Source organism: Giraffa tippelskirchi, chromosome 11 (assembly GCF_054371585.1).
Source record: "Giraffa tippelskirchi isolate mGirTip1 chromosome 11, T2T-mGirTip1v1.2.pri, whole genome shotgun sequence".
Classification (NCBI taxonomy): domain Eukaryota; kingdom Metazoa; phylum Chordata; class Mammalia; order Artiodactyla; family Giraffidae; genus Giraffa; species Giraffa tippelskirchi.
Window position 1 is genome coordinate 47,506,919 of NC_137285.1, and position 72,089 is coordinate 47,579,007.

The 72,089-nt window shown below is 36.7% G+C and overlaps 2 long non-coding RNA genes across 2 annotated transcripts; one reads left to right on the top strand and one right to left on the bottom strand.

The window, feature by feature from the left end:
* Positions 1–33,370: 33,370 nt before the first annotated feature.
* LOC145527357 (uncharacterized) lies at positions 33,371–55,785 on the bottom strand. The gene is made up of 3 exons (XR_014069710.1): positions 55,679–55,785; positions 36,234–36,455; positions 33,371–35,701 (listed from the first exon to the last, which is right to left on the bottom strand). It is a non-coding gene; the product is annotated as an uncharacterized LOC145527357 (long non-coding RNA).
* Positions 33,372–38,431, top strand: LOC145527360 (uncharacterized). Its single transcript, XR_014069713.1, has 2 exons — positions 33,372–35,688; positions 36,902–38,431. It is a non-coding gene; the product is annotated as an uncharacterized LOC145527360 (long non-coding RNA).
* Positions 55,786–72,089: the final 16,304 nt, after the last annotated feature.

Here is a 72,089-nt window from a genome sequence, read left to right on the forward strand (position 1 = left end):
ACTGGGAATGATTGAAGGCAGGAGGAGAAGGGGATGACAGAGGATGAGATGGTTGGATGGCGTGAGTTTGAGCAATCTCCAGGAGTTAGTGATGGACAGGGAAGCCTGGTGTGCTGCAATCCATGGGGTTGCAAAGAGTCAGACATGACTGAACGACTGAACTGAACCGATAGCATAAAGAACATTGTCAATAATAATGTAATAACTTTGTATGAGACACATGGCTACTAGACTTAGGATTATTATTTTATAATATACACAAATGTCAAATAACTATATAGTATACCTGAAACTAGTATAATATTGTATATCAACTATATTTCATTTTTTAAAAAAAATGTATGTACACATTAGCTAAAAACAAGATTATATCCATGTCCAAGTATCCCAGTATGTCATAGAGAATAGCAACCCAACCTTGCTGGTCTTTGCCTCCCAGGGTCAGCAGGAAGCATTGTTAAATGGAGAGATCCCCCAGGGGGCCAGTCAATGCCTGGCAGTGTTGAGCTCCTGGAGGAAGGGGCCTGCTAACCACTTTAGTTGCCTTGGCCTCTCAAAACTGAGGTTAGCATATTAAGACTGGCCAGGAGGGAAAAGTATCATCTGTTATCTGTAAATTCTTTGGCTTTGATTCAGTTAGCAGCTTTTAAAATGCCAGCATATTGTGGCTTTAAGGTTTAATTAAAGAGATTAACATAACAAATCCAGGAAACAGATAACCATATTACATGGCTTTGGGTTTACCAGTAGAACATAAAAAAATTAAGATAATTTGATTTCCTGCCTTTGGTAAAAATTGTCTAAGATATATGCTAGACTATTCACACAAAAGCCAGTGAGGAGAGAATAGCCTTAACCAAATGTTTAGTACAGAAACTACCAGAACATGTGTGAACTTGTGTTGATCAATACTACTAATTTTTAGTAATTACAAAAATATACTACATCCTAAATGTAGTAGATACTAATAAATATGTTTCTCTGTAATTGGTTTAGCTGAGAATTTTCAGACAAGTGAAGAAGCTAAAACCTCAGTTAAAGTTTTATTTTTTTTCAAATATATTCCCACTATTTTATGTTGGCAGTATAAATACCTAGCAGGAATGGATGAAGCAATGTCTATTGCTATCAGCATAAATGGCTAAAGGCTTCTTCAGGGGTTAATGGGGAGTGTATCTATAGGAGCAATTTATGTTTTCAAAACTTGCCTATTAGGTGAAAGTGCTTCTGCAACTGACAAGTGAGTTTCAGGGTGCAGTATACTATCCACGGTCTTTATAAGATAAGCAAGCCACACATCAAGAGGTGATCTGAGCTTTGGGGGCATATATCCTCTTCATCTCAATCCAGCGTCTCTTATAGTAGGAGGATAGATTTGTGATAGAAGCAAAGGTAAAACTGTGCCCTTTGCATTGTTATCTGGCTCAAATACATGCAGGTTTTCACGGATTTCACTTAATTTTATAAATAATATTGCAAAGGATACATGCAATTGATTTATCATTTTCACTCAGAATCATAAATAATAGAGATAACTTTTCATTTGACTAGAATTCAGAAAATAGGAAAATCCTTCCTATTTAACTTTGCTGCAAATTCAGAAAAACAAATGCAATACAATGTTCTAAGTGTAGATAAGCAAATAATACACAGCCTGCTCAAGACCTTCTTTTTCAGGTTCATAGTCCTTAAACTGTCCATTATAAGTCAGTCAGCTTTCCAAGTTATCTTTGCTTAAATAAGTATATTCTAAATATTTTATAAAGCTTATTTTCGGGGAGGAGTTTTATTTTCTAGGTATCAGTAAGCAACAGAGATTTTGCCATTCTCTCTGGCATGATCTAAAAACAAGAGAAAATAAAAAAGAAATAGCAAGAGAAGGTTTAAAAAAAATAGGTGCATGAAAAACCATAAATCAGAATATGGAAATAAGTTACATCTATTTGGAGATTTTCCTCAATCCCAGTTGATACTAAAGGGATTCACTGACACCTCAAACAACTATATAACTGTGCACCTAGATGGTTCTGTGGGCTTCCCTTGTGGCTCAGCTAGTAAAGAATCTGCCTGCAATGCAGGAGATTTGGGTTCAATCCCTGGGTTGGAAAGATCCCCTGGGGAAGGGAAAGGCTACCCACTCCAGTACTCCGGCCTAGAGAATTCCATAGACTGTATAGTACATGGGGTTACAAAGGTTTGGACACGACTAAGCGACTAAGTACACTGAATATTCTGTACTTTTCAAACTAACATTTGCAACATATCCTAGGAGACAGTGGTCCACAGTTCAAGCAGAGATTTTTCAGATTATTTGCTTTGTGATAAAATATTTTCTTCCTGGGATTACAACAGTAAGAATAAATGAAAGAAACTGCCATCTGTGGAGACTTTTCTAGTGTCCACTCTAGGACACACTTAAAATATATTGATGATGACATGTTTCTTCTTGATTCATCAGGAAGAAATCAATCTAAAGTGCTGTTACTGAAAAACAAACTCATATTCTCAGTTTTAAGATGAGGTAGTGCTGAGTGACAGAAGCTTTTGGTGACTGAAACCGATCAAGAGGAAATGAAGAGGAAAAACATCAGTGGTATTTTAGGGAAAATTCACAGGAGTATGTATTGTAAATTAGAGTGTTAAAGTGAACATCATTGACTACTGTAGGAGGATTTGGGTTGCAAAGAGCAGAAAGAAGAACCAAGTGGACTTAAATAATCAAGGAAATTATTGGCTAATGTAATTGCCTAGCAGTGTTCTTGGCAAAGGTTTGTCTGTAATTTAAAAAAATTTACTTATCTTCCGTTTACTTCCCCTACTTCCTGGGTTTACTTCCACTGGACAAGATCTTTCCTCCTATTACTTTAAAGGTTATGAGCTGCCAATAAGGCAATATGCTTCTGTGTTCATGTACAGCTAAAAAGGGGTCATTTGTTTTCAAAGACCTTCAGGAAGAGTCCTGATGATTGCCTTGAGATTCACCTAGGACAAATGCAGGAATCTGGAATAATTGCATTGGATAAGAGTAACATCAATTATATTCATTATGCTTCCACTCTTAGAGCTGGGGTTTGATCAGTTTAATGCAAATTAAAGTCTCTAAATGCAAAGAAAAGATAATTTCCCAAACAAAACTTGCCTTGCTTTCCAAAAGATGCAGATGTAGTGAAAAATTGATGTTTGTCCCTTAACTCTGCAAATAGTCACTGAATGAAATGACATTAACATTTAAAGAACAGAACCTGTTTACCCTGATTCTGTGTCCACTTTCTCACTACAAATTTTGTAGCCTAAAAACAACAACTATTTACTATTTCTGTTTAAATATAAGCTAAGGCATATTAAAATTTTCAACAGTTTGAGCAAAAATTGATTCCTGTCGGTCAGCATCCAAGCTAGCAGACAGGAAAGAGTTTTGAAGAGCTATAGAAAATGAAAGACTTTTATAAGCAAAAGGAAGAGGGAATGAAGAATGAGTTGAAAAAAAAAAAAGGAGGGGTTGGTTATTGTTAAGGTTACTTTTCTTTAGGGAATGGCAGGAGTCTATCAGGAAAATAATCTAACTAGTGCTGATCAGGCAATTCCTCACTGACGGTTTAAGATTCCATTTCTGGGAAAGCTGAAACTGTAATTAAGTTAAATCTCAGTTTGACTTCCCTTGTGGCTCAGCTGGTAAAGAACCTGCCTGCAATTCAGGAGACATGGGTTCGATCCCTGGTTTAGGAAGATTCCCTGGAGAAGGGAAAGACTACCCACTCCAGTATTCTGGCCTAGAGAATTCCGTGGACTGTATAGTTCATGGGGTCACAAAGAGTCGGACTGAGCAACTTTCACTTTCACTTCGGTGATGTAGAGCTTATGTGACTCCATTTGGGGACTGTAGTCTTGGTTTTTAACTCCTCACTCTTCTGAAGTTAGTCGAATGTTTAGTTTGCCATTGTGCTTAGAACAACACGATTGAAATCAAAGTGAAGTGTTGGCCAGGCTTTTGCCTCTGGAGTTTTCTGGGAAAAATCTGCTCACAAATGGTTCCTGTGTGTTGGCAGAATTCACTTCTTTGTGATTATAAAATGCAAATCCTGTCTTCCTGCTGGCTGAAAGTTGGAGGTCATTCTTAGCTTCTAGCAGCAAGTCTAAGTTCCTTTTCTCATGGTCCCTTCAGGTTGTAAGCCAGCAATGGCTCAATGAAACATGCTGGTGCTTCAAATCTCTGACTTGCTCTTCAGCAACTATCCCAAGAAAAATTCTTCTTTTAAAGGCTGATATGATCAGATCAGAAGTAAGCTGGCTTCTCTGGTGGCTCAGCAGTAAAAAATCCACCAGCAAAGAAGGACACTTCCTGCAATGCACAAGCTGAGGGTTCAATCCTTGGGTCAGGAAGATTCCCTGGAAGAGGAAATGGTAATCCATTCCAGTATTCTTGCCTGGGAAATCCCATGGACTGGCGGACTACAGTCCATGATGTCACAAACAGTCAAACATGACTTAGGGACTAAACAACAACAGCAACAGTGACCAGATCAGGCCTACCCAGAAGAATCTATCCTAAAGTCAGCTGTGTCACTAGAACCAGCCTAATCCTGGGAGCAAAACCCAACATATTCAGCTAAGGGCTTATTCAGGACATACACCAGAAAGAGAAGGAGGCCTTTGGGGAAATCTTAGAATTCTAATACATTCACCTAATTACTTTTGGCCTATAAACTGATCTTTTAAACAAGTTTTACACATTTATCCACTTTAGAAAAGAATTTCAATTATTATGCCAGGTGTATTTTAGGTACGTCAATTAATTATCATTCATGTTTTGTAATTAGGGCCTTTGAATCTGGTGAGTAAATTGATAAATTATTTTTTCTGAATCTATAATTTGATGAATCAACCAAAGAGTGGTTAGCTTCTGAATCTCTCTTGAAATGGTCAGTTATCACCTCATTCCTGATAACCACAAATTGCTTAATTTGTATAGAGAAGGGGAAAAAATGTAACTAGTTTGTTTCCTCCTGCCACTTATGAGAGAGAAAAAATGTTTGACACTTGCAGCCTATTTTCTCTCTTTGGAGACCCCTGGCCTTCCTGCCTGTTACCCTCTCATAAGGTTGAATTTTCCGTACTCCATTATCTCCCCATTTACACCAAAATTTGCTAGTTACTCAAATACTATGTATTTATAAAAATAAATTCCATATACAATGCCTTGTTTAAAAAGGTCATTTAAATAGGTGGGGTGAATATAAAAGCTTATGATAAAAAAAAGGATATTTATGATGGTTCTGTGAATATGATTAAATTGAAATAGTAAAGCTTTTAATATGTAACAATAGCTAAAATAATGTATCTATATATTACAAAATCTTCATATATTCTCAGAATTGCCCCCAGTTCTTTTCCTTTTGTTAGTTTGCCAAAGGATTTAATGACATATAAGATGTCAAAGATAAACTCAATTAAATTCACCCCTAATTCATACTTTCCCATACTTTACGTTCAATGTTAACAGCCTTCTCTAGTGTTTTTGTTTTTGACTTCTCCTCTTTATATTCAATAGTAAAGGGTTGAATCCCTCTGAGAGCGTGATAAAAATCCATTGATCTTCATCCCATAGAAATATGTATATGGGAATATACACACATACATACAACATTTTGCTTCCAATTCCTAGACTCACTGATCCCCTAAAACTATCTCCATTTTATATCTCAAGCTTTGCTATTTGCTTCTCTGAAAAGTGTTATATCCACACTCTCTCTCCTTTTCCAGAGCTCTCATCCTCACACTTCATTTACTGCAGTCATTTTCTTGCTCTTTCCAGACACTAGTGAATTCATACTCAATGCACCTTACACACAAATAAGGTTAAACTGTTTTTTTCTCAAAAAACTCTTTCAATATATTCATTTACTAGAGTCTCCCTCTCTGTATTTTAATGCTCATTCTTTTCATCTAAACTTACAAAGGCCTCTTTCATCACTTTTCCTTAAACTTACTGCCTTATCCTGTCCCCTAATTACTGGTTGAGGAAAATACTAAAGCAAGTGCTTTCCTGGCTTCAACCAAATTCAGATACTTTCTTCTAAGAGAAATTGACTTCTTCCTGCTGTCTGCATGCCTTTCTTTGCAGGGGACTTCACAGACACTGTCAATGCCCTAGCTTCACTATCTGCCCTCCTGCAGTAAGTTTATTTGGCATGTGTGTGTATATGCTGTTGATATTAATCTCAAACAATTTTTAATCTGTTCATTTTCTCCATTGCTGCACTGTAAAGTCAGAAGGAAAATAGGTCCTGTGTCCATTGTATCTGTCCTTCTATGTTGTCTTCCCTCCCACTTCCTATTAAGGGTATTAGGTTGTCTGTAAAAGCACATGTATGCATGTAGCTAAACAATGCATGTGTGCATGTTCAGTTGCTCTGTCATATTGACTCCTTGTGACCCTATGGACTGTAGCCCACTAGGCTCCTCTGTCCATGAGATTTTCCCAGGCAAGAATTCTGGAGTGGGTTGCCATTTCCTCCTTCAGGGATCTTCCAGACCCAGGGATTGAACCAGCATCTCCTGTGTCTCCTGCATTGGCAGGTGGATTCTTTCAGTGGAACCACCAGGAAACAGTTAAATAGTAGTAGTGAATAAAATCATGTCAATGTATGGCAAAAACTATTACAATATTGTAAAGTAATTAGCCCCCAACTAAAATAAATAAATTTATAAAAAAAAAATAAAGCAATAATTTATATTTCCTACATATTTCAAATAAAGAAAAATTAATTTTATTAGAACTATAGTTTGAAATCTTGTTTTAAAATTTACTGTTAATTACCTTAAAATATTTTTCACATAACACATTACTTAAAAACACATACAAACATGTTTATACATGCAGGCTTGCATGCGTGCTAAGTCGCTTCAGTTCAGTTCAGTTCAGTTCAGTTCAGTCACTCAGTCGTGTCTGACTCTTTGCGACCCCATGAATTGCAGCACGCCAGGCCTCCCTGTCCATCACCAACTCCGGGAGTCTACCCAAACCCATGTCCATCGAGTCAGTGATGCCATCCAACCATCTCATCCTCTGTCGTCCCCTTCTCCTCCCACCCCCAATCCTACCCAGCATTAGGGTCTTTTCCAATGAGTCAACTCTTTGCATCAGGTGGCCAAAGTATTGGAGTTTCAGCTTCAACATCAGACCTTCCAATGAACACCCAGGATTGATCTCTTTTAGGATGGATTGATTGGATCTCCTTGCAGTCCAAGGGACTCTCAAGAGTCTTCTCCAACACCACAGTTCAAAAGCATCAATTCTGCGGCACTCAGCTTTCTTCACCATCCAACTCTCACATCCATGTGTCCAACTCTGCGATCCTATGGCCTATAGTCCTCCAGGCTCCTCTGTCCATGGGATTTCCTAGGTAAGAATACTAGAGTAGGTTGCTGTGCCTACTCCTGATACAGGGATCTTCCTGACCCAGGTATCAAACCCACAGTTCTATGTCTCCTGCATTGGCAAGAAGCTTCTTTACCACTGGTGCCACCTGGGAAGCCCACATTCATACATAAACAATTTCAAAAATAAAATATATGGTAAAGTAACACAGAAAATTTTCATTCTCTTTGACAAAAATAAATGAAATGGGATAAGTTCTCAGAAGTTGCTTAGAGGTTAGCTCTCAGGCAAAGCAATTCATGGATGAGGTATTTTAAAAAATAAACACCAACGTAAGAGGGGCAATATAGGAGAAAGGGATTAAAAGGTTCAAATTATTAAGTATAAAACAGGCTAAGAGAATCGGAGAAGGCAATGGCACCCTACTCCAGTACTCTTGCCTGGAAAATCCCATGGATGGCAGAGCCTGGTAGGCTGCAGTCCATGGGGTCGCTAAGAGTCGGACACGACTGAGCGACTTCACTTTCACTTTTCACTTTCATGCATTGGAGAAGGAAATGGCAACCGACTCCAGTGTTCTTGCCTGGAGAATCCCAGGGACAGGGGAGCCTGGTGGGCTGCCGTCTATGGGGTCGCACAGAGTCAGACACGACTGAAGCGACTTAGCAGCAGCAGCAGCAAGCTAAGAGAGATACTGTACAACACAAGGAATATAGCAAATGTTTGTAATAACTATTATAACTTTATATATATATATATAACTTTAGTTATAGAGTATAAAATTTAAAAATTGTGAATCACAATGTTATACATCTATAATTCATATAATATTATACAACTATATGTCAGTAATAAATACATAATCCAAGATAGGAAGTAGAATTTTTGACGCTGTATTGTACTTAGATCCTGATGTCTGGTAACAGAATGGAGGGGAAAAAGAAATCTTAAATCACATTAGTGTCTAGCACAGGTAAAGAGTTATAGTTTCAAGAAGAAGATTTGCCATGAAAAGCCTTCAATGATACAAAGTCAGGGACTGAGAGGAACTAGCAGTGGCTCCCAGGTTAGCCCAAAAAAGATGTCCTTTTCATTATAAGGGACTGGAATGCAAAAGTAGGAAACCAAGATACACTTGGAGTAATAGGCAAATTTGGCATTGGAGTACAGAATGATGTCGGGCAAAGGATAATAGAATTCTGCCAAGAGAATGCACTGGTCATACCAAACACCCTCTTCCAACAATACAAGAGAAGAACTCTACACATGAACATCACCAGATGGTCAATACCGAAATCAGATTGATTACATTCTTTGCAGCCAAAGATGGAGAAGCTCTATAGAGTCAGCAAAAACAAGACTGGAAGCTGACTATGGCTAAGATCATGAAATCCTCATTGCAAAATTCAGACTAAAATTGAAGAAAGTAGGGAAAACAACTAGACCATTCAGGTATGACATAAATCAAATCCCTTATGATTATACAGTGGAAGTGAGAAACAGATTCAAGTGATTAGATCTGATAGACAGAGTTCCTGAAAAACTATGCACGGAGGTGCATGACATTGTACAGGAGACAGGGATCAAGACCATCTCCAAGAAAAAGAAATGCAAAAAAGCAAAATGGCTGTCTGAAGAGAACTTGCAAATAGCTGTAAAAAGAAGAGAAGCAAAAAGAAAAGAAGAAAAGGAAAGATATACCCATTTGAATACAGAGTTCCAAAGAATAGTAAGGAGAGATAAGAAAGCCTTCCTCAGCAATCAGTGCAAAGAAATAGAGGAAAACAGTAGAATGGAAAAAACTAGAGATCTCTTCAAGAAAATTAGAGATACTAAGGGCAAATTTCATGCAAAGATGGGCTCAATAAAAGACAGAAATGATATGGACCTAACAGAAGCAGAAGATATTAAGAAGAGGTGGCAAGAATACACAGAAGAACTATACAGAAAAGATCTTCACGACCCAGGTAATCACGATGGTATTATCACTAACCGAGAAGCAGACATCCTGGAATGTGAAGTCAAGTGGGCCTTAGAAGCATCACTGCAAACAAAGCTAGTGGAGGTGATGGAATTCCAGTTGAGCTATTTCAAATCCTAAAAGATGATGCTGTGAAAGTGCTGCACTCAATATGCCAGCAAATTTGGAAAACTCAGCAGTGGCCACAGGACTGGAAAAGGTCAGTTTTCATTCTAGTCCCAAAGAATGCTCAAACTACTGCAAAATTGTACTCATCTCACATGCTAGTAAACTAATGCTCAAAATTGTCCAAGCCAGGCTTCAACAGTATGTGAACCATGAACTTTCTGATGTTCAAGCTGGATTTAGAAAAGGCAGAGGAACCAGAGATCAAATTGCCAACATCCATTGGATCATCAAAAAAGCAAGAGAGTTCCAGAAAAACATCTATTTCTGCTTTATTGACTATGCCAAAGCCTTTCACTGTGTGGATCACAACAAACCGTGGAAAATTCTTAAAGAGATGGGAATACCAGACCACTTGACCTGCCTCTTGAGAAATTTGTATGCAGCTCAGGAAGCAACAGTTAGAACTGGACATGGAACAACAGACTGGTTCCAAATAGGAAAAGGAGTACATCAAAGCTGTATATTACCACCCTGCTTATTTAACTTATAGGCAGAGTATATCATGAGAAACGCTGGGCTGGATGAAGCACAAGCTGGAATCAAGATTGCCGGGAGAAATATTAATAACCTGAGATACGCAAATGACACCACCCTTATGGCAGAAAGTGAAGAAGAACTAAAGAGCCTCTTGATGAGAGTGAAAGAGGAGAGTGAAAAAGTTTGCTTAAAACTCAACAAACAGAAAACTAAGATCATGGCATCTGGTCCCATCATTTCATGACAAATAGATGGAGAAACAGTGGAAACGGTGACAGACGTTATTTTTTTGGTCTCCAAAATCACTGCAGATAGTGACTGCAGCCAGGAAATTAAAAGACACTTGCTCCTTGAAAGAAAAGTTATGACCAACCTAGACAGCAGAGACATTACTTTTCCAACAAAGGTCCATCTACTCAAAGCTATGGTTTTTCCAGTAGTCATGTATGGATGTCAGAGTTGATTGTAAAGAAAGCTGAGTGCTGAAGAATTGATGCTCTTAAACTGTGGTGTTGTAGAAGACTCTTGAGAATCCTTTGGACTGCAAGGAGATCCAACCAGTGCATCCTAAAGGAAATCAGTCCTATATATTCATTGGAAGGACTGATGCTGAAGCTGAAACTCCAATACTTTGTCCACCTGATGCGAAGAGCTGACTCATTGGAAAAGTCCCTGATGCTGGGAAAGATTGAAGGTGGGAGGAGAAGGGGACGACAGAGGATGAGATGGTTTAATGGCATCACCGACTCAATGGACATGAGTTTGAGTAAACTCGGGGAGTTGGTGATGGACTGGTAGGCCTGGTGTGCTGCAGTCCATGGGGTTGCAAATAGTCTGAAAGGACTGAGCGACTGAACTGAAATGCTTTTACTGATTTACTATGGCTCTTTCCTTATGCCACGGTCCTTGGCTAGAGTTGCAAGAGGAACTCTGGCCAGTGTTGTTCTTGAATATAGATATGGTAGTAATGCATGGATGCACAGATTCTTCCCATAATTGTCTGGGAGGTATGTCAGTTCTCTGAATGACATCAGTAAAATCAATCTACAATCAATGCAGCTGTTTGGAAATAGAAATACCTGCAGGGATTATGGTGAGGAGCAGGTGGAGAAGCTAGTCAAAATTAGCCTTAACAGTAGCTGCTTCCACGTTTCAATGCTGAAATGAAGAATTTGGGTGATTGAAGGGGAGAGTAATTGCTATGCTATTAATTTGCACCCTAACTGTACCTTTAGGCTGGTGGCCTAAGGAAATATCTGTTATGTTTACGTTTACATTTTAATTGGTATAGATTAGGCATTGTGGTGGAGAAGGAAATGGCAACCCACTCCAGTATTCTTGCCTGGAGAATCCCAGGGATGGGGGAGCCTGGTGGCCTGCCGTCTATGGGGTCGCACAGAGTCTGACATGACTGAAGCTACTTAGCAGCAGCAGCAGCAGCATCAGGCATTGTGGGAATTCAGAGTTTGTCAAGCCAATACTGTAAGTGGCGTTATGACAATCTGCCTTTGGAGGTGCTGAAAAACTATTCCCTTTAGATCAAGAGATTTCGTGCTCCCTTCTTCACATTGCACATAGAAAATTATTTCTATTAGACTAATCTTGCCACAGAAAATGCTAGTTGATTAATTTAAAGAGTAGCTTTTCGGAAGTAGAGTAATGCACAGACATTATGTAGTTTCATTTGCTTCCCTTGCATTATCTGTAGGTTTTTAATTGAAATGCATGAGATATCAGTATTTAGCAGGGTTTGAATATGTTTAGCCTGAGTATGTTTAGATGTTAGTCTCCTTTACCACCTTTTGGAGTAAGCCCAAATTCTTTATTTATCAAGGGAAGAAAGTGAAAATCAAAGTTGAAATGACTTGTCTAAAGTATTTAGGATGATAATAGTGATATCATATTGACTGCATTTCAGATTATAGCAGCAGTTTTAACAATTCAAAAGTTAAGCAGACAGTAAAGATGTAAATTTTATACAAAATGACAACTAAATTTTCTGCTGTTAAAATATTTTGAATGGGTGTAACACCTGCAGTGAAATGCTCCACTAAAGAGGAGGATTTTGTTTCCATTTCAACTTCTGCATTAATACTAACGAGATCTTGTCAATTAACTGAAACTTAGGAACACATTTTTATCTATTAAACAGAGAAAAAATCTCTTTCTCACAGATGGTAATGAGGCTTAAATGAGAAAATGAGGTGAAATCACTTTGCAATGGCAAAGAGGAAAATAAATTTCAGTTATATCATCATAGTTGTTGAACATGTATAGTTAGGATAAGCATAAGAAAGTGCTACTTTCAACAGAGAGGGATAAATGCACAAAATGGTTAAAACTCAAGCTAGACAATGCTAAAAATGACTTTATAAGATTATTTAAATATTCAAAGAAAAGATTCATGATGAATAGCAATGGGAAATAAATTAGGGTAAATTTCTGGCTTTCTGAGAATAATGTTATCAAAACAGTACTTATTTAAATGCTTTGTAAATGTGTAATGACATTTTTTCTTAATATTGGCTAAATATTCTTGATTAATTATTACAATATTGTATAAGATAGCCTTGTGCTAGTTCCAAATGTCAATAGAGCCTATTGAGAAACACTGGAAAAAGAGCTGAGAGGATGTGCAGCTCATTGAATTCAGCACACTCCTTTGACTTCATATCTAAAAACTGTCATTTTCCCCACTGGTAATAAAAAAGAAAAGAAGAAATGAAGGCCAATATCGTAAACATGTACGGATAAGTCCCCCATCCATATAATACAGATTCTCTATTTTTACTTCTCCGAGTTACAAGAAGAGATTAAAAGGAGCAAGTTTCAGAAAGAATATGTTCACTACCAGACCTGCTTACATGGAGATACGGAAGAGGGACAGTTATACCGGAGAATTCAAGGGGTCTATTTATTTTAAATTTCCTTCCATCTTTCCTTATTTTTCTCCTTCCTTCTTTTTTTCCTTTCTTTGGAGACACTCATGTAATTACTTTGATAGCTGCAGTGATGATTGGTAGGGCAAGTACCTCATCATGAACTTGAATTCACTCTTTCAGGTCCATGAGAATTTATACTTTATTCTTCCATCAATTCCCAGATATGGGGAGGAAATACAAGAATTCCAACTTCTAGCTCTTTCTGTTTTATGGAATTCATCTTGAAAACCTCTTCTAAGAAACTCAGGGAACAACAATTTATGTTGCTATATATTTTTCCAAAGCTATGTGTATAAAATGCAGTGCATAATACCTACCCAGGGTAAAAACTATATGATAATTTGAACTTAAAGGAAGAAAAACTCTCCCTGGCCTCTCTATGTAGAGGAAAACTAGTATGTACATGTCCCATAATAAATAGGAATAATAGGATCAAAACATAATACGTATTTTTCCTCTATTCTCATCACTCTTCAATTTTTAGCTATTAATTATGAATAGTATTCCTGAAATTGCTACAAATAACTCAAATAAATAACAATTCTTATCTAAATAATACACAGATACTAGGGAGCATTTATTTAGTTATTTTTTGCTTTAAAAATTTATGACAATACACAGACCATATGAAACAACTACTGCACACATAAATCTTATGATGGCTTATAGTCTGTTTCTTTTATCACTCAATGGAAAATTTTGGTGAGACAAAAGAAACTGCCTTTACTAAACTGCTGGAAAAGTCAGTTTCTAATCCCATTTCTGTAAAATTACCTCATTTGGGTCTTTGATCCTCTGAATTTTAATAGGCCTCAATCTCCTCTGATGTGAGATCAGTGTATGAATGTTTCCAGCTCTAAAGGTGTGTATTTTACATATCTATATAAAATTATATAGCTATGCATATATATATATATATATATATATATATATATATATATATTAACACGGGCTTACCAGATGGCTCAGACGTTAAAGAATCTGCCATCTGAGTAGGAGACCCAGGTTCCATCCCTGGTTGGGAAGACTCCCTGGAGAAGAGCATGGCAACCCATTCCAGTATTTTTGCCCAGAGAATCCAAGAACAGAGTAGCCTGGCAGGCTACAGTCCACGCAGTCACAAAAAGTCAGACACGACTGAACTATTAACACACACACACGTATATATATTAACAGGGGCTTCTCTGGTGGCTCAGACAGTAAAGGACCTGCCTGCAATGCGGGAGACCTGGGTTGATCTCTGGGTTGGAAATATACCCCGAAGAAGGGAATGGCTACCCACTGTAGTATTCTTGCCTGGAGAATCCATAGACAGAGGAGCCTGGCGGGCTACAGTCCATGAGGTCACAGAGTGGGATATGACTGAGCAACTAACAACATAAATTAACAGAATCATATGACTATAAGTGTCTTCCCTTCTTTTATATTAAAAAAAGAAACTTGCATTTGGAAGTTGATTGATACTCACTGACAAGAGCTCCTGTGCATATAATATATTTAATAAATTTTTTTTTTGGTTAAATCCAATAGATTCTGTAAACATTTGAAAAACTGCAATATACACAACTGTGTTATTTATTCAACAGAAATAATGCTTTGTGCTCTTTTGGCTTCATTTAGACCAAATGTAGCCAGATGATCAGGCACCAAGAAATATTTTCTTTAGATCATGCTGAATTTTTAAAAATTGAGTTAATTTTCAAAAATTCAATTTATTCAGCTAAAACATTGTAGATTTATAAGTTTTTTTGGCATGCTAAAAAACCAGAGAAACAATCATCTCCATCTTGGGTAGAGTGTGTGCTTCTCCAGTTTACTTTGTCCTCCAGCTCTTTAGTTTTTCTTTTTTCTTCAGTCTGATTTACTTTTTAAATTTGTTTTGTTTCTGCTTGGTCCCATAAGGTACCTAATTCTCATCCCACACTTTGATTATATTCCTCTTTATTTCCTCCAGAGTCTCTTTAATTTTGTAATGACAAAATAAACTCACCTTGCTAAACTCAAATACAAATAATCCTTCTCGAATATATCAATAAAAATAATAAAGCAGAAACAAACAACTCAAATGCAAATAAAAGTAGGAAATTTACCTCTTCCCACATTAGCGACTGAACAACAACATTAACTACTCGTGGTATTCCCACGGTTCCTTCCCTGGGTGTGTGCTAAGTCCCTCAGTTGTGCTTGACTCTTCTGTGACCCCATGAACTGTCGCCTGAGCTCCCCAGCCCATAGCATTTCCCAGGAAAGAATGCTGGAGTGGGTTGCCATTTCCTTCTGAAGGGATCTTCTCCACCCAGAAATTGAACCTGCGTCTCCTGCTTGACAGGCAGATTCTTTACCATCTGAGCCAGCAGGGAAGCCCCTCCCTTCCCTTGCACAGGTTCCTTTATCTTTGCTCAAGTGAAGTGGTCCAGCCTCTCCCAGAACAATTCTTTAGCTTCTAACTTAATTTATGTATAGCACGAATTGTAGACCATGTTTAGAAATGTGAATTCCTATGGCAGACAATAGGAACATTTTTTTGAGTAGAAGAGGCTATGAAAATCCATGCAAAATACATCACATAGCTGTCTGTTTGCTCCAACAAAATTGAGTCAGCCCAGAGATAGTAAACAGATTGAAACAGAATTAAAATATTATGGCTAATTGAAAATAATGATGAAAATAAATTCAATATTCCTCAAAGATTACACCAAGATTGGCAATAATATTTAATTTCAGTGGGTAAGAGACATTGAGATTTTCTTTTAATATACTGGACAGACACTTGACATCTCCATTTACGCTTCATGCTTTTTGTGTCCCAGTCTAGGAAATACTTCTTTCAAAATACAAGACACTTACCCATTTGGTATTCTCCCATGTTTTAGAGGGCTTCCCTTGTGCCTCAGCTGGTAAAGAATCCACCTGCAATGCAGGAGATGTGGGTTCCATCCTTGGGCTGGGAAGATCCCTTGGAAATGGGAAAGGCTACCCACTCCAATATTCTGGCCTGGAGAATTCCATGGGGTCCAAAGAGTCAGACACGACTGAGTGATTTTCACTTTCACTTTCATGTTTAAGAGATTCTTACTTTTTTGTTTACATATATGATTAATATTGATCAGTCTTGAAGTAAATTTTCATTTGCAGTGTAAGACAGAAATCAGTCTCTTTTTCCTATTTTTTCCCATTGATATATTCATTTTTCTAGCACAACTTAGTGAAAAGAATTCTCCTTCACATAAGTACTTTGGTGCTTTTGTTGAAAATCCCTTAATCATATACATATTAGTCTCTTTTCAAATTTTCCATTGTTTTATTAATTTTTTATATTCTCAAGTTAGTATCATATCATTTTGATTGCTATAGCTTTTTTTAACAAAGTCTTGAATCAGATAGTATAAAGCCTCCAAACTTGTTCTCTTTTAGCCATTTTAGGTACTTCAAAGTACCGTTAAAGCTTTAAAATACTTTAAAGCTTGCCAAATGTATCTTCACTAAAAATATTTCAAGTCAATTTTACACTAAATTTAAATATAAAGTACAATGCAATTTTTGTAAATATTTAATGCAGTTAATTTCCATCTCAATGAAAAGCAATATATGTAACAATAAAACTAACAGAAACACTGTTGTGATAGAAGTTGCTTTACGGAAATGTTCATGAATTCTGAAATATAGAGAGTCAAAGAGGTGTCTTGATTTCAATTAATATTTGTAATTAAGAGTAATTATTTGTAATTACTATTCAGGTTATTTCTAACAAAGCAGAAAGTAAATAAACAGTTAAGCTTAGTACAGAGTGGTCCTTAGTCAGTTTGTCAATATACAGGACATTGACTGGCTGCCAAACTACTATATGCCTCAGGAGATGTTAAGATGAGCTTCAATTTTTATATGATAATTGGAAATTTTGGAACCTAGTGTTCCATCAGTTAGCAAAGATGGATCTGTCCAAAGATATAATAACAATTTTGCAAAAAATTGCTGGTGAGTATAGATATCTAGGCAAAGTTTAGCAAGTTCAAGTGATAGAAAAACTGCAAGAATAGTAAAATAATTTTTAAAATATATAGAATCATTCAATTACTTGTGATCTGTTGGAAACTGCCAGTTTTCCAAATATTATCAAATTTCATTCTAAACCCATGGGAAAGAAATATGAAGCAGAAAATCACTAGGTCAATTATAGCTTATTTCATGTTTTATATTTCAACATCTGTAGTATGGGGAAAGAGCTTGAATATTTGAATACTATTCATAATACTTGACAAGTTATTAAAATAACATTTAATATAATACTTGTATTTCCTAAGCCCCCAAATAAGCGAGCATTTAATAAAGACATTCAAATATGTTTTTGCTTATTAAATATACATTTTAATAAAACTTTTTGGTCATGTGACTGAGGCATTTTTATGTGTCTCTAATGAAAATAATCATATCATTCAAATTAATATTTATTCACAATAATGATGCTATTTCTTAGTGACAAGGAAAAGCATACATATATAGAAGGCAGCATCACACTAATTTATTCATGTATGTAATTTTCATTTTACAAATCTTTGTTGAAGATCTCATATATGGGAATATCATATATGCTGTAGATACAGCATACATGCATAGCATATCATATATGTGCTACATACTAGGGAAGAAAAAAGTTTTTCTTAAAGACATTGTACTTGAATGGGTAGCAAGTTTATTTATTAGAGCATATAATAAAATAGGAAATGCTCTCAAGCCAAATTACATTTACCCTTCAAGATTTATCTTTCCTCTAAATTATTCCATATTCTTTATACCTCTAATAAAAATCTGTTTATTGTTCAAAATTTTCAACAATAGACCTTTGGCATGAGCCAAAATAATTTTCATCCTACACAGGATCTGATATTTTATTACTTTGAAATAAGATTAATATTGTAGTAATTGATAAAATCCATGAGTTAAAGTTAGTTATTTGGAGTATGAGAAAAATAACTATTTAGGTAGAGCAAAAAGAGTATCATCAGCCTTCAGGCAGAAAAATGGCTGGGTTTATTTGAAAGTCAAAGTAAGACAAGGTAGTTTTATCACTCAGTTGTGTCTGACTCTGTGCAACCCCATGGACTGTAGCCCTCTAGGCTCCTACGTCCATGGCATTCTCTAGGCGAGGATACTGGAGTGGTTGCCATTCCCTTCTCCAGGGGATCTTCCCAACCCAGGGATAGAACTCAGGTCTCCTGCATTGTAGGCGGATTCTTTGCTATCTGAGCCACCAGGGAAGCTCAAGACAAGGTAAGGTCAGTTCCTAGAGCTCCTCATAAAAAATGTGGGCTTATTTTGAATTTGTATCAGTTTTCCAGAGTTGCTGAAACAAAAATATCAAAAACTGTGTAGTTTAAAAGAACAGAAATATATTCTTTCACAGTTCTGAAAGCCAGAAGTTCAAAATCAAGGTGTCAATGGGATTCATTCTTTCTGAGAGCTCTGATGTATGCCTCTCTCCTTGTTTCTGGTGCTAATCCAAAATCCTTGGTATTCACATGGGCATCTTTCCTTTGTGTCTGTTTATCTGAATTTCACTTTTATAAGGACATCGGTCATATAGTATTATGTCCACTCTATGCCAATATGACCTCATTTTAACCCAAATAGCAAACCATTCACATTAAAAGCAAAAGTTTAGTACTTATTACTCAATATATAACATTTTAGATTTCCATCCTGTGATTATTCAATCAAACACTAATCAAGGTACCTGTATGGAAGAAATTTGCAGATAGAATTAAAGTCTCAAGTCACTTGACTTTAAATATGGAGACTATCTGGGTGGGTCTAGCCCAATCAGATGAATCCTTTAAAAGCAAAGAATTTGCCCCATATATGAGCAGAAAAGGGAGTTAGATTTCAAAAGCACATGGGGGAGTCAACTCACTGTTGTTAACTCTGGAGATGGCAGGGCCGCATGCAAGAACTGGAGATCTGTCTCTACATGCTGATGGGGTAACAGCTAGCAAGGGATAAAAACCTCAGACATACAACCTTACAGAAATGAATTATCCCACTAGGAATGAATCTAGAAGAGGATTCTTCTCCAGAACCTATAGAAAAGAGCCTCACAGACACTTGGATTTTGGCCTTGTCAGAACCTGAGTAGAAAATTCAGCCCCACCATAGTAAACTTATGACTTAAGAAACTATGAGGTTATAAATTATTTTTAAACCACTAAGTTTGTAGTCATGTGTTACCCCACAGTAGAAAATAAATACAATTTTGTCCAGTGATTTAGACTCATCTCTTTGTATGGTTATTCTTTCCCACAATATATATAGCAATATTGCCATGAAAGAAAACTTTAGTTTCAATTTTTTTCCCTTATAATTTCCTACTTTAATTTCTTTAAACACACACACACACACACACACACAACTTATCCAAATAAGGCTTAAAGTACTGTCACAAATTCCTACTATATAAAATTTTGATGTTTTAGAAATACGATATGTGATATGGGACATGTTGTATATAGTATGTGGTAGACTTTTTCAGGAGAAGGCAGTGGCACCCCACTCCAGTACTCTTGCCTGGAAAATCCCATGGACGGAGGAGCCTGGTAGGCTGCAGACCATGGGGTTGCTAGGAGTCGGAAATGACTGAGTGACTTCACTTTCCCTTTTCACTTTCATACATTGGAGAAGCAAATGGCAACCCACTCCAGTGTTCTTGCCTGGAGAATCCCAGGGACGGCGGAGCCTGGTGGGCTGCCGTCTATGGGGTCGCACAGAGTTGGACATGACTGGGGTGATTTAGCAGCAGTAGCAGACTGTTTTTCCTCTTTTTATAACTGAAAATACTTTGGCCCCCTGATGCGAGGAGCTGACTCATTAGAAAATATCCTGATGCTGGGAAAGATTGAAGGCAGGAGGAGAAGGGGATGACAGAGGATGAGATTGTTGGAAGGCAATATCGACTCAATGGACATGAATTTGAGCAAGCTCTTGGAGATGGTGAAGGACAGGGAATGCTGGGGTGCTGCAGTCCATGGGGTCACGAAGAGGCAGACACGACTGAGCAACTGAACACGAAGGATTTTGGGTTATAACCAGAAGCAAGGAGAGAGGCATAGACCAGACTCTCAGTTGTCACCAGCACTTCCCTGAAGCAACTGAATAACTAAAAAAATTTTAAATTAGCCAGCCTCTATAGAAAAAAAGTAATTAAGATTGACTTACTTCCTTTAAACTACTTTCTTTTTAATAAATTTTAAAAACTCGTGGAAATGTAATAAATTTCTGTAAAATACCACACTTAAGCCAAAATAGGATTTATATTTTTCTAAATGTAGACTTCATAGGTTTCATTTAAATATAGCCTGGAATTTATTTCAATTTTATTTACATGTTAAGCAGTAAAAATACAACAAAAAAGACAAGGCAATATCAATAGAAATACAGCCTAGGGCATAATTTTATATATGACATTGAAAAAACATTTCCTTACTGAGCAACATGATCAGTTTCAAATATAATTATAGCAGCTACTAAATTACTATGCATATAAGTTAGTTTCTTAGTCTCTTAATAGACCCCTATATATATATAAAGTGTTCTTTTTAAATGAAATTTACCTTTTCACTATGAAACCTGTCTTCTCTCTCTTTTTTTTTTTTTGCACAAATAACCAATTCTAGACCAAACTTAAGCACAAAAACTGAAATAAGGTCAGTTTTCTCTTTGTTCTTGATGCTTGTTAAGCAAGAAAATGCTTGTTCACATATGTAAGATGTTGAAAACTACAGCAAAATATTTGTTTCATTCCTGAATATCCTTCTTCTTCAGAGTTCTAGAACTTGAATAGGGGCAGATTAGCAAATCTAATCTTAAATATATGATCAGACTGCACCTCATGAAATTCTTCCTGTTGGCTGAGTCTAGATCTCAGTCTGAGCAGAAGATTAAGAAAAAGGGTCCTCCCCTATTCATATTTCTGTATTTAAAGAGAGGACACACCCTGTTCAATTCTTTCCTATAGGTCTTGCAGGTGGTTTTCAACAACTCCTGACATTTACTGATTCTGTTTCATATACTCAAGCCCAAGTGGGAGTAGAAATATTTTAATATCCTTTTGCAGCTCATTTTTTAAAAAAGATTCTGTTTCCTTATAGAACACTTTCTGCAAGGCCTGTTAGACAGTGTGGAAACACATCTGCTATGCAGGACAGTTTTGGCAGCCATAGTTTACCTTGAAATTTTCCACTGAATCAAATGTACTATATTCTTGAGTGGATCTTCTAGTTCACCTCTTGGCTGAAACACCCTGTTGAGCATTGTTCCTCTGCTAACCCAATGGATTCCTGCGTGCAGCAAATATATGTACTCCTTGACACCCATTTGTGCACCCATTTTAAAAGTCTCAAGTAAAACTGATGTCTGTTTAATAAAGTATTTTTGTAGCATCGTTCAAAATTTTTCCTTAAAGATTTCACCTTCAAGAACTTTTGTCACCAGCACTTCTCAATGAAGAAAGCATTGTTGTGATTACCTCAGGATTTTCTTTCATTTAAAGATCTATAAAACCTTTAGTGGAGCCAAGCACTGAGGAGCACCATCAGCTCAAATGTCAACACAGTTCCTCCAAAACAGATTCTTTGTTTACAGATAAGGGGGAAAACATTAAAAACATCTTGGCATTTGCTTGTTTCCATCTGCTCTTTGTAGTAGGAAAAAAAAAAATTTCTTGAATCTCACCATCATTCACAAATCTTATAAATGCTACAGCATGATATTTACTGGGGAAATCTCAAGACTTGTCAATCTGGTAAAGGAGCTGTTGTTTTCCATATTATTACACAAAACTTCTTTGGCATGATGTGATATGATACTAACATGTCTATTTTACTGTTTGAAAGTGGAACCTTTCCAAAACTTCATACTGCATCTTGTCCTAGCATTTTAATCTCTCTCATTTTACATGCTGACATTAGATTCTCACCAATTGTGTGACTTTTCCTTCCCTAGGAAGGAAATAAGTTTGGTTACTAAATTACTTGCTTCCTGAGAGTTTTCACTAATGTGACTTTTTAAAATGAAAACTTTAGTTTTCCATGCTAATATCTGTTTAAAATAATCAGCACCTTTAAGTGTCAGAAGGCTGTACCTTGTAATGAAGTATATTTTCGATTTTGCTGGAGCCATTTCCGAATTTTTAGATTATTTGTCACACAGTGGAACAGGAGACAAGGATTGTTGCCCAGGAGAAGCCAAAGGATAATAAACTTTCATTGTAACAGCAGTTTTTTTGTTTTGTTTTGTTTCTTGTGTGTGTGTCTTTGTTATATTTCTGAAATGATCCAAAAGATTATATTTGGCCATTATAATCTTTTTGGAGTTGTTCACTGGCTTAGACATAGAATCCTCTTCTTTCTTTCACACCTCATCTTCAGAAACCATTGCACTTAACACTCAGACATCTTTATTTAAAAAAAAAAAAGGCTAATGAGATATAAAACAGAAGTGTATCATAAAAGAAAACTGCAATAGATAAAATATGAAAACCTCACAACACACTTCATTTCTAACCTACATAATCCACATTATGCAACAGTCACAACAATAACAGAGTATGAAAGTGAGTAGCCAGTTGCAACATATAGAAATTCTTTTGAATTAAACTTTCCCTCTGACTTTCCTTTAGGATGGGATAGCATGTTTGTTCTTGTGATTTTCCTAAATCAGTGGGTGCTACCTAACAGGAGGTTAGGGTAAATGATTTGAAAAGTAGAGTGTAAACAGACTTGCCTACATAGCCTCAAAACAGAATGAGCACAACCAAATAAGCACAGTGTTTTTGCACACTGCTATCTGGGAGTGGAGAAAAACTCTAAAAACCTGATAATGGGGCTGCTCCATCACTGTGAGCACTAAGATCTTGCACAAAGTACAAAAACATTTCTTTTTCGCATTATGATCATTCACACTACCCACAATCATATCTCACCTAAACCAGGCAACTAGGTTGAGAAATTTTATTGTAAACCCACATGGAATAATATCATTACTTATCATCATATTTCTATTTATCAATATAATTCATGTTAATTATTGTGGCTTTGTTTCAGCATATATGTTTGATATTTGAGTATATCATTTTAAGTGCTAAGATATAAATAAAATAATATAAACTTTATGTGTAACATAATCTATGAATTATCTAGTAACTATCCATAATGATTTAGAGCCAAGAAATGTAAAATCATGTTGAAGATGATTTGGGGAAACTCACATCTGTATGGATGCTATTCCACAAATCAAGTAAAAGGAAGAACAGTAATATTAGATAGGCAGCTTCATCAAGATTGTTTCCATTTTAATGCATTCTATTGGCATTCTAGCAGTACAGGCAAGCCTTCAATAGCAGAACTTCCTTTATTATTTTTGTCATAAATTCTTATTTTTTTTCCTTCTTTCTTACTACTTGGAAAGTTATTCAGGCATTTTATGAGATAAGGTTTTATGAAACTCTATACTGTACATATCATCACAACTAAATCTTATTTTACTGTCCTTCTCAAAAAGTGAAACCACAAACTGGCACTAGATTAATCAAGTCACAGCCATACTCCCTATTGAACTGAAGATATCAAAACCTCACTAAATCACAATACGGATTCTGTAGCACAAACATCAAAGCAGAATTTATTTATAATTGTAGACAGCAACCCCATCATAGGCGCCAGTCATCTTGTCATTACTAGCTAGTTTTCAAGGTCAGAAAAGTATTTAATAATGTCCTCAATGTTGGCAAATATTCTAAAGTCCATCTGAGATTAAGTTTTGCAGATGTGATTTAACTGGAATAAAATTACATGCAAAGCAAGTAAGAATAATTATCAAACTGGCACTCTACAATTAATCAAAACGTATTGAAAGACTTCAAGTTAGGTCTTATTGCTGTACTTTTATTTGTATTTTCTAAGTTCCTAATATTGAGCCAATTACACTGTAAGACTTGCCTTCAAAATTATTGATCCACCTTGTTCTCAATCTGACTGCACACAGAATCATGAGTAAAAATTAAAACTAAGGAACAAATATGTAATTACCAGAACCCACCCCAAAACAACAGATCAGGCTGTCTAACATTAAGGACCAAAACGGATTTTATAAAGCTCTGTAAGTGATGAAGCACAGACAGAACTGAAAATCTCCGGACCAAATAATGTAAACATTTAAATCCCATATTTGTACAATTAGCAAATAAGCTACAGTCATTGTAATTTTGTCAGTGCCAGTGGTAGCTATGATGAGTCATTCACTCATTCATTCATTCATTTAATCAGGAATTCATGCATGAAATTGTAATTAAATGACTGTTGCATACATTATATTCCAGGAAATGGAAATACAATAATGAATTAGGCATGGTTCCAATTCTCAAGAAGATCGTGTTATGAAAGCCAAACACATTAAAAAATTATAATGCAAAGTGGTAAGTGCAATCACAGAAGTACTGCAAGGCAAAAAAAAAAAGGGAATGTGTAAGTGCAATCACAGGCTATTCCAAGAGACTAGAAAGGAAGGCTGTTTAGAGATGTTAGGGGCTTGAAGTATGATTTACACCCTTTTAAAAAAATTTAAATGCATGGAAAGGAGATAGGAGGAAAGCATCTTCAGAAAAAGTGATAGCAAATGCAAGGGCGCAGAAGAGTAAGTATTGGGTATGGTTGAATAGCACACATTTGTTTAGAGATTATGAGAGATGGGTCTCGAAAAATAAGGCCTTGAACACCATGTTGGTGTCATGTTGGGAATTTTTAACTTCATTGGCCAGTTAATAACTTCTAGGTCAGTTACTATAACCATTTGAATTCACAGAGAGGTAAAGTAAAAGAAAAGAAAGTAAGAAAAAGAAGAGCAAAGAAAAAAATAGACTGAAAAGAAGATGAAAGTGACCCATACTACTATCAGTTTTGTAGTTTTTCAAGTAAGATTAGGAAATAACATCATCTTTATTACTCCATTATTTCAAAACCAAAAAACCATTTTAAAATCATGAAAGTGGAAAATAACATCAAAATACACAGTTGTTTGATTAATTGAACATAATCAGTTTCATGCACAACTTGTGACATTGTCCTTTTTGTTCTCTTCTGTCTAAAGACAAGTAAAAATTTCATCAGGGTTTTGGGAATCACTTGGGGGACTTGGAAACTTAAATCTGGGACAAAACTAGATTTTATTTTTATCAAATCAATTCTACCATAGTGGAAGGAAGTGTGATAGGGGACAAGATTACTTCTTTTCTCACCAATTGTTAAGACTGCATTTGGGTCAAGTTTGCCCTTCTAAAATTTTTAACTTCTTTTAGCCAGAGGATATAATTTAAAGCATCATCTTTTAGAACCAAATTGTTTGCATCAGGTTCATTAATTTACCATCCTCTTCAGGAAGACAAAGCTCCTTGTTTCAAATCATTAATGGTGGAATAGTAATCACATGAAAAAAAAATCCAATATTCAGTAGCATATTTAAAATGACTGGTTGAATACGTAAGGATCAATATATTACATGCCTGAGTGCTTAGTTGCTCACCCAGTTGTGTCTGACTCTCTGCGACCCTATGGACTATAGCCTGCAAGGCTCCTTTGTCCATAGGATTCTTCAGGCAAAATTACTGCAGTGGGATGCCATTTCCTCCTCCAGGGCAATAAGTAAGTTACATAAAAAATAAGAAATCAAAATTAGCTCTCTTTGACTTCTTTCACTTTAAAGCAAAATAAGTTTATTGTTCTTATCCCTAATAGATTTTTAAAAATATTTTAGCAAGCTCACTTAACGGGAAAACAATGTTTTCTGACACCACCAAATGAATTCCTGTCTTTTACACTACAGTATGTATAGCGTTTGACTGTTCTGTAAGGTTCTTTTCCACAGGTCTAATTACTTGAGAGGGCTTCCCTGGTGTCTCAGATGGTAAAGAACACACCTGCAATGCGGGAGACCTGGGTTTGCTCCCTGGGTTGGGAAGCTCCCCTGGAGGGGGTCATGGCAACCCACTCCAGTACTCTTGCCTGGAGAATCCCCATGGACAGAGGAGCCTGGCAGGCTACAGTGCATGGGTTCATAAAAAGTCAGATACGACTGAGCGACTAAGCACAGCACAGCAATTACTTGAGAAGAGCACAAGGAGCCAAGGTTAACATGCACTTCTAATGAAATTTTGCTCCAAGTACAGTTGGCAAAAGTAATACATGGCATTAAATTCTATATGCCCTATGCGGAACTGTTACATAGAGTGTCTGTTAAGTCACTTCAGCTGTGTCCGATTCTGTGAGACCCTATAGACTGTAGCCTGCCAGGCTCCTCGGTCCACTGGATTCTCCAGGCAAGAATACTGGAGTAGGTTCCCATGCCCTCCTCCAGGGGAATCTTCCCGACTCAGGGGGTAGTTGCTCTAAATATGAAGTGCATTGATTTATATCAACTTCTACCAATTATAAATACTTCATTAGAAGTTCTCCACTTTATCAATAAGCATAATGTAAATCTGCAGTGTAAAGTGTTGCAGTCGATGGGGTCGCAAAGAGTCGGAACCGACTGGGAGACTGAACAACAAAAACAAAAGTAGCCAGTATATGGAAAATTAGGATAGTCAATATGATTGAAATTTTAATGTGAAAATGTATGGCTAATATATCTTTCTTAGCTATCTGACTGTATAAATCTTTCACAATTAAAGATATATGACAAAGAAAACACTTCAAAGAAAATTTCAGGATTATAAATCTATCTATATTATAAATAAGATAGACTTGATCAAGTTGCAAAGTAATAACTTCATCATTCATGAAAGTGAATCACTCTCATGCTGAATAGTATTTTAGTTAGAGTTAATTATCCAACAGCTAGCTCAATAAAAGTGAAGTAAAAATTTCTAAGTACATAAATTCAAGTATTTCCAACAGACTCCTAGATTTTTAAGTAAGTTACCATAAAATCTACTTCTCTATATACTTTTGCAGGTATTAACTATTTTATTAATAACTGTGCAGATTACTATCTTTATTTCTATTCATTAATACTATAGGCTGTAGACATTCAGTAAAGCTAAGTGATTATCCATGGGAGTAAAATATTTTATATAAGTCATACGTATTTGTGAGCAGAGAGAGGAAATATTTTCAAACCAATTCTTAGAATTCTCCTGGTTAAGAACGAAAAATGGCTCCCTAAATGCCAGTGAACTGCAGCAACCGTATTTGCCAAAAGCCTTGTTGGAGAGTGAGAATCTTATAACCTCTCTTCTCTTCTAGAAATGCTCTCCCAAAGTGACTTCAGTTCCTTTTTTTTCTTTAATTTACTTTAAACTTTTAAGGATAATTATTAATCTAGTCTTATAGAAATACTCAACTCCTTATTCTGAAGTAACATATATATATATACATATATAATAAGTACATGCACATACATACACATATCATATAATACATGTATATCCATAAATACCACATAATATATATTAATAATAATTCCATAATATACTATACATATTTAATACAATATATGGATTTATATATTATATGTTCATTATAAATTATATGCTAGATACTCTAAGTATATATTATATAATTAATATAATTTTTGGATATATACATGTATTATACAATAAGTACATATATTTAACACAATAAAAATGAACCTTACTTTGTTATAATGTACATTAGAATTGGATTAGAGTGCTGAATGACCATTCTTTAAATATTAAATAATATATTTTAGAAACATAGAAGACTCTTCAATCTCTCCAAGTGTTAGTTGCTCAGTTGTGTCTGACTCTTTGTGACCCCACGGACTGTAACCTGCCAGGCTCCTCTGTACATGGAATTCTCCAGGCAAGAATACTAGAGTGAGTAACCATTCTCTTCTCCAGAGGACCTTCTCGACCCAGGGATCAAATCCAGGTCTCTTGCATAGCAGGCAGATTCCTTAATGTATGAGCCACCAGGGAAGCCTTCTCAATCTCCCCAGATTAAAATATAATTGTGTTGTTAAATATAAAATTTGAGCAAACATAAATCACTTTTGCCAACTATGACTAGTGTAAGCAACACAGAATATTGTTCTACTCAGTTTGGGCTGCTATAGCAAAATACCATAGACTAGGTGGCTTAACCAACAGATATTTATTTCTCATGGTTCTGGATGCTGAGAAATCATAATTAAGTTTCCTGGTGAGAACATGCTTCTTTTTACATACACTACCTTCTCACTTTGTCCTTATATGGTGGAGAAAGAGAGAGTGCTCTGGTTTCTCTTTCTGTTCTTTGAAGGATCCTAATACCATTATGAAGTTCCCACCTGCATGATCTCATCTAATCCTAATGACTTCCCAAAGGCCTTACCTCCAAATACTATCAATTGGGGTTCAGGACTTTAACATGTGAACTGGGTGGACACAGACACTAAGTCCATAAAAAAAATCTTTAGACAAATTTAGTTTAAGGTTTTATTTCATTGGAAAAAGAGTAGCTCACAGGTAAGACAGAAATCTTATCAGCTAGGATTCCATTATTTTCCCTGGAAAGTTGCAAATTAATATAAAACAAGTGCCCTGGGAACTTCCATGTGGTGCAGTGATAAAGAATCTGCCTACCAATGCAGGAGATACAAGAGACGAGGTTTCTGTTCCTGGATCAGGAAGATCCCCTGAAGTAGGAAATGGCAATCCACTCCAGTATTCTTGCTGGAAAATCCCATGCACAGAGAAGCCTGGTGGGCTTCAGTCCATGGGGTCGCAAAGAGTTGGACACAACTGAGTGACTGAGCACATTAGCACATGAACTGCATATATTCTCAAAATAGCTGTTTCACGTATGCATTAGTGGAAATTCCTGTATTTCATTTCTCAGATGAATAGGACATCTGACTTACAAAGCAGAACACCATGAAAAATATGCATTTAAAATTTGATGGTGTCATGGAAGGTACTTCAGTGGTATAGTAAAAAAATATTTACTTCATATGTTGGCACTTCTTACATGCAACTCCTTTTCAGAAAGGGTATTCATGTGTGTGACTCATTGGTCATTACACACAATGATAAAAATACAGTTACCATATTCTACAGGAATAAAAAAGAGCAGGCTATTCAAAATAATGGAGGATTATTTTGAAATGGCAAAAATGTCAGGGTATGAATATTCACATCCTTCCTACCAAATCTTGCCCATGGGAAAATTTTTAGGCTAGTTGCTAAAAAATATGGAAAACAGTGAAGAGATGACAAAAGACATATAAGGCTATAACAAAAAGGATGTAAGGATTTGGCAATCGAGAGGCTTGGAATAACTACAGAAGAAATGCAAATTGGGAATGGGAGAGATTTTTGAGGAATGTTGTTAGTATGATGAATAGGGTTAACATTCTTTGAGAAACTAAATACAAATGAAATACCATTTAAATTATTTTGACAGTTAATGGAAATCCATGAGGAAACTAATCCATAGAATAAAACCCCCACAATGGTAATGGTTCCATTAGCAACAATTTCCATCTGCTGTCATCCAACTTTGGGGACCAAAGGTGTATTCACCAGTACCTGGTCTGAAACTCATTCTTAAGAGGCGGGAGGTGGAAGAGAGGTTGAAGAGGGAGAGGACATATGTATATCTATGGCTGATTCCTGAATGGCAGAAACCAACACACTTACTGGAAGGCAATTATCCTCCAATTAAAAATAAACAAGTTAAAAAATCATTTTTGAATAACATGAAAAGATAGTTCTTGAATAACACAAGTAAAAAAGATAGTACAGAAAATATTCTGAAGTTGGAGTTGCAAGTGTGAGAATAATTGACAGAGACTGTATATACTCACTAGAAAATTATGTACAACACTAAATTTTGAACACCTAAAACTATCCTGCTGGAAGTGTTAAAGTGAAAATTAGCTGTTATGTCCAACTTCCAAGGATCTTTAATTTATTTGAAAATTGTGATGATTCGGAGATAACGAGAAGATGTCAATATCAGGATTGGTTAGATTAATTCAAAGCTCTGACTGACTCCACAAATACTTATTATCAGACCAAATGCTTATTATCTTTCAGGTTTTAGAGCTGCTGCTGAAGCCTAATTCCAATGAATAAATTGGTACTTTTTTCAATAATTATATTGTCAGTGACTAAAGGAAAGAATTTTGAACTATAGTAAGAATATGTCATAATCAGGAATGAGCCATTTTAAAATGTGAACATGTAATGTGGTACCAGAGTCCATTCCCAGACCCAGAGTTTTATGAACTAATATCTCTGCAGTCATGAATGGGATTGTAACTTAAGATTATAGGTCATCAATCAGAGCAACAGTGTATGTGTTACACAAGGATTAAACCATCTGTCAGATGTTGATAAACTAGGATTGAAAGATCAGAAAAGTGTGAACAAATATGTAGGAACAATTAATAATAGTAGATGTAAACACAAACCAGATCTTTTCTAAATTTTTCTGTTGGAGAATTAGTCATAAGAGGAAAAGAGGACAACTATAGTTACAACTATAATAACTTCCAGGCATGGGACAAAATAATGAAGTTCATACCCCAAAGTCAGGGGCAGACTGGGAGAGTCTAAGTGATAAAGTAAAACTAAGAATTTTGGAACTGAATAAAAGCATCAAATAAAGAAACCAAGTGCATAGTAATAAACAAAATTCCATTTGGAAGTTGGGAATATAATGACCATGAATAGAATATCCCCATATTTGGAGGAGAGAAGAGATCTGGCTTTGGCTTTGTTTTAGCAAAGAGTAGCTGACTGTTGTACACCATTATCCATCTAGTTTTCACAAACTGTCACTTTGCAGAAAAGGAAATGAATGAAGATATTTATGTTTATTCTCTAAGAAGTTGCAAATATCCAGACTCAACATTGGAAAGAAGGACCCTCATAGGCCTAGTCAAATTTGACATAGTAGCAACCAGTGAGAAATTAGAAAAGAACTGGATACACTTCCAGCTAAATTAGAAGAGAAGTTTGAAGATCTTGGGTTGTAAATTAGAGTTCTCAATCACTGATGATACAAGAAAAGTGATGATAAAAATAGCATTTTTTAACAAAACAATGTGAGAGTGTTTGTAATTTCTCTCTCACTCCCTCTAATTTCAACCTTGATCCTTTCTAGCTCACTCCCACCTTTTGAAATATATGAATAAATAAAAATACAATTTCATAGAGCATATGAGTCATATGACCTTTCCCAGAATTATAAGAGTAATAATCAATATATAAGAATCTCTTGAATGTATCAAATTTTATCCTAGAAGCAGACCTTATCAAGGACAATGAAGCTATTTTGCTGCTGTTTGTATCAGTTCTTAGACACAAATCAGGAAGCAATGCAATACAGTAATTTGGACAGGGAAAGATTAATATAAATAACTATTTACTTTAACAGGAAATTTGAGTAATGGAAATTCGACTATAGAGACACAGATGTAGAGAACAGACATGTGGACATAGCCGGGGAAGTGCTGGGTAGGGCAAACTGAGAGACTAATACTGACATATGTACACTACCATGTGTAACAGAGATAGCTAGTGAGAACCTGCCGTAGAGCACAGGGAGCTCAACTCAGTGCTCCGTGAAGACCTTGATGGGTGGGACTGAGGGGAGGGAGGGAGGTCCAAGGAGCAGTGGATTATGTACACATAAAACTAATTCACTTCGTTGTACAACAGAAATTAACACAACAATGCACAGCAATTCTACTCCAATTAAAAAAAAAGATGTAAAAGGAACAATAAAAAAAATAGAAATAGCAGATATAGGGGTAGCCTCATGCAAAGATGGCCTCAATAAAGGACAGAAATGATAAGGACCTAACAGAAGTAGAAGATATTAAGAAAAGGTGGCAAGAATACACAGAAGAACTGTGCAAAAAAGATCTTCACGACCCAGATAATCACCATGGTGTGATCATTCACCTAGAGCCAGACATCCTGGAATATGAAGTCAAGTGGGCCTCAGGAAGCATCACTAGGAACAAAGCTAGTGGAGGTGATGGAATTCCAGTTGAGCTGTTTCAAATCCTAAAAAATGATGCTGTGAAAGTGCTGCACTCAGTATGCCAGCAAATTTGGAAAACTCAGCAATGGCCACAGGACTGGAAAAGGTCAGTTTTCATTCCAATCCCAAAGAAAGGCAATGCCAAAGAATGCTCAAACTACCGCACAATTGCACTCATCTCACACGCTAGTAAAGTAATACTCAAAATTCTCCAAGCCAGGCTTCAACAGTACGTGAACCATGAAATTCCAGATGTTCAAGCTGGTTTTAGAAAAAGCAGAGGAACCAGAGCTCAAATTGCTAACATCCACTGGATCATCAAAAAAGCAAGAGAGTTCCAGAAAAACATCTATTTCTGCTTTATTGACTATGCCAAAGTCTTTGACTGTGTAGATCACAATATATTGTGGAAAATTCTGAAAGAGATGGGAATACCAGACTACCTGACCTGTCTCTTGAGAAACCTGTATGCAGGTCAGGAAGAAACAGTTAGAACTGGACATAGAAAAACAGACTGGTTCCAAATAGGAAAAGGAGTCCATCAAGGCTGTATATTGCCACCGTGCTTATTTAACTTATATGCAGAGTACATCATGAGAAATGCTGGGCTGGAGGAAGCACAAGCTGGAATCAAGATTGCCAGGAGAAATATCAATAACCTCAGATATGCAGATGACACCACCCTTATGGCAGAAAGTGAAGAAGAACTAAAGAGCTTCTTGATGAAAGTGAAAGAGAAGAGTGAAATTTTGAAAGCAATTAATTTTTCTGTAACTTAAGGAAATCATATTTAGTATCTAAAGGAATATCAATTTTCAGCAAATAAAAATATTTTAGTTAAATATCTATGTGTATCTAACCTATATCTGTGTGTATGTGTATCTAATGGGTTGGAAAAGACCCAATCTTCCTCTGTCTTTCTTTTTACTCTCACACTCACACTTCTGAACCAGATATATGGAGATTTTTCCATACCAAGCTACTCTCTAATTCTCAAGGGACATTGATCAAGTGTCCCACAGATTTAACTAAAATCTGATACTACCTAGAGATAGTTCCAGATCCCAGTGGGCAAGGGCTTATCCCAGCAGACTGCAGCCTCTCATTTAAAATTAATCTCAAGTCCAGGTTTTCATCTGTGCCTCAGATTGACCGGCTATAACTCAGAAGTTCCCAGGATCCCTCCTTGGGTTCAATACATTTTCTAGAGTGGCTCACAGAACTCAGAGGCACAATTTATTTACTAGACAACTGTTTATTATAAAAATATATAACTCAGGAACAGCCAGATCAAAGAGATGCTTAGGGCAAAGAATGTGGGAAAGGGTGTACCACTCTCCCCAAATCTCCAGGTGTTCATCAACACAGAAGATCTCTGAACACCCTCCTTTTTTTTTTTTTTTAATGTCAATCAGTTGAGTTGCTCTGTCGTGTCCTACTCTTTGCGACCTCATAGACTGCAGCACGCCAGGCTTCTCTGTCCTTCACTGTCTCCTGGAGCTTGCTCAAACTCATGTCCATTGAGTCGGTGATGCCATCCAGCCATCTCATCCCCTGTTGCCCCCTTTCCCTCTTTCCCTCAATCTTTCCCAGCATGAGGATCTTTTCCAATGAGTCAGCTCTTCACAGCAGGTGGCCAGAGTATTGGAGCTTTAGTTACAGCATCATTCCTTCCAATGAAAATTCAGGGTTGCTTTCCTTCAGGATTGACTGGTTTGATCTTAAAGTCCAAGGCACTCTCAAGAGTCTTTTCCAGCACCACAATTTGAGAGCATCAATTCTTTGGTGCTCAGCCTTTTTTTATGGTCCAGCTGTTACATCTGCAAATGACTACTGGAAAAACCATAGCTTTGACTAGACAGACCTTTGCCAGCAAAGTGATGTCTCTCCTTTTTAATAGGCTGTCTAGGTTTGTCATAGCTTTTCTTCTAAGGAGCAAATGTCTTTTAATTTCGTGACTGCAGTCACCATCAGCAGTGATTTTGGAGCCCAACAAAATAGTCTTTCATTGTTTCCATTTTTCTCCCCATTTATTTGGCATGAAGGGATGGGACTGGATGCCATGATCTTAGGTTTTGAATGTTGAGGGTTTTTTTGTTGTTGTTGTTTTGTAAATTTCCATACTTAAATTTTTATTATACTGTGTATCAACTGACAATGAAGATGGTAAGTTTGTGATATTACCTAAACTTGGATATCTTCTGGAGTGAGTAGAGGGATCTGCTTATAGAAGCAGATCTATCTGCTGAGAGAGAGCTAGATATACATCTCTGTCTCCCCAGATCTGTCTAAGTGCACATACTATAAACTTTGGTCATGTTAGCTCTTTTTCTAACACTGGCACCTGTGTTGTTTTATCCAGTTGGAATATTTGAAATGACTTAGGAGACATTACAGATTATATATACTCTGTCAGAGAGGGACTTGAACAAAATTTTACTAATATGTACTCATGGGAGAGACCTAGGAAAACAGTAACTCACCAAAGCAGTCAAAACTCTCTTCTTAAATACTATCTTCAACTACAGACAAAAGAGGATACTGAGGTTGTGGTTTGGGACTACTAGGTGAGGTGGACAATTCACATGGAAATGGAAAAGCAAATGTTTAGCCAGCAAATGTTTGCTGCCCATGCAAAGACAATGAAACACAGAGCAGAATTTTTAAAAACAGCCTTGGCGAGGTTCCTTCTTGCCTATGGACCCAGTTCAGACGATAGTTTCCTATGATGAAAACCCTCCTCCTGTAACAGGTCCTCTATATACATTCTTTCAGACAGTTAGGGGGAAACTTTACAGTTTCTTTCTGAGTCTTGCTTGTTTTTAGTTCAAAATAATACACGTGTCAAAGAGACATTTTAGGGTGGTAAATTTTGCTCCCCTGAAACTCATATAGGGCTTTTATTTGAAAGGAAATTATACATGCAGGGAGAGAAAGAGAAAGCTGGTATGCATCATATGAGAAGCATCCCCTAGCACAAGGCACCTATGAACCAAGTTGTTTAAAGGAAATGTGCTACTGTACCTTGAACTACCAAGATCTGTGCAAGGAGTCTCAGTTTAGGGACAGTTATCAATGTGTGGAACTTCAAATGAAGCACTTTTATAAATCCCTATATTCATAAAATAAAGCCAGGTTTATCTAACCAGTTAGGTTAGTCTTAAACCATCAGTAAAGAAATAAACCATGGGGGCTGATGTGGGGGTATCCAAGAGCAGTATCAGATTTTACACTTGTTGTTGTTGTTATTCAGTCACTCAGTTATGTCCAACTCTTTGCAACCCTATGAACTGCAGCACGCCAGGCTTATCTGTCCTTCACTATTTCCCAGGTTAGCTCTAACTCACGACCATTGAGATGGTGATGCCATCCAACCATCTTAAGCTCTGTCATCTCCTTCTCCTCCTGCCCTCAATATTTTCCAGCATTAGGGTCTTTTCTAATGAGTCTGCTCTTCCCATCAGGTGGCCAAAGTATTGGAGCTTCAGTTTCAGCATCAGTCCTTCCAGTGAATATTCAGGGTTGGTTTCCTTTAGAATTGACTGGTTTGATCTCCTTGCAGTTCAAGGGACTCTCAAGAGGTTTCTCCAACATCATTATTTAAAAGCATCTATTCTTTGTTGCTCAGTCTTCTTTATGGTCCAACTCTCACACCCATACATGTGTGTGTGTCTGTGTTAGTCGCTCAGTCGTGTCCAACTCTTTGTGACCCCATGGACTGTAGCCTGCCAGGCTCCTCCATCCATGGGATTCTCCAGGCAAGAATATTGGAGTGGATTGCCATTTCCTTCTCAAGGGCACATCCACATATAACTACTGGAAAAACTATATGGACATCTGTCGGCAAAATGATGTCTCTGCTTCTAATATACTGTCTAGTTTTGTCATGGGGGCTTCTCTGGTGGCTCAGAAGGTAAAGAATCTGCCTGCAACACAAGAGACCTGGGTTCAATCTCTGGGTCGGGAAGATCCCCGGGAGACAGGGATGCAACCTACTCCAGTATTCTTGCCTGGAGTATTCCCTGGTCAGAGGAGCCTGGCGGACTAGAGTCCATGGGGTCACAAAGAGTTGGAAATGACTGATCGACTAACATTTGCACCTTTTTTTTCAGTAGGTTTGTCATGGCTTTCCTTCCAAGGAAGAAGCATCTTTTAATTTCATGACTCCAGTCAGCATTTGCAGTGATTTTGGAGTCCAAGAAAAGAAAATATGTCACTGTTTCCACTTTCCCCCCTTCTATTTGCCATGCAGTGATGGGGCTGGATGCCAAGATCTTAGTCTTTGAATGTTGAGTTTTAAGCTAGCTTTTTCACTCTCTTCTTTTACTGTCATCGAGAGGCTCTTTAGTTCCTCTTCACTTTCTGCCACTAGAGTGGTATCATCTACATATCTGAGGTTGTTGATATTTCTCCCAGCAATCTTGATTTCAGCTTGTGCTTCATCCAGTCCAGCATTTCTCATGATGTACTCTCTATATAAGTTAAACAAATAGGTTGACAATATACTCCAGAATACTGGAGTGGGTAGCCTTTCCCTTCTCCAGGGGATCTTCCCAACCCAGGGATTGAACCCATGTCTCCCATATTGTGGGCAGATTCTTTACCAGCTGAGCTACAAGGGAAGACCTGTTTTTCATTAGGTAATATTACAACTTTGCTGACTGTCTAAATGAGAAAGTCTTCACAGTTCATTCTTTTCCACTTTTTCTTTTTTTGGCTACCCCAGATGTTGTGTGATCTTAGTTTTCTGAGGACCAGGGATCACACCCTCTGCAGTGGAAGCACAGAGTCCTAACCATTGCACTGCCAGGGTAGACCATAGCCTCACCGCTTCTTAAATGTCTTTGCTCAAAGGTCATTTACCAGTGGAACTTGTCCTGGCCATTCTTTTTAAAAGTTACAACTCTTTCTTGTTCAGTCATTTTATATTCCCATTCTCTGATATGTGTGTGTGTGTGTTTTTCTTCTAAGCACTTATCACTACATAACTTCTATAATATTTTACCAGTTTATTTTGCTCACTATACTTGTACCTCACCTATAGGTAAACTTCAAGAGATAAGAATTTTTTTTTTTCTAATCCATAAAAAGAGCCATTACCAGAGATAGATTTTACCAAGAAAACTTATCTGCATAACAGGCCAACCTTTGTTTTTTAACCATTTTCTTTCACTTTCCTGTGAATGGTCTTCTTACCCTTTGCATCCCCAGATCCCTACCCCTTTCCTTAGCTTAGGATGGTATATAAGCTTCAATTTTTTGATTGCCTTTTGAGTCTCCATGAGGCTCCCATGTGCACGCACGCACGCGTGGGTGTTTGGGTGTGTATGTGTGTGCTCGTGTCTGATTCTTTGCAACCCCAAGGACTGTAGTCCACCAGGCTCCCCTGTCCATGGATTTTCCAAGCAAGAATACTGGAATACATTGCCATTTCCTCTTCCAGGGGATCTAGCCAAACCAGGGATTGAGTCCACATTTCCTACCTTGGCAGTCGATTCTTTATCACTAAACCATCTGGGAAGGCACCCCCCCCTACATACATATGCAATTTTGTCTTTCTCTTGTTAATCCATCTTGTATCAACTTAATTTTAGACTAAAGAATCTAGAAAGGAAGACGAGAAAGTGTTTCCACCTTTTTATTTCTGAGGTAGGCTGTACCTGTTTTCACTCTTATTTCCCAAGTTCAGTAGCTAACAAAGAAGCCAGGGGGTTCTTTCTAAAATAATTCAGCTTATTTACTCAAAACTCTCCAGTAGCTCTGCATTTGGCTCAGAGTTAAAATCCAAAGCTCTTAGCAAAGGCTTGCAAGGCTCTACTTGATCTCATCCCCGATTGCCTCTCTGACCTACTTTACTGCTTTCTACAATGTTCCAGCAACATTGTCTTTCTTGCTCCTCTAGTTCAGCAAATATATTCTTCTCTTAGCGCCTTTTCACTGGCTAAATTTTCTTTCTTTGGTGTTCTGCCCTTCTCATATTTACATGGTTCACCTTTTATATGTTTTTGTTCAAATTGTCTTCTCAGTGAGGTTTTTCCCTGGCCACCTTCTTTAACATAGCTACACACCTCTCTATCTAAAGTAGCATTCCGGATTTCCCTTATCTTGCCCTACTTTTTTCTTTTTTACTATTACAAAATTTAATCACCTTTAATAGAGCCTAATTTACATATTACCCATTAATTACAATTACTGTCTCTCCCTGTCCATGAAAACATAAGTTCCATGACACCAAGGATTTTTGTTGTTTTTTGTTTTCACTGATGTATCCCAAGATGAGGCACAAAGTAGGCATTTGATAAATACAAAGGGAGTAAATCTGTTCAAGTGTTTTCATGAAAGAAATCATCTTACATACTTTTTCTTTGTTTTATATATGTATATATTTAGTGAGATATATATGGACAATAGATTATTAAATAGTAGTTACTTTAGTTCCAAAGAAAAAGAGCAATTTAAGAAGAATCTAGAATGTACTATTCACTATTATTTAACATATTTTGAAAGCTGCTCTTCTGCTCCTTTCCTGTTTGCTCTTTTCTGTCACTCTCTAACCTTGAAAGAACCTAATTATAAGAATCGCTGGGTTTCCCTGGTGGCTCAGTGGTAAAGAATCTGCCTGCCAATGCAGGAGACACGCTTCCAATCCTGTGGTCCAGGAAGCTCCCACACTCCATGGAGCTCATGTGCCCCAGCTATTGAATCTGTGCTCTAGAGCCTGGGAACCACAACTACTGAAGCCTACCCGCCCTACAGGCAGTGCTCAGCAACAAGGGAAGACCCCGCAATGAGAAGCCAGTGCACTGCATCTAGAGAGTAGTCCTACTCGCTGCAACTAGAGAAAAGCCCATGCAGCAATGAAGATCTGGCATAGCTAATATACAAATAAATAAATAAAAAGAATGCAATCACTAAATGATCCTGACTACACACCTGGCCTAACCTGCCAATTCTTTTCCTAGATACAAAGAAGAAAGAATGAAGAATTAAGTAGTTAAAAATGACTAGCTCTCTACCCCAACAGCCCCTTTAGCAATCCTGCAGACAGATCACATGAGCAAGATAAGCTATGAAGAGAGAGTCAGCCAGTCTGCACTCAAGGAAGAGTGATGCAGAACCCAAACTCCTGCTTTGATGATTCACTGAGATTCTCTCCCCTCTCCCCCACCTTTTTTTCCTTTAAAAACTTATGGCTGAGCAGAATCTTCAGAGTTGATCTCAGGATATGAGTCCATCTTTTCCCCGGATTGCTGGCTTCTCTGATTAAAGCATCTCTCCTTTCCACTGATACTTGTCTTTTGATTATTGATTTTTTGCTGAACCTGGGTTGGTAAGAGTTTGGTAACAATTTAGTTATCTAAAATATACCAGGTCCCAATATAGTTCATGATAGAAGGTGAACAATTTGCACTTCTTTCATATCCTGAGGGAATGTAATTAGAAAGGTACTTACAGCAAAGTATGGTTGGAGATAGAATCATACTGCACTTCAACTTTCCCCAAAGTACTTTGCATTTTAGTTCTTGACTTAGTAATAGAAAAGCAAATATAGCTGGGTCTTACTCCAGCACATTGCATTATAAACAGTAAAATAAGTACACAATGTAGCTACATTAATGTTTGGTAAGAAATGTACAACTTCTTTAAAGCATCATCATGTACCAAGAATATTCCGTGAGCTGCAATTCTTTGGGAATAGGTATTTATTACAATGTTTTAATATGCGTATGACACCTAATAAGGACTCTCCTTTTTAAAATCACAAGACTCTTTCACTGAAAGGGATTTTTAACGCTAAGTATATATTACCAATGAGCGCATAACAATCTGTTTCATCTTTTAAAAATGTTTTGGAAATGCTGCAGATCGCTTTTAAATGATGAGCCTTGCTTGGGTTTTCCTTGCTCAGGGGGTGCCCTGCTCAGTGCTGACTCTGATGCCTGGGGCAGCAGAGTGAGCTCATTTCCTTTGTACCAAAATTGAAAGCTGACTACCTCTTGGTTCAAGAGTGCCTTACTTCTCATCAAGCATTATGTTATCTTGCCAAGCACCACAGGAGAGTTATCTTGGGGAAATTGCTGATTGCAAGACTACACTTGGAGCTGATAAATATGCAGATGTGTAGAATATTAAATGACTTTATTAGCAATCAACATATTATGCCATTAAGTTTATCTGTATGACCAAAAACTAGCAAAAATTAGTCTAATATTTTTAAACAATTGGGGCTCAGGGCAGGCCACCCTAAAATATGACAAAGTGGAATATTGATTTTTTTTAAATTAAAGTTACTTAAAAAAAAACGTGCAAAAAACACACTCTGACCCTCTCCTCATCTCCCTGAAAACATCTCCAATACCAAGGGTACCCTCTATATACCAAAAGGTGGACAGACACTCTTATCACCAGTGATAAGGAAATTCAGGGCCTAAAAGGCTATGTAAATAAACATTGTTACTTTTTTTTTTTTTAACTAATCCCAAACTCTGTTTGGATTATTCACTAACTAAGTACTCGAAATTTAAGCTTCTATGTCCTGTCAATTCCTCACAAATGTATTGGTCCTTTGTCTATAATATATTAAGCCTGTCTGCTTTGGTTACTTCTTGTGTCCTACTTCTATGAGATCGCCATAGGTACAAATTAATGTTTTTTCTTCTGTTAATCTGTCTTATGTAAATTAAATTAGACTAGCCAAAAGAAATCAAGAGGAATTCCTCCTCAACAAAGCCAATCTAATATCTATATAAGTCTCTTTTTATTCTTTTAAATATAATGTCTATTTGGATAAAAGCTGACTAACTTTATGTCATCATAATGAAATTACCAAAGCAGTGTGTCTATACCATTATCTTCTTCTGAGTAAATATCAGTAATTTAAACTGAAAGCAATTTCATAAACTGAGCAGAAAAAGTTGGGGGCAAATTAACATTTTTCAGTTCAGTAAAACTGACAATGCAGTGCACTTCTAAATGTTAAACTTAAAGACTTGGTCTAAAGATAAGTGAAAATGATAGAAGCAGGAATCATTTCTTAATTTTATTATTGGAAATAAAATTATATTAATTTAATTTTATACCTAATATTTATACCTAATTTTAATATTTATTTCTATATTATTAAGAAATATAATTTCTAATATTTATTATACTAGGTATAATCAAACTAAGATGTCCATTTCCCATATTTTTTTTTCTGAAGTATTTGAATATCTCCAAGAGTTGTTTTCTTATTCACATGCATTTAACCTGAATTATTAAATTTTTTATATATAATTTTGGATAATTAGATGTCTTGAAAGTTTTAGAATGGGTTTTTGCCATTTGGGCTTCCCTGGTGGCTCGGATGGTAAAGAATGCAGTGCAGGAAACCCAGGTTTGATCAGAAAGATGGCCTTGAGAAGGAAATTGTTACCCACTCCAGTATTCTTGCCTAGATAATTCCATAGACAGAGGAGCCTGGCAGGCTACAGTCTATGGAGTCGCAGAGTTGGACACAACTGAGCAACTAACACTTTTACTTTTTCACTTTTTGCTATTTTACTGTCAGTAACTGTGGCTAAAAAAAGCAAAATTCATGCTTTTATTTCAGAGACTAGCGCTTATAGAATATCAATAAGAAACTGTAGAAAATATGAGCAGAAGAATGGAAAACAAATCTGAATCTCAGATATTTATGTATCTAGATTTAACTAGAGACTGAATTAACATTTTGAAGCATTAGTCATTTAACTTGGAATTACAGTCTGCTAAACATTGCCTTATGAACAATCAATGAACATAAACAGATATTCAAAAATACACTTATATGTGAATTTTGTTGCTAACTTCCTCAGACATGGCAACATATTAAATTTTATCATCTTCACAATGATTCCATTTATAAGAGCTTAAAATCAAAATTTCCACTCTAACAACAATCATCTACTTTCCTTATTTCCTCTTCCAGATGCTGCCTCCACTTTCTTGTTTTCTATCAACTGAGACCTTTATTCCCTGGTTCTTTCTTTTCATCTAATTTATCAAACTCCATTTCTATTTTGACCTTCACCTTTTTATCCATCTCCAGAGTGCTCCAATTTTTCTCTGTTGCTAATATTCTCAATTCCCTCATTGCATCATCCTTTTTTCTCACCCAATCAAGTACATCCTAAATACCCAAATGGATTTACCCTATGCCCTCTCTATTAGTCCCCCTGGCCTGCAGAATGTTACTTGGGTATAACTAACACAACTGCTAGACTGGACCCAATACACATCTATGGCCACAAACCTATAGTCTGCTTTTCACTCTACACATACATCTAGTTATGCTTTCTGATTCAATCATCTATACATTCTCTATGTTTCCTACTTAAAGTTTTCTTCACTCTCCTTAAAACCTTATCCTTTCCAGCTAACTCTTTTCTTAGATGTTGAAATCATCTTTTATTTTACAGACAGCACTCAAGTTATCTGGCATGTTCACACTCTATTAGACTCATAAAAGAAAATCGTATTTCATTTACATTCAAATATTCCCTTTTCTACCAATTTAAAGAGGAATGTTAAAAGTAATGTGACTTCATCCTTTCCCAAGTCTTCAGGGTCCTTGAGAAATAGCTTATCATACCTCTCCTATATTTTCAACCCCTCATTTTGCATGCCTCAGGCAATTTGACATAATCTTTAAAATTAAATAATTTGTTTCCTCATAATACATTCTTTCTTCACTAAAATAGTGTCAAACTTCTTAAGAGAAAAGGAGTAATTTCCTTGTAAACCAATAAAACCTGAGAGTGAATGCATCTAGTGAACTGCTGCATGTGTATGAGTTTGTCTTGAATTAAATTGGAATTAATTTTTCAACAGTGAAATAGACAGACATAGTCTCTGCTCTGAAGACATTTTCTTCACAAGTGAGAAAAACTAAATATTAATATTTACTGGAAAATATAAATTGCAGAACCAAATTTTATAGTTCAAAATGGAAATGCTATACAAATAAAATTATAGAGATAGAAGAAGCACATAACAAACATAATACTTATTTAAAATGAAGTAGAAATAGAAAAGTAGATTCAAGGACGTATAGGAGTGTTAGAGAGCATTTAACAGGAGGCTTCCTGTGTGCTGTTTTCGGTCTTGCATAAATCCTCTGTTCCTTATTAGTTCCTGAATGCAGGTGTGAGAGGGGCCGGCAAGCTGGTTCCCGGGAACAAGGAATTTATGCATCTCCTTCGTTAGCCTTTCCATACGGTGAAAAGTAACTATTTACGATCTTCTTCCTTTCTGATATGTAAAGTGATTATTTACAATCCTCTCTTTGAGTCTTCTGTCTTCCTGGATGATTTGTTAAGATTTTTGATCCCTATCTCTGCTGAAAAAGCTATCTTGTAAGACAGTATATATATATATGCCCACAATATGTTGAATAAACACTCTTGTTCCATCAGAACATTGGTCCCCGTGTCTTTCTTCATTTCTCTCTCTCTCTCTCTCTCATTCAGGCTGCTTCTATGGAGCACAGGGGTCCGCTGTGTCTACTTACTTGCCCAGGCTTTCAAGACCTCTTCGAGAGGGCGCCCTGAGCCTGCGTAGACAGTGCAAATCCTTTGTCTAGGATTTTATTGACTTTCTGTGTAAACCAGAGAATATCAGCCTCTTTCCTTCCTTCTTTCCTTTACTTTCTTATCGTCGACTCCATACCACCAGGTTCTGGTCCATTAAAGGACCCCAACATAGGAGAAGCAAATATACTAACAGCTAATTTTCTCTAGTTTCCCAATTTCATTAATTTTGCGATCCCACAATCCATTGATTCCACTACTTTTTCTGTGTCCCTACATACCTTATTTCTTATCTTTCCTTCTTTTCTAGCTTAAATTTCATGGTCAGCTATTAAAATCATTGCCTCAAACAAATCTTCAATTCTTCTGGTTATCTTATTTAATAAAACTTTTTCAGCTAAAGTACTGTTCTGATCATGTCAAAGCTTTATCCATTGCGTGTCTGCAACTGATTAGCTGAATATGACTGGAGAAAAACACAAAATCATACTGATTGTTTTTATTTTACATCAGTCATTACTAAACTGAACAGTTATAATGTCACTTCTAAATTTATGGATATTCTTCTGTTTAATTATCATAGCTTTCTTTTCCATTTAAACCTAGAAAACATCCTTCCTTTTCTTAATTCTCAGCTAATAACCTGGTTTTTGTTTTCAATGAAACAATAGAAGTGATTAAAAGAAAAACATTTTTTTAAATTTATTTATTTTTTATTGAAGGATAATTGCTTTACAGAATTTTGCTGTTTTCTGTCAAACCTCAACATGAATGATTCATGTTGAGAAAAACATTCTTGATTTCCCGTCACTGTACCTACATATCTCCTTGTGTTTTGTCTACATAATTTGTCTCTTAGTATAAATTATCTCTGCCCCTAGCAAGGGTCAATCAGCCATTTGTGTATTTTATTGTATCTCTTTTCATCAGTTCAGAAATATTGCTCCAGAAATGCTCTCTTCTCTCATATGTGGCACCAGGTTTTATCATCCTTTCCTTGAGGCTCCAAATTAGATATTCTTTCTCTCTAAAAATCACTTTCATGATGTTTCTCTACCATTTTTCTTTTTAAATTCTTGCATAAATTCTCAAAGGAGTTCCATACATTGTGACCTTTTTTTCTCGTTGTCTATTTTCTATTTGACCTTGTCCAATCAATATCTACGGTACTAAACTTCACTTACTGAAGCCAAAATGGTCAAAGCCCTCAGCTTAAGATGTTGGGAGTGGTGGTTTGGAATGTCAAAAGGGAGAAAGGCAATTTACATGGAGAAGGAAAAACAAATATTTTGCAAACAAACTTTTGCTGGGCTATGCAGAGCCAGTGGGACACAGACAGGAAGTTTGATAAACAGACTTCGCTTGGTTCCTTTTATTTATACAGGTTCCTTCTGTCCAGTGCAGGAGAGGTAAAGAGATGCAGGTTTGATCCCTGGGTCAAGAAAATCCCCTGGAGGAGGGCATGGCAACCCACTCCAGTATTCTTGCCTGGAGAATCCCATGGACAGAGGAGCCTGGCAGTCTATAGTCCACAGGGTTGCAAAGAGTCAGACATGACTGAAGTGACTTTGCATGCATGCACGCACTAAAGAAATCAGTATAGATAATGTAGGGGAGCAAATTTTTCACCTCAGAATGTCTACTCAGCATGCATAGTATTTTGAACTGAAAACAATCAAGAAGGAAAGAAAGAAACTTTGACCTTCCCCTCATCTGTCTGTGGCACTAGTGGTAAAGATACATAAGGTACACAGTGTATGATACATAAGAGACACAGGTTCTATCCCTGCGTTGGGAAGATCCCCTGGAGAAGGAAATGGCAATCAATTCCAGTATTCTTGCCTGGGAAATCCCTTGGATACAGTAGTCTGATGGGCTATGGCCCATAGGGTTGCAAAGAGTCGGACACCACTGAAGCGACTTAGGATGGACTCATCTGCCTGGCTATGCAAAAAGGTGAAATTTCTTTCAGTCTTTGCAATTTCTAAGCAGATTGCCTCTGATGTGCATCTCGTTTTTCTTCCATGCTTAATCAATAGTAAAACTTTTTTCTTCTGCTTTTATGGAGAGGTTTTCTGGTTCGGGAGGAGATTTTATTTTTAATTCTATTTCCTCAAGAATTCTGGTGATGAGGAGGGAATACCTGATAATTCCTGAACTGAGTTTAGGAATTTAGGAGGAGTTTAAAGTCTGTGGCCTTTCAACAGTCCATAAAAAGTCTCCCTCCTATTTGCCTGCTCTTTTGAAATACTAGTTTGATAGACCACCTTTTCTAAACTCAAGGTTTTACTATAAAATAAGCATGGATGATACAGGTTTTAAAATTTCATAGAATCACCATATGGTTGGAAAATATGGGAAGCCAGGAATGCTACCTATAGATCTTTGTCTTACAAAGTTTATATTTCAGTCCCGTGGGAAATGAGTAGATGAGAATCCAGTCTTTCAGTTGTCTAAGGCTGCTTCCTTTGATTTAGATGAATTAATGTATTTTTGGAATTTCTTAGGCAAGTCTCATTCCAAGCAAATGAAATACTGGCATATATCATCTAAGAAGAAAATGAAAAAAGATTTGGGCAACTATATGAAAAAGACAAAGAAAACTGGAAGAACTATGAAGATGAATGTGTTTGGAAGGAATATTTTCTCATTACCTTTTTTTGAATTATTGTAGTTGAACTAATAATAATATCAACACAAGACAAAGTAGCAAGAGAAAAAGGAAACAAATTTTAATTCATGTGCATGGTCTCATAGAAATAGGATCAGAAAAGTAGCAAATTTTATACATTTTAGACAAAAAAAAATACATTTATGAGAAATCAACAGGTAGGGGAAAAATGTTTACCACCCAAAATGTCTCTTTGGGATGAAGATTATTTCTAGCTGAAAACAGTCAAGGCCCAAAAGACTAAGGAAGAAACTCTGAACTTCCACCTAATTTAGTCCACAAGAATGCAGACAGAGGACCTATTCCAGCAAGGCAGCTTTCACCATTGATAACTGTAGTATGAACTATGTGTTGTAGACATGAAGGAACCTAGCAAAATCTGTTAAATTCTTCTCTGTGTCCCACTGTCTCTGCATGACCCAGCAAACATTTGTTCACAAAGTATTTGTTTTTCCATTCCATGTAAAATACCTTTTCACCTATAAGACTTCTAGAACTAATACCAAAAAAAGGTGTCATTTTCATCACAGGGGATTGGAATGCAAAAGTAGGAAATCAAGAAATATGTGGAGTAACAGAGAAGTTTGGCCTTGAGAACAAAATGAACAGGGCAAAAGCTCACAGAGTTTTGCCAAGAGAATGCACTGGTCATAGCAAACACCCTCTTCCAACAACACAAGAGATGACTCTACACATGGATATCACTGGATGGTCAATACTTAAATCAGATTGATTATATTCTTTGCAGCTGAAGATGGAGAAGCTCTATACAGTCAGCAAAAATGAATCCTGGAGCTGACTGTGGCTCAGATCATCAGCTCTTTATAGCAAAATTCAGGCTTTAACAGAATAAAGTAAGGAAAACCACTCCACCATTCAGGTATGACCTAAATCAAATCCCTTTTGATTATATAGTGGAGGTGATAAATAGATTTAAGGATTTAGCTCTGGTAGACAGAGTGCCTGAAGAACGATGGATGAAGGTTTGTAATATTATACAGGAGTTGGTGACCAACACCACGCCCCCCAAAAGAAATGCAAGAAGGCAAAGTGGCTGTCTAACGAGGGCTTACAGATAACTAGACAAGAAAGTGAAAGGCAAAGGAGAAAGGGAAAGACATACACATCTAAACACAGACTTCCAGAGAAGAGCAAGAAGAGAAAAGAAACCCTTCTTGAGTGGACAATGCAAAGAAATAGAGGAAAACAATAGAATGGGAAAGAACAGAGAGTTTTTCAAGAAAATTGGAGATACCGAGGGAACATTTCATGCAAAGATAGGCAAAGTAAATGACAGAAATGACAAGGACGCAAAAGAAGCAGAAGAGATTAAGAAGAGGCAGCAAGAATACACAGAAGACTATACAAAAAAGATCTTAATGGCCTGTATAACCATGATGATGTGGTCTCTCATCTGGAGTCAGACATCCTGGAGTGTGAAGTCAAGTGGGCCTTAGGAAGCATCACTATTAACAAAGCTAGTGGAGGTGATGGAATTCCAGTTGAGCTATTTCAAATCCTAACAGATGATGCTGTGAAGGTGCTGCACTCAATATGCCAGCAAATTTGGAAAACTCAGCAGTGGCCACAGGACTGGAAAAGGTCAGTTTTCATTCCAATCCCAAAGGAAAGCAATGCCAAATAATGTTCAAACTACCATATAATTGCACTTATTTCACATACTAGCAACATAATGCACAAAATCCTTCAAGCTAGGCTTTAGCAGTATGTGAACTGAGAAATTCCGGATGCATATGCTGGATTCAGAAAAGGCAGAGGAATCAGAGATCAAATTGCCCACATCCACTGGGTCAAAAAGCGAGGGAATTCCAGAAAAACATCTACTTCTGCTTCATTGACCACACTAAAGCCTTTGACTATGTGGACTAGATCACAACAAACAGTAGAAAATTCTTAAAGAGATGGGAATACCAGATCACATTATCACCTCCTGAGAAATCTATATGCAGGATAAGAAGCAACTGTCAGAACCAGACAATGGGCTGGTTCAAAATTTGAAATGGAGTACATCAAAGCTGTATGTTATCACCCCTGTTTATCTAATTTCTATGAGAATACATGATGTGAAATGCAAGGCTGGATGAATCACAAGTTGGAATCACAACTGCTGGAGAAATATCAACAACCACAGATATCCAGATGATACTACTCTAATGGCAGACAGTGTAGAGGAACTAAAGAACCTCCTGATAAAGATGAAAGAGAAGAGTGAAAAAGCTGGCTTACAACTCAACATTCAAAAAAAAACACTTAATATCATGGCATCCAGTCCCATCACTTCATGGCAAATAGAAGGGGAAAATGGGGAAACATTGACAGATTTTATTTTCTTGGTCTCCAAAATCATTGCAGATGGTGATTGCAGCTATGAAATTAAAAGACGCTTGCTCCTTGGAAGAAAAGCTATGACCAACCTAGACAGTGTATGAAAGAGCAGAGACATCACTTTGCCATCAAAGGTCTGTATAGGCTAAGCAATGGTTTTTCCATTAGTCATGGATGTGAAAGTTGGGCCATAAAGAAGACTGAGCACCAATGAATTAATGCTTTTGAATTGTGGTGTTGGAGAAGACTCTTGAGAGTTCCTTGGAGAGCATAGAAATCAAACCAGTCAATCCTAAAGGAAATCAACCTTAAATATTCATTGGAAGGACTGATGCTGAGGCTGAAGCTCCAATACTTTGGCCAGCTGATGAGAAGACCAATTCACTGGAAAAGACCCTCATGTTGGGAAAGATTGAGGGAAGTAGGAGAACCGGGCGACAGAGGATGAGATGGTTGGATGGCATCACAGATTCAATGCACCTGAGTTTGAGCAAACTCCAGGATATACTGAAGGACTGTGAAATCTGGTGTGCTGCAATTCATGGGGTCACACAGAGTTGGACATGACTTAGTGACTGAACAACAACACTTTGAAGTACTGAACCACCACCCCTGACATCCTCTTAAGTTTAGGGCTTCACTCATTTGGGGGACTTGTACAGTTTTCCTGGGTCTCTCCCATTTATCAGTACAGTTCAGTTCAGTCATTCAATCGTGCCTGAATCTTTGTGATCCCATGGACTGCAGCACGCCAGGTTTCCCTGTCCATCATCAATTCCTGGAGCTTACTCAAACTCATGCCCATTGAGTCAGTGATGCCTTCCAACTATCTCATCCTCTGTCGTCCCATTCTTCTCCTGCCTTCAATTTTCCCCAGCATCAGAATCTTTTCCAATAAGTCAGTTCTTCACATCAGGTGGCCAAAGTAGTGGAGTTTCAGCTTCAGCATCAGTCCTTCCAATGAATATTCAGGACTGATTTCCTTCAGGATGGACTGGTTGGATCTCCTTGAAGTCCAAGGGACTCTCAAGAGTCTTTTCCAACACCACAGTTCAAAAGCATCAATTCTTTGGCACTCTGCTTTCTTTATAGTCCAACTCTCACATCCGTACACGACTACTGGAAAAACCATAGTTTTGACTAGATGGACCTTTGTTGGCAAAGTACTGTCTCTGCTTTTTAATATGCTGTGTAGGTTGGTCATAGCTTTTCTTCCAAGGAGTAAGCATCTTTTAATTTCATAGCTGCAGTCACCATCTGCGGTGATTTTGGAGCCCCTCAAAATAAAATCTATCACTGTTTCCAATGTTTCCCCATCTATTTGCCATGAAGTGATGGGACCAGATGCCATGATCTTATTTTTTCTGAATGTTGAGTTTTAAGGCAACTTTTTCACTCTTCTCTTTCACTTACATCAAGAGGCTCTTTAGTTCTTCTTCACTTTCTCCATAAGGATGGTGTCATCTGCATATCTGAAGTTATTGATATTTTTCCTGGCGATCTTGATTCCAGCTAGTGCTTCATCCAGCCTGGCATTTTGCATGATGTACTCTGCATATAAATTAAATAAGCAGGGTGACAATATGCAGCCTTGACATACTCCTTCCCCAATTTGGTGCCAGTCTGTTGTTCCATGTACAGTTTAACTGTTGCTTCTTGATCTGGATACATATGTCTCAGGAGGCAGGTCAGGTCTGGTATTCCCATCTCTTTAAAAATTTTCCACAGTCTGTTGTGATCCACACAGTCAAAGGCTTTGGCATAGTCAATAAAGCAGAAGTAGATGTTTTTCTGGAATTTTCTTGCTTTTTCAGTGATCCAATGGATGTTGGCAATTTGATCTCTGGTTCCTCTGCCTTTTCTAAATTCAGTTTGAACATCTGGAAGTTTAGGGTTCATGCACTGTTGAAGCCTGGCTTGGAGAATTTTGAGCATTACTTTGCTAGCATGTGAGATGAGTGCAATTGGGTGGTAGTTTGAACCTTCTTTGGCATTGCCTTTATTTGGGATTGGAATGAAAATTGACCTTTTCCAGTCCTGTGGCCATTGCTGAGTTTTCCAAATTTCCTGGCATATTGAGTGCAGCCCTTTCACAGCATCAGCTATTAGGATTTGAAATAGCTCAACTGGAATTCCATCATCTCCACTAGCTTGTTCATAGTGATGCTCATAGTGATTCTCCCATATAAACATGCTATTATACATTTGTTTGATTTTCTTCTGCTAAAATATCTCATGTCACTTTAATTCTTAGACTAGCCAGAAGAACCTAGAAGTGTATAAGTAAATTTCTCCCTCCTCAACAACAGGACAAAGAAACTCGGCTTAATTAATTAATTAGCTCAGTTAGTGCAGAATCTAAACAGAGTTTGGCCCTGGGATATTAAAGAAGTAACATGATTTGTTTACACATACAGTATTCTTGGCCCCAAATTCCCAATTTTGACATAAGTGTGCCCTGCTACTTCCAGAGGCAGGAAGTGTACCTTTCACATGAGACATTTATTTCCTGCTTCCAGGAAGACAAAGAAGTCATCGTGTCCCTCTGTTGCCAAAAGGTTAACCTCTATACACTAGTATCGAATTGAATCTTGTAGTCAGAGTTTTGAGGGAAGTAGAAAAGAAGAGCTTTATTGGTTTGCCAGGTGAAGGAGGACACAGTAAACCCCTGGCACCAAAATTATGTGTCCTAAGTTGGGAGAAACTGGTGTGGGGTTATTACAGCCATGGTTTAAGAGTGGGGTTGCTGATAAGATCAGGGTGTAGGACAGGCCAGAGCTGCTTTAATACCCTCTCAGCTAGTCTCCTAATCGCCTAATCTTGATGAGTCTCTCTGGCTCCTTTAATCTCGCCTCAGGTGGTTTCTCGATTACTCCTCCCTTGTCTCTTCATCCCCTCCCTTCCCCTGTTGCTCTTTGAATCTGCCCTGTGGGACTCAGGAAAGCTGAAGACTGTTCCCTACAAGTAAGTAATGGGGGAGAGAAATGCTTCCATGCTCAGAAGCCCCACAGGGTCCTGTTTGGTTTCATGTGTTATGTTAGTTGTTCCTTATGTGGACAAAGAATGTTGCCTATCATTCCAGTAAAGAACAAATACACCCATCACTTCATGGCATGGCTGCGGTTCATGGGGTTGCAACGAGTCGGACATGACTGAGCAACTGAACTGAACTGAACTGAATACCCACCATAAGATATCAGCCACTGCAGCTGCCCCCAGACAGTGTACCCTGAGGGGAATTCAGGATGGAGGAAAACAGAAAACATTCTGTGCTTCCTATAATTGTCTTAGTTAGATAAGGCACAACTCTAAGGAATAATTTCAGTAAGCCCAGATTCTTGCATATTCCCACCTGGTAGACCCTGATGCTGGGAAAGATTAAGGGCAAGAGGGCAACAGAGGATCAGATGGTTGGATGGCATAACTGAATCAATGGACATGAACTTGGGCAAAATGCAGGAGATAGTGAAGGACAGGGAAGCCTGGTATGCTGCAGTCCATAGGGCCACCAAGAGTAGGACACAACTCAGAGACTAAACAATACTCTAAAACCATTAACTCAACAGGCCTGTTTTTGTGATTAGCCCTAATCTTTTGATATTCAACTACATGCTTCCCCCCCTTCCCCTGCCTTGGCCCAGCAAAAACTCCTATATATCCTGGCCTCTCCCTTAACTCTTCTAGGCATTCTTCAAAGCTATCTGAGAGGCTGTGTCCCCACCTATAGTCCTTAGTAAGATCTCTGAGTAAAACTTGTAACTTCTAGGTTGTGCATTTTCCTTCAGTAGACACTCAAGTAACTTTTAAAATAATTAATATGCCATTGAAGCATATTTGGAGATGGCCTTCCCTGGGCACCTTTTCTTTCATAGAATTCTCCTCATTCTTTTCTTTTGCTGCCCCCTCTGTTTCTCTTGTGTCTCTTCATCTCCCCCTGACTCAAACTGACTCAGGGGTTGGGATGCGATGACTGAGAGGGGATGTGATGGATAGTTTCTTTAGTTAATAAATTTCCTTCACAAAAGAACAAAGGTACAACTTCTTTAACCATTAACACATTATATCTGTCCTGTTTGAGGATGTAGGTTTGCCTGTCTTGTGGTCTAGTCCTGTGACCACTTCATGTCTTCAGTCAGATTCACCTTTATGAGTACCTTCTTTTCCACACATTATGTAGCTAGGAAAACAGACATGATCAAGAGACCTGACTTGAAAATAATTGAGAACTTGCATAAAAGACTGTGCTTCCATATGGACAATCTGAAAAAGGCAGACACAAAAGGTGTTAAGCAGATAAATGTTAAGCGGATAAATGTTAAGTGGATAAATATATATATGAAGGAGAATCAGCCCTTCCTATTTGGTGCCAGTAAAGCTGAAACTATTGAGAAAATACCCACAACTCCTGGATAATTGGTGTGCCTTTCTCAGCAGTTGATATTATTCTTGTAAGGCTTATTTTCCCTGTGACTCTAGAAATATTCAGCACTGCATGTTATTGGTTTAAAGCTCCATGGCTGGAGGCATTCACTGGTACTGCATGGACTTTGCTCCTTAGATGGAGTAAGCACATCAGAGTCAATAAAGGGTATGGTGGGCAAGGGAAGCCAACTATCTGCCTCTCCCCACAACCATGAAAAGTCTGAGGGCAGCAGAGACCTAAAAGGGGTTGACAATGGCGATACTGAAGCCTTATACTAAACGTCTGCTGAGAGAAGCTACAGTGGTGTACCCAAAAGAGAGGTGAAGTCCCCAAATGATTTAATCAGTAGTTTGTTGAGATTTTCTCAGAAATTACTGGCATGGATCCAAGGGCAGGTCAAAATTGCTCTTGATTCAGGTTTATCTTGGCTCTCTTACTAGATATCAAAGCCCACATTTAGGGAAAATGTGATAGGAAGGCAAGGAGAGACTATTACTCAAATTTTAGCAGCAACCACTCAGTTGGGCACAATGTAGATCTAGCCGAAGAAGCAAAAAGATTAAAGACAGCGGAGTTGGCTTCTCCATTAGAGTTTTTTATGGAAGAGAATAACCCAACTGGTCAGCCTCTGAAGGGAACTCCACAGACACTCCATCCACTCTACAGAAATAGGTCTGCACAAGCAGATCAAGTTGACAGCTGTTATTAGAGATGCATTTCGTGGTTCTGGATTTTAAATGAATATACAGACTATACGTACTAATGATAAATATATATTTGGCATCTGTCATGCAACAAAGCAATTTTTTTTTAATGGAGGATTTTTTACTCCTGTAGGTACTAAAAATATCTCATAGAAAAGTGACAGCTGATTTGGTAGAGACTTAACAACTGCCTACTCAGGTAGCAGTGATTCATTTTGTTGACAGAGCTGCTAAAGTTGCTATTAAAATATGGCAAATTCAAAAGTTAGAATCTCCCTTTTGATACAGTAAGAAATGCTTATTCATTTAAAAAATACATGCTAAAAAAAAAGTAGATGGATTATAAAAGGGACTGGCTAAAAATAATTTGACTAGAGTATGGGAATTACTTAACAAAATAATCCCTGTACCAAAGTTTCCAATTGCTTGATCTGTGCTGTGTGCCATCAATAGAATCATATGAATAAAACAGGGATTTTAGAGGCACTGAGTGAAGTCGCTCAGTCGTGTCCAACTCTGTGACCCCATGGACTGTAGCCTACCAGGCTCCTCCGTCTGTAGGATTCCCCAGGCAAGAATACTGGAGTGGGTTGCCATTTCCTTCTCCAGGAGATCTTCCCCACCCAGGGATTGAACCCGGGTCCCCCGCATTGCAGGCAGATGCTTAACCATCTGAGCCACTAGGGAAGTCAATTCGTTATAGGCTACTTCCAATATAAGCACAGGATGTTCTTCCCGACTTCATCAAAAACCAGGTGGCACCTGGGTTTCATAAAACCAATATTGTAAAAGGTTAAGAGATTTTGTCTAGTTATGGTGTGTATCATAAATAAAATCTTTCTTTTGTCAAAAGAAAACAATTTTCAGGTGATGATAAAGACTCATAATAAACATAATTTCTACTTGTGGGTTATTAGCACATTTAAATCAGACAGAGGAAGTAATTTTATTTTTATCAAGTAATTATGCAAATATTTACAAATTTCTAAAGTCTTTAGTGCCCTAGAAAATACAGTGAATAAATCAAACTGTATAAAACTCATTAGCTAAGATTCTGAAATCTGCTATGTCAAGATGGTCTTCAGCATTACCACTAGCCTTGTCAAAAATTAGAGTGATTCTTACCAGTAAACACAGAATCATTTTCCTTAAATTTATGCATGTATTAAGCCTATAAATTTAGGCCTGAGACCATATTGTATATATGATTTTATTGAATTCTGTCATAATTATGTCCAATACTTAACAAGGTTTCTTTCCTTAGAAACCTTGAGACATAAAGTCATAATGATCTAGAAGGACTTGGAAGAAATCAGCCATTGCTACTGACCAAATTTTGTGTACATAGAAATGTTATATAGGAAAGACAAGACAAGCTGTCATCATACTGGGAGAGACCTCTTCATATTGTTCATATTGTTGCTATTTACGTGAAAAACAAACAAAAAACAAGATGGAGTCATGCTTCCCATGGGGAGCTACCTTCTTAAGATGACTAGACTATAGTTCCACAAAAGAAACTTAAGTTTTCCAGAGGTACTAATATTGGTACTGAATGTAGCTGAATGTAGGTATTCTAGCAAACTTATTAGTGTTCTCATAGATGTATTGCTGTTCTATTCAGAGTTGTTTCATTATCTCTTTAAGAACCACATTTTACTAGAAAATAAACATATCATTTATTACATTTACTTTTGCTTTCTGCACTCCTAGAAATAGTTCCCATAATCTCATTCCCAATGCTCCAAATTGTACTTATAGCATCAACAGGGTCTGGATTTTTAAGTTAAACTATCTGACTATTGTTAGAGTAAAATTGGATTATCTTCCTTAGTAACTCTTGATAATAAGAAAGTAAAGGTAACTAATATGCATCCAGGTACTCAAGTTCTAAATTTGACACAAAAATGTTTTGTTCACTGGTATACTAAAGGATGAAGTAACAAAAAAGAAAACCTTAATAACAGACAAACAGAAGTTTGGCACTTATATAGAGATTCACTTCCCTGGTTGCTCAGACAGTGAAGAATCCATCTGCAATGCAGGATAATCCCTGGGTTGGGGAAGGAAATGGCAACCCACTCCAGTATTCTTGCCTGGGAAATCCCATGGACAGAGAAGCCTGGTTGGCTATAAGCTATTGGGTCACAAAAGTGTTGGATGTGACTTAGCAACTAAAAGACAACAGAACAAAGGTGAATGCCTGTTAGTCACAGAGATTTTATGTGAGCTGCCTATTATAACTGTATTACTACCGATTTAGATCCAGTGCAGAAAAAAAAAAAAAAAGTGACCCATGGGGTGTTTGTATTCAAAAGCAAAGCCATATACATTAAAAACTGGACTTTCAATCTGTACCTTTCAGTGAGTGCCTCATAATAAGACTTTGATCCTAGATAATGGCTACAAGTGTATTTCACATCTGGAAAAAATCATGGGAAGATAGAACAATAACTAATTGGCCTAAACTGTTGTATAAACGTTATGGTGTTTCTGTGATTGACGAATTCAGGAGAAATATACTGGGCCTTAAAAGCAAAACTCTTAATTAAAATTTTAGATTATCAGGCTTCAGTGCTAAGCTATTATTTAGGCTTAGATTGGGTAAGACTTTATAAGGAACTACCAGTTATTCATTTGAGCTACTAATTCATTTGAAAATGCAAGTATAAAGACATCGCAAATATTTGTAAAATTAATATATGACTAAAAAAGAAACTTTTGTGTATTGATAATTAAGAATTTGATTTAACCATTTACTATTTGTATAATATGGTTAAAGATTATTGCTTCAGACAAACACTGTATGGATTTTGTGAAATTTAATAAATTTGTTATTTGATCAGAATCTGACAATTACTTTATGTTGTATTTTACTACAGACTTGCCCATTATTTAGAGTGTGACAACTTGTCTAGAGAAAGGTGAATACAGCAATGGAGTTAGAAATTTGTGGTGTCACTGTATTGCAGTACTAAAGGGAGGGCTGCAATGGCAAATACAAACTGGAAAAGAAAAAAAAAAAAGAAGAAACAATTCTCTCTGTTGACAATAAGGGAAGAGACTTCCATTTTCTCCTTTTTCTTGAAACATTTATTTTAGAAAACTTATCATTCAAAATCTTATGTTCCTTTAACATGTATGTAAATGGTTTTAACTGCTAAACAAGCGTCTTACCAAATTTATGGCCCACAAGAGTCTAACTCAAGGATCTGGGAATTACTTAGTCCTTAAAATGTAATCATCAAGGAAGACAGCAGCCCTGGGAATTTAGGAGATGTGCTCTAAGTTGCAAACTACCACATGTCATAAAGATATGAGAACTTATTTTTCCTTTGGATAATAAAGAAGGCCATCCCAATTACCAAGTAAATTTAGGATGAACTACATGTGAAAGACGAGCCATTAAGTCCTCTTGGTGAGGACTATGTATTGTTTATCTTGGGAACATTTATGTGATGACTGTATCTATCTGATTATATAAAAAAGTGAGATTTCTTTCTGTCTTTGCAATTTCTTAGTGGATTTCCTGTGATGGGCATCACATTCTGTTTTCACATTTATTCAATAGTAAAACTGTTTTCTTTTCTTCTATCTTTGAGGAGAGGTTTCCTGGGTAGGGAGGAGGTTTTGCTTTTAATTATTTATCCCCAAATAGTGTCTTTTTTTGTTTGTTTGTTTACCTCAACGGATAAAAAATGCCAAAAAGGCAGAGTCTATATATGCCTAGTACTTATTAGATAGTCAATAAATGTAAATTAAATCTTATTATATTCAGTGGACATTATATTAATCTATGTATGATGGTGGCTATTTAAAATATTGTAAAAGAGAAAGTGCTTTGGCTTCAAAAGCAGACTACAGTTCTTTGCCTGTAGGCTTCTCTTGTACCAGCTTTTCTTTCCTCTACCCAATAAGCCACTTTTCTGCCCTAGATGTTCTGAAATATTTTTCAGTAATTCCTCAAATCTTCATTTTTCATGGCCCTGTATTTGTACATGTATCCGTGCTCCCCTTGCCCTCACCTCAGGAATGCCCTTTTGCAATCAATTCTTCTACATACAGCATACCCATCATACCAGCAGCTGTGTTTGTACGTAAGGAAGAGAAAGATAGGAGTGGGAAGCAGATTTACTTTTGAAAGGGACATTTATGTGCACCTTTTAAATTGCATTCTATGCATGCATTAGCTATTCAAAAATAGATAAAATACTTTAAATATATTTTGATAGGAAAAATTTAATAGAAGAGTTACTCCCTGCAGGAACTCTCCCTTACCCTCTGTTGGTAAGGTTGTTAGCCATGTTAAAGTAGAACTCTGCTTAAGAAGCAGTCACATGGTCACTGGTTAATAAAGGATTGCTGAGTGAATAAATAAACAGGAGGAAGCTTGTGTTACCAGCTTATCAATGGCCCTCGCATCTTAAGGAAAAAAATCTATTCCAACTGCTATGGACAAGAAGTGACAAACTCACTTCTAAGCTTTCTGACTAAAGAGAAGAGGCAAGTTTTAGAAAGAAGTTAATCTCTGTCTTGACATCAACAATTTCTTGTTCATATGGGCAGGTTAAAAACAACTTTTAAGCAAAAACTCCAGATGAAACAGGTCTTTCTTAACCAGAGTGATGGTCTGTTCCTGCCCATGACTGCACTGTGTTCAGTGATTCCATTTCAGTGGCTCTCTTACCACAGACAGTATGAAACTAAATTAATCAGAAAAAAAGGAAAATCCAATAGTAACAATGATTCAATACCATATTATCTTTCAAGAAATACTTGCAGTGTATTTGGCATTTTGCTTTACACAGGTACTTACAGATGTTAAATAAAACTGCCTGCTAAAAAGTAAACGGATTATGACCATAATGCGATTATGATTATCACAAAGTCTCAAACTAGAGTGTTTGTTTATTTAACGTTATTTATGCACCAGTTCTTAGAACATTATGCATCAGGTATTTATTTCCCTCTGTTTTAGTGTGTCATACAAAATGTGGGGTATTCTGGAGTGAACGGTATAAAGTCAGGGAAAGACTTTCTAATATAAACTAAGTTGAGAAAAATTACATAGGGAATAACTGTATAAAAGAAGTCATTCTACACTAGCTAAGAAATACCAGTGACCATAAGGAGAGTGTTTTTTTAAAGTGTCTTTAGTACAGTTGTGTATTTGTTTTTCAGACTGTCTTTGTTTAATAATTAGCATATAAATGGTCCCAACTAGAATTGAAAGTGAACGTTTCATTAACCTCACTTATAATACCTAAAGGAGGCATCCACATTTAAATTCAGGGGGAAATTAGTCTAACTAAACTCTCCTGAATATAATAATGTTGAAGCAGCCACAATCACACTGAGCACTGATACAGCATCCCAAGTTCCTTTATGACATATACACACTTATACATGCACACTTAGCAGGAATGAAAAAACTAAATGACATTATTTTCTCGAAGGAAATCTTTAGTGATATCTTAAGATATTGTCTTCTTATATTGAATCAAGTATTTTCTCAAAAATTTTTTTTTCCTTAATTTATTCATTCAATTATTTGGCAATTTATTTCATCTTTAGTCCTTAATTTACTCATTCTTTACTTAACAAATGCTTAAAAAAGCACTTACTTCAGGTAAAGCACAATTCTGAACCCAGTAGGAGACTCAGAGAAAAATAAGACTTGTGATCCCAACTTTATGGGGTCTGCTGTCTAGCGGAGAATATAAGACTATAGATCAGAACAAGTTCAAAAGAATATGACAAGACAGGTTATCAGTGAGGAGAAGGAAGTGGGAGGGAGAATATAGGGGTAAAGGATTAAGAGGCACACACTATCATGTATAAAATAAGCTATGAGGATATACTGTACAACACATGGAATATAGCCAATATTCTACAATAATGACAAGTGGACTATAACCTTTAAAAATTGAGAATCACTATATAGTACATCTGTAACTTATACATCAACCATGCTTTTAAAAAAAAAGCAAACAAATTAAAAAATAAACAAAAAGTAATGAGCTTTAAAAATTGAGTTCCTACTATGCAACTAGCACTATTAAGCATACTGTGATGCCATAAAACAGAATTTTATTAAACACATAGTTCAAAGAGATTTCTACCATCCAAAAGGCAGAGTGAATAAGGGTTAAGAACAAGGTCACTCAAATCACACTGCTTAGGTTTACATCTTGGCTTGGTCATTACTTCCACTATTACCTTAGGCAAGCCATTTGGCGTCTCATTGCTTCATCCTTATGTATAAAGGGGAATGATAAGAAGGATGCCTATCTTACAGGTTTGTTGTGAGAATTAAATTACTTAAGAAATGCCAGGCACTAAGAACTGTGTCTGCTATGTAGTAAATGTTGTAATAAGTATTATCTTCTTTAATTTTGATGTATCACAGTTTTCCAGAAGGACAGACAGTATAGCTAAAAGGCAGCAAAGCGTAGATTTTTTTTCCTTTTAAGTGAATTCTTACTTCTGTTAGTGAGACTAATTCAGTGCTTCACAAGCACTAAATGTTTAGTGCCAACTAGTGAGGATATCTGTAGCACTTTAGAACTACGATGTTTGTATTAGAAAAAGTACTGGACTGAGAGTCAAACATACAATGTTAATTCTAGTTTTATAGTAATTGTTATATGAGTTTCAGAAAATTACAAAGATCTGAATCGTAACCTTCAATTTCCTAGTTCACAAGATAAGATGCATTGTTGTATGTTTACGTGTAATGGGGGTGGAGTGTACTGCTGCAAAAGTATTTAAATAATACAACAGAAGTTGATAGCTCATGAAATAATAGAAGACATATTTGAGTCTTATAAAATCAAGCTTGGTGCCATGTGCTGCAATTTGTGCTTCATAAAAATTAAGAAAGCACAAAACCATCTACCAATCATAAAATAGCTGTCTTCTTGAGGTTAGAAACATTATATCCTGCTGATAATCAATAGAATACATGAATCAGTGAATTGAATTTTAGGTGAGAAACCTTATGTAGAAATTTTATTCTTGTATCAATACCATCTTTTTTCTGTATCTGTATCTGAATTTGCCTGGAATTTGTTTTCTCACCTACAGGTAAAAGAAAATTAATATCTGATTCTTTAAGCTCCAATTCAAGTTAATCTATTAAGGCTCTCATGAAATAGACATTTTAATTACAAAGTGCATTCAAATTGAAAAAAATTTTAAATGCACAAATATAAAATTACTGTAATATATCTAAACAGTAAAGAAATATATTAAGTAAATGTTAAAGTATCTTTACTCCCTATCCTGCCTACCTGGCATGGCCACAACTCCCATCCCTTTGTTTTTGACCCTTCCAGGCATAATCATTATTTTAACTACATGGTATGAAAAAGTGAAAGATGCTCAGTCATGTCCGACTCTTTGTGACCCCATGGACTCTACAGTCCATGGAATTCTCTAGACAAGAATACTGCAGTGAGTAGCCCTTCTCCAGGGGACCTTCCCAACCCAGCGATCAAACCCAGGTTTCCCACATTGCAGGCAGATTCTTTACCAGCAGAGCCACAAGGGAAGCTCGATTCTGTTTAATCTGGTTTCCTATGTATTTACGTGCATATATACACGCATGTGTGCTTCCCAGGTGGCGCCAGTGGTAAAGAAACCGCCTGCCAATGTAGGAGATATAAGAGATGCAGGTTCGATCCCTGGGTTGGGAAGATCCCCTGAGAAGGAAATGGCAGTCCACTCCAGTATTCTTGCCTGGAGAATCCCATGGACAGAGGAGCCCGGTGGGCTATAGTCCATAGGGTCACAAAGAGTTGGACATGACTGAAGTGACTTAGTGCATACATGCATGTACACCTGCATATTTTTCTTCACATAGATGGTAGTATACAACAGGTATATTTTTTCTATGATTGAAAAAAAATAACATTTTGAACTTCTGGTTTCTTATTCTGCATGTAAGGAACTTAGAAAATGCCGCTCCATCCTAACAACAAGTAAAAGCTGAACAGACTGAAAAATCAATGCTTCTCAGATCCATGGGTTGGAGAGACAAACAGGTGAATACTGGGAATCACAGTTCACCAGAGCAGAAATTCATTAGTAGAAACCTCCATAGGAACCAATGCCATGGTAGGAAGATCTAAACTGTAACTTATCAATCATCAAAGGCTCAATGTGCACAGTTTTGAGAGTCAAAAACTGGGGGAGATGGTGAAAGAATGATGAAAAACTCTTGGAATGATAAAAAGTAACACACACACACACACACACACAACTCCTGGAACTAATAAGCAACAATAGCAAAATTGTAGGATGTAAGTTTAACACACAAAGTCCATCACTTTCCTGTATTCTAGCAATGAATAAATTTAGTCTGTTACTAAATACAATGCCATTTACATTAGCACCCCAAAATGAAGTTTAACTAACTATTTTCCAACAAAATATATACATGGTTTATACAGAGGAATGGAAAAAATTTTTAAAAATAACTAAATGGAGAGATATTCCTGTTTATGGAAAAGAAGACTCAGTATGTCAAGATGTCAATCCTTTCCTGTCAATACTTTGATTTATAGATTCAATGCAATCTCAGACAAAATTCCAGCAAGTTATTTTGTGCATATTGGCAAAGTTATTCTAAAGTTCATATGGAGAGACATAACATTCAGAATAGCCAACACCACATTGAAGGAGAAGAACAAAAGTAGATGCTACACAACTTAAAGACTTACTACAAACCGACACTAATAAAAGTCAGTCTTGGCAAAATAATAGAACAGAGAGCCCAGAAATACACCCACATACATGTGGTCAACTGATTTTTTGACAAAAGGAAAAGAGGCAAAACAAAGAAACAAAGATAAGTTTTTGACAAATGGTTCTGGAACATCCACAAGGAAAAAAATGAATCTGGACACAAACCTAGTAATCTTCACAAGAATTAACTAAAATTGCATCATAAGGGCCTTCCCTGGTGGCCCAGTGGCTAAGATTCTGGCTTCCAATGCAGGAGGCCCGGGTTTGATCCCTGGTCAGGGAACTAGATCCCAGATGCCACAACTAAGAGTTCCCATGCTGCAATGAGGATCAAAGACCCACAAGCGCCATAACAAAGACCTGATGTATCCAAATAACTAAAAATAAATATCAAACAACAACAACAAGTGTACCACAGACTTAAATATGAAATACAAAACAATAAAACTCCTGGAAGATAACATAGGAGAAAACTTAGATGACTTGGGTATAACAGTGGTTTTTTGTATATAACTATAAAGGTATGCTCCATGAAGGAAACAATTGGTAAGGTTAACCTCATTAAAATTCAAAACTTGTGCTCTGTGTAAAACAATATTAAAGGAATGAGAAAACAAGCCACTGACTGCAAGAAAATGTTTGCAAAAGACACACCTGATAAAGGACAGTTATCCAAAATATACAAAAAAAGAAATAAACAAAACTTTAAAAATCCAATAGTTAGAAAACAAATAACCCAAGAAAAAAAATCAGCCAAAGACCACAGCAGATACCTCACCAAAGAAGCTAAACAGCTGACAAATCACCATATGAAAAGACGGTAGATGCTTCACATCTTATGTCATCAGGAAAATGCAAATTAAAACAAAAATGAGATGCTGCTATACACCTATCAGTTCAGTTCAGTTCAGTTGCTCAGTCGTGTCCGACTCTTTGCAACCCCATGGGCCACAGCACGCCAGGCCTCCCTGTTCATCACCAACTCCCGGAGTTTACCCAAATTCATGTCCATCGAGTTGGTGATGCCATCCAACCATCTCATCCTCTGTCGTCCCCTTCTCCTCCTGCTCTCAATCTTTCCCAGCATCAGGGTCTTTTCAAATGAGTCAGCTCTTCGCATCAGGTGGCCACAAAGTATTGGAGTTTCCGCTTCAACCTTTGTCCTTCGAATGCCCCAAATTCGAAAGACTACAACACCAGCTAATAAAGATGCAGAGCAACAGGAATTCTCATTTATTGCTGATGAAAATGCAAAATGGTACAACAATTTTGGAGGACAGTTTGTTGGAGGAAGTATACTGTAACATACAGAAATCATATTCCTTGGTATTTATCCAAAGGATTTGAAAACTTATCTTTACACAAAAACACATAAATGTTAATAGCAGCTTCACTCATATTTGCCTAAAATTGGAAGCAATCAAGTTGTCCTTCAATGGATTACTGAATAAATAAACATAAATAAACTGGTACATCCAGACAATGGGATATTATTCAGCAAAAAAAAAAGAAAAAGAAATGGGCCATCAAGCAACAAAAAGACATGGAGAATTTTAAATGCATATTACAAAGTGAAAAAAGCCAGTCTGAAAAGGTCACATATTGTAAAATTCCAAGTATATGACATGCTGCAAAAGGCAAAATTATGGAGAGAGTAAAAAGACCTGTGGTTGCTAGGGCCTGGGGGTGAGGGAGTAGATGAACAGGCTGATCACAGAGGATTTATACACCAGTAAAAATATTCTGTATGATATTAAGTCCAGCTCACAGGTACCTACTAAAGTATGTACGAAGGTAAGTTATGTACTTTGGGTAATTATGATGTATCATTGTAGGTCCACCAATTGTAACAAATATATGGCTTTTGGGAGGATGTTGATGACAGTAGAATTTGTGCATGTATGGTGGCAGGGGATACAGTACAGTACAGGGAAATCTCTTGTACTTCCTGTTCAATATTGCTTTGAACCTAAAACTGCTCTGAAAAATAAAAATCTAAAGAAAAAACTGTCAAATGATCTGCTTTACTAGAAAAAAAAAAACATTTTTAAACTTTCATAATTAGAGCTATATATTAAGCAACTTTCCTACCATTTATTGGCTATTAACATTTACTTTTTGTGAAATGTCTATTTATAGATTTTTGTCCTTTTTTTTTTTTTAAGTAAGACCTCTTTGTAGTTTACTTGTTGTTGTTACATACATTGTGAATATTTTTGGTTTAGGCTATCAATTGAGTTCTGTTTCATGGTCTTGTTACTATAAATGTTACCAAACAAACTGAACTCAAGCCCATTCACCTGATACACAACAAAGCCAATCTACTGACTCTGAGTTGTGGGGAAAGAAAGTAGAATATTTATTCCAGGACACCAAGGAGAATGGGCAGCTAGTACTCAAAAGCCCAAACTCCCTGATGGCTTTCAGGCAAGGGCTTTTAAAGTCAACATCAAGAGTGTGAGTCACAGAATGTGCAATCTGCTCATGAACATTTTTCTGATTAGCTGGTGATGATGAAACATGGTGATGTTTCAGGAAACCCAATTATCCACTGATTGGATGGAACCAGTCTGACATCTTGTGCTTGCTGTCAGCATGCAGCCACCATCCTCTACTGGACAGGGTCTTAGTTTCTTCAGGACAACTCAAAGATATGTTAGATTATTATCTATACCCTTTCAGGAGGAACTAAGAATCCTATGACTCCAATTAACTGCTTAAGTCTGCTCTTTTGAACTTGAGGAAGGCCAAAAAAGAAGGAGACACAGAGAGGCTTCGATCTGGGATGGCCCTGTGGGATCCAGCTTGGTTTCATAAATAGTTTTAATTTTACAGGATCAAATCATCATTCTTTACCTTTAATGTTACTATTTGATTTAGAAGCTACTTTATACTTAAAGTTAATAAAATGTTTCCGATTTTCTCGTATATATGAATATGTATTTGTGTGTATGTACATATGCATATGGGTTTCCCATGTGGTGTTAGTGGTAAAGAACCTGCCTGTCAATGTGGAGGACATAAGGGACACAAGTTCAATCCTTGGGTCAGGAAGATCCTTTGGAGGAGGGTATGGCAACCCACTCCAGTATTTTTGCCTAGAGAATCCCAGGGACAGAGGAAACTGGTGGGCTACTATACATAGGGTTGCAGAGTCAGACACAAGTGAAGAAACCTATATGTATATATACCCATATACACATATAAGAGTGTATATATATATGCATAACATATATGTATTTAATCCATCTTGATTATATTTTTGTACTAGTTAAGATATAATATTATATTTAGCTTTTCCTTTTTCCCAACAAATAATTGCTTATTTTTCAACATTGTTTCTTACTTCTAATTCACCTCTTCACCACATAACTGAAATTCCACCTTCATCACACAATAGATTCCTACCTGAACATGAATAAAACAAATAATCATTAAGGTCTGCATTAGTAAAATGATTTACATTATTTCAAGTTTTAAATTTTAGGTTAAACCTTAAAATAGCTTACTGGAGATTGCATATTTGAGATTTAAAGTGTTAAGCAGAAAGAAGATCAGAATTAAAGAAGAAAATATATTGAAAATAATACTGAAAGATATAGATTTCCTTAACATAAGTATAATTCACATAAACTACTTAATAGTGCCTCTCATGGATGTGTGTTACAACGTTGTGTAAGAAATACCAATCTAATTTAGAATACACCCTATCCATATCTGATATTTAAAACATGAAAATCTTGTGACTTCCCTGGTGGTCCAGTGGTTATGCTTCTTACTTTTAATGTCCCAAATAAATGAATAACTAATATTTGAAAATATGGCCATGGACATATTTCAAATTTCAAAACAATAGTGAATGATAGTCTACTGTTGTGCTTTAAAAAAAAAAAATACATAAAATTCCCCCAATGGTAGAAGAGGCATATTGTGGAAAAATCTCACTTGTCATTTTCTGTACAAATTGAGAAACATGATGTGCAATTAGAAGACACAATGATGTGCTGCAATCTCCAGAAACCTCTTGAGGGTATCAGAAAAATATCCTATTTGAATATTGAGAAGTAAGGAAGCTAATCTGGCCTGATCTATGCAACTTGGCCTTTGAATACTTAAGTTGCTGTCAATCATCCTTTCTGAATTAATGTTTAGCACAGCAGGAAATACTAACTCATGCAAAACTAAACTGCTGCCAATAAGAAAAAAATAGAGTTTTCTATTTGCAAAAAGACACTTTTATAATCAAAAGTTATTTCATTTTTTAAGATATCTTTTTAAGTATGCAAATAAAATGAATTTTAGTTGTGCAATCTATACATTGTTGGTATAATAATACATTAAATTACTGAATTTACTTTTCCTTTATGTTTTTATACTGTGTAAATAGTGGGACTATCGTAGTGCTCCAAAGACATAATTTATGAGATAAAAAATATTTTTTTAAAGATCAAGTCATATATTTGAATATAATTAATAATAGTGCTAACAATGCAACTCATTAGCAAAATATTCATTTCTTAATCATAGCTATGTAAACATACTTGGCAGAATTTTTTCCTTATGTACTTTAACCTTATGCTAATTAAGGTCTTGACTGACTCAGTAAATATGGGAACTTAATCATCAACTGTTACTTCAGTTTATTTTCTTACTTTTTAATAATGAGATGGTTTTAAGAGCGGCTAATATATTAAAAAGAAGGAAAGAAAACAATATAAACATCCTACTGATGATTGTGAAGGAATGTGGTATCAGTAACATATTTCCCAAATTCTGTCTAAAATTAACAGTATATTTTTAACAATAGCCAAGCTGGATGTGAGAACTGGACCATAAAGAAAGTGGAGTACTGAAGAATTGATGCTTTTGAATTGTAGTGCTGGAGAAGATTCTTGAGGGTTCCTTTGACAGCAAGGAGATTGGACCAGTCAATCCTAAAGGAAATCAACCCTGAATACTCATTGTAAGGACTGATGCTAAAGCTGAAGCTCCCATACTTTGGCCACCTGACATTAAAAGCCAACTCATTGGAAAAGATCCTGATGCTGGGGAAAACTGAAGGCAAAATGAGAAGAGGGAAGCAGAGGATGAGATGGTTAGATAGCATCACTGACTCAATGGACATGAATTTGAGCAAACTCCGGAAGATAGTGGAGGACAGAGCCTGGCGTGCTGCAGTCCAAGGGGTTGCAAAGAGTCAGACATAACTTAGTGATGGAAAAACAACAATAACAACGAAGCTTTTTTAAATAAAGTAGAATTAATATACTGCATATTTTTAACATTAAAAAAAGCATATGGTAATGAAATAAAAATACATACTTTAAGGCAAGACAATAAATATTTAAACATAAAACTTTGCCCTTGTCTTCCTCCTGCTTGTCTAGTATGCATCATGTATCTGCCTTATATGTTGATCAGACCTCCCCAAAGGCAGAAATACTTGCTCAACCATAAAGATCAATTTTTCTTCTTCTGACACCAGCCATGTAACTCTTTAGAAGATAACATTCCTTTCTCAATTCTGTAAGGGGTAATGATGAAGTATCATTTGCCTTATATGTGTAGGCATCATTGGTGAACTTTATGAACAATGCCAATATATAATTTCTCTTAAAGACAGTGACTGCTGCAGAGCTGACTGATCAGAGGGCCTGGGAGATACTGGGCCACATCTAATAGAAGTTCTTAGCTTAAATACCTACTTATGACCTTATTGATGTTACCAGCTATATTACTTGTATTCTGCCTATTTTATTGTTTCTTGAAATACCAAATGTGTGACTGAGCCTCAGATAAAATTAATGGTGATTAGGCAATTTGAAACAACTGATCAAAAATATATTTATATAAGATAAATGATTGTAACAGTGTAACTCTAAATATGGGATGAAAAAAGCAACAAGAGGGAGCCATTTCCTGGATCATAACAGACTCATAATATAGGTGGTCCAGAAGCTTTTGGTTACTGTTAACAGGGCCTGGTGCAGTAATAGCACATTGAGTGGCTTATCAACAAAATCCTCACCTCTCCTGGGAATAAGCATTTCCAGTGCCAAGGGATAAACTGGTCACAGAATACCTCCCAGACCTTGGTGGAAATTAAGACTCAAAGAAAAAGGATTGCAAAAATAGAGAATGTTGTCTACCATTCAGTTCTACAAAAATCAAGTCATTAGTCACTGCAGTGACACGCAATATACCCTAAGAGGAACCAGAGTGAAGATAAGGATGAGGCACTTTGTGCTCTGGGAAAACTGACAGAACAGGTCCTCAGATAGTTAAATATTTTCAGGAGAAAATTCTGTGAAGCCAGTTTCTTGCATCTCCCCATGCTTAGAAAAGCAATACACCATTAACTAAGATGTTTGTTCCTCATAGCTAGCAGCCGCCTTCTACTGAGATGTGTTGATTGCATGCACCTCTTCAACAAAATCACATGTATACTCTCCTACCCTCTTACCTCTTCGAAGCAGTTTTTTAAAGCTCTCTGAGAGACCATTTTCTGGGTTATAATCCCAAGGTTGGCTCAAATAAAATTTTCCATTTCTTTCTTTTTTTTTTTAAATAAATTTATTTATTTTAGTTGGGGGCTAATTACTTGACAATATTGTAGTAGTTTTTGCCATACATTGACATGAATCAGCCATGGGTTTACATGTGTTCCCCATCCTGAACCCCCCTCCCACCTCCCTCCCCATCCCATCCCTCTGGGTCATCCCATTGCCCCAGCCCTGAGCATTTGTCTCATGCATTGAACCTGGAATGGTGTTCTGTTTCACATATGATAATATACATGTTTCAATGCTATTCTCCCAGAACATCCCACCCTCACCTTCTCCCTCAGAGTCCATAAGACTGTTCTATGCATCTGTGTCTCTTATTCTGTCTCACATATAGGGTTATCATTACCATCTTTCAAATTCCATATATATGCATTAGACTGACTATTGATTAATATTTTCATTGACAATGGTATTTAGTTCATATGATAAAGGCACTTGAAAATTTTTTTGAAAAATATCATATACTTGCAAGGTATTGAATAATATCTTATTTTACCTGATAATGATTACCTGGTTTTCTCATCCACAGAAAAAAAAGTTCAAAAAGTTCAGTATTCCTTTAATTATTAGGTAGGCAGTTTAGCATGCCTATTAAGACCTAGGTATTAGAGTCAGATTAGCTGGATTATAATTTTGCCTGCAGCGATTACTAACTGTAAAAATATTAGTAGATGGGATACTAATAATAGGCAAGTAATATGGATTTTTTGAGGATTAAATAAGCTAATCCATGAGAAGAACATACCACAGAGCCGGGCATTTTATTGGTATGCAATAAATGTCACTTTTATTTCTTTATTTGCTTTACTAACTTGAACAAGTTCCAGAATATTTAGAGAATCAACCTAAAACTTGTTTATTGACCCTAAATATGTCTTGAATAATTCTGTCTCCATAGTGGTAACTATATAGTGCTGTAACAGAGCTTTCTGCAATGATGGAAAGATTCTATAATCTATGCTATCCAATTTAGCCACCAGTAGCCAAGTGATTAGTGCAACCAAGAAGCTATATTTTGAATTGTATTTCAGTTCAGTTCTGAAGCTCAGTCATGTCCTACTCTTTCTGACTACATAGACTGTAGCACATCACGCTTCCCTGTCCATCACCAACTCCTGGAGCTTGCTCAAACTCATTTCCATTGAGTCGGTGATACCATCCAACCATCTCATCCTCTGTTGTTCCCTTCTCCTTCTGCCTTCAAACTTCTCTAGCATCAGGATCTTCTCCAATGAGTCAGTTCTTCGCATCAGGTGGCCAAAGTACTGGAGTTTCAGCTTCATCATCAGTCCTTCTAATGAATATCAGGAATGATTTCCTTTAGGATTGACTAGTTTGATCTCCTTGCAGTCCAAGGGAATCTCAAGTCTTCTCCAATACCACAGTTAAAAATCATCAATTCTTCGGCACTCAGCTTTCTTTACAGTCTCTCACATCCATACATGGCTAGTGGAAAAACCATAGCTTTGACTAGACGGACCTTTGTCGGCAAAGTAATGTCTCTGCTTTTTAATACGCTGTCTAGGTTGGTCATTAATTTACTCTTAATTAATTTAATTAGCTGCATGTGGCTAGTGGCTACAGTATTGTAAACATAGGTCTATATGTGTTATTCTTTAATATATTTCTCAGTTAAAACAAGATGCTTCCAGCTATTCCTGTAAGATAAAGCAATTAAATTGCACTTGAATTTAGGAAGACACCATCCCAATTTGCCTAGAGGTCTTTTTTTTAGACATAAAATTAGTGTTTTTCCTCTGTTCAACTTTAAAGTAATTAATACTTGATTTCCTTTTGGGATCCTGGGTTGCAGAAGCAGAACTACCTGCTGACCATAGTCCTCAAATTCTACATAAACATTATCACCCGATTCAGGCCTTTTAGTTGAAAGCAGACTTCTGTCCCCTGGTGAACAGAGAAACAGCACAGAGCTCAGGCTCGAGTTTCTAAGGTTCAGGATACATAACCATGGCCTATTCAGAATGCCTACTGATACTAGATGCTTCCAGAAGGAGCCAACTGATGGTCTCTCTCAGGACTTCTCTGCCATAAGATATAGTTCCTCCAAATACCAGTCCTTTAAAATTATCTGATACTTCCCTTTGGCCAAGTACAGCTGAAGGCTGAGGTATGAGAGCTCTGCTGATGATGGCAGAGCTGTATAGCTCTGCCTCCTAGGCAGAGAGTAGGGAGAAAGAGGATGTAGAGAGACTCTGTACATGCCAGTGGAAGATATGAAACTTATTCTATTTCCAACCTGAAACTGTGATAGAAATCTAAGGAGCTATGGCAGGATCCTATTCTTAAACCATGTAGGTAAGCCTGCAAAGAGATAAAATAATGTGACTTCAGACATGTTATTAACTAGCTATGTGATTTGGCAAGTTAGTTAATTCTCCTCATTGGCTTTTGCATATCTATTGGGCATAAGATGAGAGCCTTGAAGTGTGTTATTTCTAAGGTATCCTTCAGGTTTTTTTTTTTACATAGGCATCTAGGCCTAAATTCCCTATCTTTGGTGATAGGGTGTCCTCCCATCTGCAGATGCAAAGAGTACATTTTTCACATGAGAGATGTATTTCCTACTTTCAGGGAGACAGGAAGGTCAGGGTGTCCCTCTTGCATTGGCCGTTTCTTAAGTAACTTTACCTAAAAAATAATTAATATGCTTTTGAAGCACATTTTGGGGAAACCTAGCTTGTGACACATCAAAGGTATGGGAAAGTTTCCTACAATCAAAATCTAAGACTACAAATGATAAGTAATTTCTTAGTAGGAACTACGTTTCAAAATACAACAAAGGGAAATTGAAATGAAATACATGAAATTCACTAATTGCCTACTGGCCTGATTTGTACAGAAATACTTCCAAGAGAAGTTTGACTACCACAGTGATACACTCCTTTCATTGATTAAGACTACATTCACATAACTGATCCAGTGAAGTATTAACTGGCCTATTTTTTTCTTCACAGTCTCAGGTCAATTTCCACTTTTCATTTTTAGTGAAAAACTCTCTGAATTATCAGAGAGTAGAAACAAAACAGGAGCTAGCAGTACTTTGTAGTGAAGATGTGGATTCAAGACCGCTGCCACCAC